The sequence below is a fragment of the Triticum aestivum genome, chromosome 2A, assembly GCF_018294505.1.
Source record: "Triticum aestivum cultivar Chinese Spring chromosome 2A, IWGSC CS RefSeq v2.1, whole genome shotgun sequence".
NCBI classification, from domain to species: Eukaryota; Viridiplantae; Streptophyta; class Magnoliopsida; order Poales; family Poaceae; genus Triticum; species Triticum aestivum.
The window spans coordinates 629,696,515-629,768,603 of record NC_057797.1 but is presented as its reverse complement, the minus strand read 5'-3'; the positions used below and the strand labels follow the sequence as shown (position 1 = coordinate 629,768,603).

At 44.4% G+C, this 72,089-nt stretch overlaps 1 protein-coding gene across 1 annotated transcript; it reads right to left on the bottom strand.

Annotated features, from left to right (window-relative positions):
* Window positions 1–59,960: 59,960 nt before the first annotated feature.
* On the bottom strand, window positions 59,961–62,117 carry LOC123189887 (protein CUP-SHAPED COTYLEDON 1). Its single transcript, XM_044602404.1, has 3 exons — window positions 61,779–62,117; window positions 60,734–60,999; window positions 59,961–60,646 (listed from the first exon to the last, which is right to left on the bottom strand). The coding sequence occupies exons 1-3, from the start codon at window positions 61,945–61,947 to the stop codon at window positions 60,236–60,238; spliced, it is 846 nt and encodes a 281-aa protein (XP_044458339.1). The 5' UTR covers window positions 61,948–62,117; the 3' UTR covers window positions 59,961–60,235.
* Window positions 62,118–72,089: the final 9,972 nt, after the last annotated feature.

The window sequence follows — 72,089 nt, the reverse complement described above, 5'->3', positions numbered from 1 at the left end:
AAATTCCCAAATAATTCTCATAAATTGTGTGGGTAATATCTTCCTCAAATATGGCAAAATATATCATTGGCCATGTTTCCCATCATGCTCAATAAATTCATTTCCTATTCTGTCCTAAATGGCACATTGTGAAGCAAGTGCTATTTATATTTAGCCATTTGAACCCAAACTTCTTGGACGTCTTTTAATGTCAAAATAATTGACTTGTGCCAAAATTCAACTCAATTTTCCTAGTAAATATTCCTGAGCAATTTTTCAAAGTTCCTGTCTGAGGGAAGTGATTGTGAAGGAAGTACAAGCTAGATATATCAAAATGAGTTTCACTTTTGCAAGGTACTTCATATGATCAAATAATGGCCCTCCACCAAATTTGAGCTCAAGTAACTTATCCATGTGAGCCCAGCTCCAAACCTTAGATTCCGGTCAGATTTTTAGTTTGTGAAGCAACTATATTTTATATTGCTTCAGTTGAGCTGAAACTTTACCAAGACATGCCTCCTACTATATCAACTCCCTCCACCAAGTTTTAGCTCAATTAGTTAATCCAATTGCCCTGTGCAATTTTCTCAAGTTTCTGTCCAGAATGAAGCTTTGTGAAACAAGTGCCCCTTTGGTATTTCCAAATGGCATGAAATCTTTACAGAAACTTCATACCATCCTATAACCCCTCTCTGTCAAATTTAAGCTCATGAAAATCAATTATGTGAGTGTATCATCCAAATCCCTAATTCTGGCCACTTTTGCACTTTCTACAGCAACCCTCATCTAAACCCCTCCCCTTAGTCTGGTTTTTGGTGATCAACATCACCTTAGTATGTGATCATCATCAGACAAAATATTTACCACGTCACCAAGCTGGTTTAACCACAGCAAGTTACAGGCACCTTCTTGTTGATTTACTTTGCAGCTAAGTGCAAATCTCTTCTTCGCCCCTGGACCGATTTATTTCCTCATTTTGATTAAGGGCACGACAGTCTATCTACTAGACATGGTCGGCCCGGCCAGAACGTGCTGTTTGCACTAGTGCCCGTGGTGATCCCACTGGCGTCACACATAGTGCAAGCTCTCGCTCAGTCCGGCCACTGTGCTCGTCTCCTCCCTCCTCTTCTCGACCTCAAACGTTGTCCAGGAGCTTGCCCATGCTCGACTGTGTTGCCCTGCATCGGTTCCCCGTCGTGGTTCGCCATAAATGAGCCGCTAGCTCCATGCTCGTGCCGCGTCCAACCTCTGCCCGCCATTAAAGCTCGGTTGGGAGCTCGCTCGTGAACTCTAGAGCTCTCCCCCGCGCCTATATAAGGATCCCCAGAACCCCTCCGCAGCTCATTCACTCCTCCCTCGCCTCTCTAGTCCACCGGAGTCCTCGTCCCCCTCCTCTTTTTGCCGGAGTTCACCTCGGCCGCCGCGGTTCCTCCTCAGTTCCGGCTAGCTCGAGCCTTCTCCTCTCCTCTGGTGTTGTCCACTGCCTCCCCCACACTCCTACGAGTCGCCCCGACCCCTTTACCCCTCGCCGGAGTGCCTCTGGCCGCAAGCCCCGAGTTTGGCCGTCGCCTCCGCCTCTCGGCCGCTTCCTTGTCCGGCCTCCCCGAGCATCTTCTCGCCTCTTCACCACCACCAACCGACTCCCCGTGCTCCGGCGGTCCACCCCACCACCTCGCCCTCGCCGTAATCGTCCCTCATCGCCGGCTACCCCCTTTGCCCGACGCCTCTGCCGCCTCTGTACTCCTCCCTGTCGCCGCTCACCGTCGTCGCTCCCAGCCGCCCCGTCGCTCCCTATTTGCAGGGATGGACGCCGGAGTCTGAGCCGCGCCCACCGGTGGTCTCCGCTCGGCCGGAGCTGGCCTGAGCCGGCCGCCACGTCGCCGGCAGCGCCTCTGTCACCCTCCCCTGTTCCCTATCGCGAGCGAGCACGGGAGGAGGGAGACGACACCTTGCCAGCTAGCCAGGCGGGCCCCCCCTTTCCAACGGACCCCACTTGTAAGTGAGCCACCACCTTATCCACTCGGATAAGTGGAAACGTTTTCTTGAAAGGCGTTTTCGTTACATGAAAGTGTGTTTCCTTCCTCTTTTACCCAAAATGCGTTTTCCCTTCAGGAAAGCGTATTCTCTTCTATTGCGGCTGAAAATACGTTTCCCTTCACAGAAAACGTGTTTGGCCCGAAGGCGCTTTCTGTTTTTCCACCAGGGGCCTGTTTGCTGAAGTTTATTCACAGATTGGTCCCTGATCTTCTACACCTCATAACTCCGCAACCGTAACTCTGATTGAGGTGAAACCAATGCTCACTTCTTCGTATCGTCGAGCTCTATCTTTTGGTAACATTTTCACTAGGTGGTTTCATAGTGAAAATGACCATTATGCCCTTGCCTCTATTCAGCCCCCTCCGAGAAAGAACCGTCCAATGTTTCGTTCCGCGGCTTCACCGCACTTCTTCCCGGAGTCGCCATCACCCCAGGCAAGCCACAATACCCACTTGCATGATAGTCATGTAGTAGCCATGGTTTTCAAATTGAATATTTATTAACTATTTGCTTGTTTAAAATATGGTTATCGTTGTTCGGTAATGATTCTTGGTTAATGCTTACTTTCTTGCTATGTTGTTATGCAACTGGTTAGCATGCCCTGCTAGATGCTAGTATTCCTTTCATATGCTTATGCTTGCTAGTAGTACATGTTGATGTTGGTGATGGTCTTCGGTGCATGACTGCCATCTATCCCGAGTACCGTTGTTATGCATGTTCCATTGCATCCAGTTGGTTAAATGCTTGCATGATGGCATTATTGATATGTTCTTGCATGATATCTATTGTTGATGCTAGTTGTCATGCTATGTTTTGGAGAAGTATGTACTTATGATGTTCATGCTAGTCAGTATGCCATGCTTAGTTGGATATGATTCATTATTGATATGGTGGATAGTTATGTGGTTCTCTCATGATTATGTTGATATCATGCTCATGCATTGTAATTGCATCATGTATTTTATCATGGCTCAGCATATTTGCATTCAAGTTTAACCAGATTAAATTGAACTTGAACAAATGTTGGCTGAGTCATGGTGCCACCATATCGAACTGACCAGTGCAACCACGCTTACCTTTATGGGAAGGTCCTAACTGGGTCCATTGTCGTGCCTCTCGTCGGTGCCTCCAACGAGGGAAGGTTATGGGTGTGCGGTACCTTGGCCCGGTAAGCAGACATAACCTTGTGTGCCTGTTGTTGTTGTTATGGATCCGGGTCCCCATTTGGGACCGTTTATGTTTGGCCATGGCGGTGGTCGTTGGTGTCTTTGGTAGACACGGGGCCACCCAGGACTAGCCCAATAGGGAGTGAGTCAGAGTGGCCAGGAGAGTGTCATGGCAGTAGATCGGTTTTGTCAGAACGCCGTTGGTCCACTCAAATGGGGGTGCGAGGCCATGGGTTCCGTGGTGTGGGTACAGTGTGCTAACCTCTACAGAGTGTATACTGAATCTATCGATAGCCGTGCCCACGGATAAGGGCCCAGTTCGTGTCGGTCACACTGTGAGTCAATAGTAATAATAATAATGTGCTTAATAACAACCCCAGTTCAATGAGATAAGTTTCTTGTGATCACCGGAAAGATCACCGTTTGAGACCAAGTGTTGGTCATGGTTGTGATCGCCGGAATGATCACCGTGGTATCAAGGATATCGAGTTGTTGGATATTCGTGATGTTGTGCAAGAATCGTGGGTAAAGATCAAGCTCCTTGTGGTCATTCGATGATTACTACGGTATTGTTTATACCAAGCTTGATTTGATCCTGAGATGATCGTGTAATGTACGAGGTTGGTAAGTGATGCATGTGATGGTTACGAGGTAACCCGAGCAGACTAAATGGTTCATGTAGTGTCATCATGTTGCATGCTAGTATCATCAGATTTATATGTTCATGCCATGATCATATTGTTCTAGTGATATTATGTTCATGTTGTTCATGCCATGTTATCCTGATGATCTCATGATAATTCCTGCTTAACCTGTAATTTCCATGTTGTTGTTTGTCTTGAATGCTTCTAGTTATTGTGAGCTTGCAAGTACATTCAATGTACTGACCTGGCGTGTCATGCCAATTTGCAGGTCGTGCCTGGATTGCTTGCTTGTTTGGTGTGGTTCCTGTGTGTGCGAGCTAGGATAAACGTTCCAGTCAGAGTCCCTGCAGATTGGAGTCCATCACCGCCGTTCGTTGTTCCGCTGCCAGTAGTTGTTCCGCTGCTTCAAGTTGTTATGCTGCTTGTATAGAGCAACTGTGGTTGGCGTAGTGTCGTCGTACCGATATTATTCATTGTAATATCGGAACCCTTGTATTCATATTCGTGTTGTAATAGAGAGCTAGTTTGTTCTATACTTAGCAGTGTCATATTCTAGAAGACTTCACCTCGATCTCTGGGCTGGAATATGGGGCGTTTCAGTTTTCTCTGAGCTGGGGTGCCACAACAACCTCAAGACCATAGTATCAATTCTATTGGAAAATTTTCAACGGTTATTATAGGAGGTTTTGAATTTCCTCTTCCTACCGTCAAGAAGAAATATGATATTCTTATCGTTGGGGATGTGCATATCCCCGTTGAGGTAACCTAGTGTTATTCGAAAATTCTCCGGTTTCATGCGATTCGGAATGAGTTTGTTAACAAGACTTGATCAACCTTATTAGTGAATTCCTTTTGATGAGCATGAGATGGATGAAGTTAGAAAGCACAACCTTCTGTACCCTCTTTTTACTTTCTGTTATTTATATTAAATAAAGTAAAAATTAGTATTTTCTGTCTGTTTTCTGAAGATTTCTTATATAGAGAGAACGGCCCTCACAAATTGCAAATACTAATTTGTTAAGAATCAATCGAATTGAAGTCATAGTGTCATCGTTGGCTGGAATCGATATATTCGCGAGATCCGGGTCACAAATTGTATCGACTAAAGAAATAGTAGGAATCCCCAAAATGGCACATTCGCGAAGAGCTATATACTCTTTTTGCTGATCAAGGACGATCACAATGTCTGGCAATCTCGTCATATATTTGATCCCGCCGAGATACCTTTGCAAGGTAGATAATTTTCTCATCAAGATTGCCTCCTTGCAATCAAAAATACCCCGAAAATAAAAGTTTTCCAAATGCCCTGAAAATGAAATATGATTTTTTTTCAAAATATTTAAGAATTATTGGCACTGAGAACACACCAAGGGGCCTCACCATGTGCCCACGAGGGTGGAGGGCGCGCCCACCCCCCCTGGGCGCCCCCTGCCTTGTGGACCCACGTGGGTCCGCTCCACTTATTCTTGCACCCACACACTTCGTCTTCCTCTAGAAAAAATCATCCATGAGCTCAAACCCATGTTTTAGCTCATCTTGCTGCCATTTTCGATCTCCTTGCTCAAAACTCCATTCACAAAACTGCTTTGGGGGATTGTTCTTCGGTATGTGACTCCTCCAATGGTCCAATTAGTTTTTGTTCTAGTGCTTTATTTATTGCAAATTTTTGCTGCTTAGGTGACCATGTTCTTGAGCTTGCATGTCAAATTTATGTGGTCAAAAGTAGTTTTAATGCATGATATGGCCTTTAGGCACTTGTAGGAGTAGTTGCTATCAATCTTGTTGAGTTTGGTTCACTTTTATTTTTGAGTCACTAAAAATTTCAGAAATTTTTCAGAGGAAGAAATATGTTTAGAAAAATGTACCGAGGTGGTTCTTTAAAGAAGCAAGGACCCAGGCCCGCAATACCTGAGCCGGACTATGAACTACCAAGAGAATCTCAAGTGCGGCCTTGTGAATGGCCGTCAGAAAATTTCATGGTCCAAGCAGGAATTAAGGAGGAATTTGAAGCATATGTGTGTAATGCTGAACTTGAAGGCTTCGTGTCAGATAAGTGCCCCCAGTACCACTACTTAACTGATTCCTTTGTGGGAAGGTTTAAATTTACATCATCACGCAATTGTCACACTGTCCTATTTGATCTTTATGATAAATCTTATACCAGGAACTTAGAAGATTTTAATACTGCTGGTAAACTCCCGCAGTGGGGTGGTGTTAGTGAACCTCGCAAATCTGAATTTAAAGAATTTCTTGCTAGTATCACTGTGGGGGAACCTAGAGAAATAACACAAGCTACCATAGGAAGCATTCATTTTCCTGCCATACATTATTTTGCTCTCTTTATAGAAAGATGCATAAACGGTAAGGATGAGGCATGTCATATGTGTGTTCTGGATCTTAGTATTCTCAAGAGTGTTGTATTAGGAGATAGACAATATAACTTGGGGGCCATTGTTGCACGTAGGTTGCATAATAACAATATTAATGGATATTTGTTCAGTGGAATTTACGCAACCCGTTTAGCTAATTTTCTTGAGGTACCCATACATGGAAATGATATGGAGTTGCCCCCTACTTATCTAGATTATAATGCTATGGTTCGTCATCAGTTTGTTGAGAGGAACGAACAGTTCCTCCAATACCAACTAATCTTTGACAGATGTCTCACTGTCCATGTTGCTCTCCCTGCTCCTGGTTTCTTTGACTTTCAGGAAAAAAGGAGATATATTATAACCAGGGAGGAGGCGACGAGTATGAGAAGAGGACGGAGACAGCTCGCCTCCAAGCTGCAGCTCATGAGGCAATTGCCGCTGCATCTCAGTACGACTCCAGCTACAACTTTGATCCATGGGCATAGACCAACTTAGGCCAAAATCCTAAGCTTGGGGGAGTACGTATTTCTCACCGACATTACATTCATGTTCACACACTCATGCCAGTTGTCGGTGCTCATACTTTTTCATTGTATCATCCATGCTAGTTTATTTTCTTTTCTGGCATTCTTCTTGTGTGTTTAAAAAACCTTAAAGAAAAACGAAAAAAATTAGTTGTAGCTTTTAGCTAGTTTACTTTCGATGTCTATAGTAATAGCAATTAAAAAGAAAACCCAAAAAGATTTCTTGTTCTTCTTTTGCTTGTTGGGAGCTTTCCCGTGTAAATAGTTTTGTTTATTTTCTTTTTCTTTGGGGGTCAAGAGGAGAAGACCATAATGAAAATGTTGAGTGGCTCTCATATGCATTAATGTTGATCTAATAAAGAGCCCATATTACCTTGTCTTCTCCCTTGAATTGAATTCTTGCAGATTCCAAGCTTAGTCCAATGCACGTGCACTATTATTATTATTATCCACACCATTCGGTCGTGCAAGTGAAAGGCAATAATGACGATATATGATGAACTAATTGAGATGAGAAAAGTTGGTATGAACTCGACCTCGCTTGTTTTTGTAAATATGATTAGTTCATCGTTCCTGATTTAGCCTATTATGAATGAAACATGTTTGCAATGACGATTAGAGATTATAGTTGCCCATGCCATGCTTAATTTGCTAGGAGTTTATAATGGTTTACCTTGCGTGCCAACATGCTATTAAAATGGTGGTGATGTGGTATGATAGGGTGGTATCCTCCTTTGAACGATTCGAGTGTCTTGACTTGGCACATGTTCACGCATGTAGTTGAAACAAAATCAACATAGCCTCCATGATATTTATGTTCATGGTGAATTATATCCTACTCATGCTTGCATTCAGTGTTGATTAATTTTAATGCATGTTCATGACTGTTGTCGCTCTCTAGTTGGTCGCTTCCCAGTCTCTTTCTAGCCTTCACTTGTACTAAGCGGGAATACTGCTTGTTCATCCAACTCCATAAACCCCAAAAGTTATTCCATATGAGTCCACAATACCTTCCTATATGCGGTATCTACCTGCCGTTCCAAGTAAATTTGTATGTGCCAAACTCTAAACCTTCAAATGAAATTCTGTTTTGTATGCTCGAATAGCTCATGTATCAACTAGGGTTGTCTGTATCTTCCACGCTAGGCAGGTTATTCTCAAGAGGAGTGGACTCCGCTCCTCACTCATGAGAAAATGGCTGGTCACCGGGATGCCCGGTCCCATGCTCAAATCAAATCAAAATAATTGCAAACAAAACTCCCCCAGGATTGTTGTTAGTTGGATGCACCCGTTGTATCGGGCAAGCCATGGATTGATGCTTGTTGGTGGTGGGGGAGTATAAACTTTACCATTCTACTTGGGAACCGCCTATAATGTGTGTAGCATGGAAGATATTGAGATCTGTCGGTTGTTATGTTGACAATGAAAGTATACTGCTTAAAATATTATTCACCTCTATTTCAAAACTGAGCTCTGGCACCTCTACAAATCCCTGCTTCCCTCTGCGAAGGGCCTATCTATTTACTTTTATGATGAGTCATCATCCTCTTATTAAAAAGCACCAGTTGGAGAGCACTGCTGTCATTTGCATGTATTATAATTAGTTTACATTGAGTATGACTGTGACTGGATCTCTTTTACCATGAATTACAATTTCCAGTCAGCCCTTGATCTTCAGGGGTGCTCTACATTTATGTTTTGCGGTCTCAGAAAGGGCTAGCGAGATACCATCTTGTTATATCATATTATGATTTTTTTGAGAAAGTGTTGTCATTTGAGATTTATTATTATTGCTCGCTAGTTGATTATGCCATTGATATGAGTAAACATGAGACCTAAATGTTATTGTGGATATGGTTAGTTCATAATCTTTGCTGAAAACTTGAATGATGGCTTTACATATTTGCAACAACAAGAGCAAACAGAGTTTCTAAAAGTTTTTCTTTATCAACTGAATTGCTTGAGGACAAGCAAAGGTTTAAGCTTGGGTGAGTTGATACGTCTCCATCGTATCTACTTTTACAAGCACTTTTGCCCTTGTTTTGGACTCTAACTTGCATGATTTGAATGGAACTAACCCGGACTGACGAAGTTTTCAGCAGAATTGCCATGGTGTTATTTTTATGCAGAAATAAAAGTTCTCGAAATGACCTGAAAATCAACGAAGAATATTTTTTGAATATATAAAAAACACTGGCGAAAGAATCAACGTCAGGGGGCCCACACCCTGTCCACGAGGGTGGGGGCGCGCCCCCTGCCTCATGGGCCCCCTGACGCTCCACCGACCTCAACTCCAACTTCATATATTCACGTTCGGGGAGAAAAAAATAGGAGAGAAGGATTCATCGCGTTTTACGAGATGGAGACGTCGCAAAGCCCTAATCTCTCTCGGGAGGGCTGATTTGGAGTCCGTTCGGGGTTCCAGAGAGGGGAATCCATCGCCATCGTCATCATCAACCTTCCTCCATCACCATTTTCATGATGCTCACCGCCGTGCGTGAGTAACCCCATCCTAGGCTTGCTGGACTGTGTTGGGTTGGATGAGATTTATCATGTAATCGAGTTAGTTTTGTTAGGGTTTGATCCCTAGTATCCACTATGTTCTGAGATTGATGTTGCTATGACTTTGCTATGCTTAATGCTTGTCACTAGGGCCCGAGTGCCATGATTTGAGATCTGAACCTATTATGTTTTCATGAATATATGTGAGTTCTTGATCCTATCTTGCAAGTCTATAGTCACCTATTATGTGTTATGATCCGTTAACCCCGAAGTGACAATAATCGGGATACTTACCGGTGATGATCGTAGTTTGAGGAGTTCATGTATTCACTATGTGTTAATGCTTTGGTCCGGTACTCTATTAAAAGGAGGCCTTAATATCCCTTAGTTTCCAATAGGACCCCGCTGCCACGGGAGGGTAGGACAAAAGATGTCATGCAAGTTCTTTTCCATAAGCATGTATGACTATATTCGGAATACATGCCTACATTACATTGTGAACTAGAGCTAGTTCTGCGTCACCCTATGTTATAACTATTGCATGAGTAATCGCATCCGACATAATTATCCATCACTGATCCATTGCCTATGAGCTTTTCACATATTGATCTTTTCTTATTTACTTTTCCGTTGCCACTGTTACAATCACTACAAAACTGCTACCGTTACTTTTGCCACTACTATCATATTACTTTGCTACTAAGTACTTTGCTGCAGATATTAATTTTTCCAGGTGTGGTTGAATTGACAACTCAGCTACTTATACTTGAGAATATTCTTTGGCTCCCCTTGTGTCGAATCAATAAATTTGGGTTGAATACTCTACCCTTGAAAACTGTTGCGATCCCCTATACTTGTGAGTTATCACTCGTCGGCAAGCTTGAAGTTCTGCTCTCGCTGGGTCATTGCACTTTGGGAGAAAGTGGCAAGCACTGCTGATGTATGCACCGTCGTGATTTCTAAGAACCACTCCATCTCCTCCATCCCCCATCTTTGCTGCCGCGCATCAACGTTGGCCTTAACCCATCTCTCTTCTGGTGGTCTCCACTACTGTGTCGTCCTTGTTCTTTCCGGTTTGCTCTTGCGCCCATGGATGGACTGCCATTCCACTATTAAGTTAAACACTCCCCTTGATATCGCCTCCGCTTCATCCACCCTTTGTCCATCGCGAGCATTATTTCTTGCTAACCAAAGGGCATATACACCCTCTACCATGACAGCTCGTTCATCATCTGAAGCTTCAGCAAACCATGACATGAGCCATCTCGACAACGCACCCTGAGGGCTACACGACTCCGATGGGATCGCCACCGGCACCCCCAATTCCGAATGCATTGTCTTCCAAAACTTAACCAAGTGGTAGCAGTCCCAAAATCTGTGGTAGATTGTCTCCTCTCTTCCACAAGCAACACAGAAGACTCCCGCTTTGATTTTCCTCCTCTACAGCTCCGTTCCCACAGCTATGTCGTTTCTTATGATTGGCCACATATGCGTTTTTACTTTCCCGGGTACCAGCGTATTCCACAAACTCAGCCATGACTTGTGGTCTGCCACTTCTGAGGATGATTCCGGCCTCCCCGATCGCTCCTGTTTCTGGCTCATACATAGGTGGTATGCCGACGTAACCGAGAAGACACCATTCTTGGTGTAATTCCACGCTTGATAGTCCTCCGTGTCTAAGCCTCCCACGGGAATTTGTAGGATTTCCTGAACCTCGTTCGGGGCAAACATGGTATGTACCACGTTCACATTCCACGAGGCTCCGTCTAGATCCATAAGATCGCTAACTCGCACAATCCCAGGGATGTAGCTTTGGCCGAGTGGCTTTAGGCTACCCTTCCTGGGAATCCAGATATCATGATGTATTTTTATATTAGAACCATCTCCAATTCTCCATCTAGGGCCATCCATCAGCACGTCCCTCCTGTGTAAAATGCTTCTGTATGTGTATGAACCCCCATGGGCAGGTTGCATTTAGGATTGATCCTTCTGAGTAATACTGGGCTTTCAAAACCCTAGCACACAGCGACGATGGCACCTGAAATAGTCGCCAAGCTTGCTTGGCAAGCAAAGCTTGGTTAAAGGCCTCCGGGTCCCGAAACCCTAGCCCTCCTTCATGCTTTCTCGTGCACATTTTATCCCAAGCGATCTAATGGACCCTCTTCTGACCATTTGCTTCACCCCACCAGAAGTTTGACGAAATAGATGACAAATTCCCGCACATTTTATCTGTGAGTTGGAAGCAGCTCATGGTAAAAGTTGGTGTTTATTGGAGACCGGATTTAACAAGCACCTCTCTCGCCATCTTTGATAATCCTTGTCCTTTCCACCCTAATACTTTTCCTCTTGCTCTCTCCTTGACATATCTGAATGTTCCATCCTTCGAGATCCCCACCACTTTAGGTAATCCTAGATACCTCTCACTCAGCACCTCCTCCGCAATACCCAGCACCTGCTTTAGCTCTTCTTTTGTAGCATCCTCCGTACCTTTCCCAAAGAATATTGAAGACTTATGGAGGTTCACTTTCTGACCGGACGCAGCTTCATACTCATGCAGAACAGCATGAAGTGACTCAAAATTTTTCCTAGAGCCTTCCACAAAGACCACGCTGTCATCTGCGAAAAGTAGATGAGTAACAGTTGGCCCGCTGCTACCGAAAGAAACCCCCTTGATGTCTGACTCCTCATGCGCCTTCTTTAATAATGTCGAGAAACCCTCCGCGCAAAAGAGAAAAAGATACGGGGAGAGAGGGTCCCCTTGTCTAAGTCCTCTTGAAGGGTTAAACCGCTGAGACAGCCCCCCATCCAGCTTGACAGAAAAAGTAGGAGATTTCACACAACGCATAACCATCTCCGTCCAGTGACAAGAGAATCCAAACTTCAGTAGCATTTGCTCTAGAAAATCCCACTCTACTCTGCCATATGCCTTCATCATGTCTAGCTTAACCGCACACATTGGCTTCTTACGTTTCCTCTTCCTGATCGCATGTACACACTCATAGGCTACGAGCACATTATCTGTTATTAGTCTGCCAGGCACAAATGCACTCTGCTCCTCTGAGATCATGAAAGGAAGCACCACTTTTAGGTGGTTGGCCAGTGCCTTCGCCGCAATCTTATAGAGCACATTACAAAGGCTAATGGGGCAGAATTGCCAGAGTAACTCCGGTGAGTTTACTTTCGGAATTATCACAATGATCGTGTCATTAAAGCTATTTGGAGCCGCCTTCCCCTCCAAAAACTCGCTGACTGCTCCGCACACATCCTCCTTAACCAACTCCCAGTGGCGTTGGTAAGACATGGCCGGTAGGCCGTCCGGCCCCGGCGCCTTTGTTGGCCCCATTTGAAAGAGAGTCATTCTCATCTCCTCGTCACAGAAAGGTATTGTCAATTTTGCATTCATCTCATCAGTAACCAGTCCTTGGGTATGTTGCAGAACATTATCTTTGTTATTCGATCCTTCAGAGGCGAAAAGATGCACAAAGAATTGTGCAGCCATCGTACGCATTCCTTCATCATCTGTACACTTCGTCCCGTCCTCCCTCCTCAAGGCTTTGACCGTATTCTTCCGTTTGAGGTGCGAGGATCGGTTTTGGAAGTATTTTGTGTTCTGATCCCCTTCCGTTAACTAGTCCACTCTCGACCTTTGCTTGTGGTACACTTCTTCCCTCTCATATAGCTCATGAAGTTGATCTTCTATGCCCTTTATTTCCTGTCTATAGCCCGTCTGAACAACTCGCTCCTTAGCATCCACTAACTGCCCCTTGAGGTGGGCTATCTGTTTCTTGATCAATCCAAAAACCTTTCGGCTCCACTCTTGCATGGCCTTGGTCGCATCCTTGAGCCTATTGCAAGCCGACACCAGCTTCCCTTCCTGCTGATTGGCTGCAAGGGCTGCACCCCATGCAGCGGCCACCATCCCTTCGTAGCCATCATGTCGGGCCTATGCAGCCTCATAAATGAAAGGGCGTTGTCCCTTTGCACGCGCCTCGACCAGTGTCGTCGAAGCCCTAATGATCAGAGCTTGATGAGCGGACTCTTCCGTCATCACATGTTGGACTTCTACCGCTGGAAACAGCTGGGCGAAATCCGCATTACACGTCGCCCGATCCAACCGTACTTGAATGTTCTCATCCGTATCTCGCTTGTTATCCCACGTAAATGGGTATCCCGAGAAAGCAAGATCCACGAGTCTGCAGTTGGACAAGCAGTCCTCAAAGAGTGCCATCTGGTTCAGATTCCTCGGGTTTCCACCCTGTTGTTCACTTTGTCGTAGCGCTTCATTAAAATCTCCCACGTAGAGCCATGGTAGATCGTCCTATGCCCTGAGATATCGGATAACCTCCCAGGTTTTTGTTCTCTTCTCGATACGTGGCTCCCCGTAGATTCCAGTGAATCGAAAGGGAACCCCATCCTCCACAATCTTTGCATCGATGTAATACTGACACCAAGTCCGCACCGTGACCTCAACTTGATCTCTCCACCAAAGTGCCAAGCCTCCACTCTTTCCCCTGCAGTCCACTACAACACCATGATTAAATCCCAATCTCCACTTTAGTTAGGGATGGCAGTTTTGCCCATGGGTATGGGTATCCGCAGGTACCCTACCCGAATACAATGGGCATGGGCAAGACTTGAAGAGGTTTTGTACCCATGGGTAATGGCTATCCACACCTGCAAAATATATGGGTAGGGCATGGGTATGAAATTGCGTCCATGGGTAACCCAATGGATACCCCAAGAAACAAATAAATGAAAATAAGTCCTATAACATGTGGTGTCAACATCCAACTTCCATGGCCCAACCCTAAATCTTGTATTCCCTAAACTGGCCATATCTTATAATCTCACACGCACTTTCTCGCCACTCCCCCTACATCATATGTGTCTCCTCGAAACGATGAAATCTCGAATTATCGTCGTCGAACTCCTGCCCATCTCTCGAAGAAACACCATCGCTGGGTTGTATGACCTAATGAGGTCGCGAAGTTCGCCAACTGCCGAGTCCAACCCCAATTCTCGACAGTTCTCAACCCCAATCAATGGATGAACCCTGAATATGGGTTGCGCAACCTCCAATAAAGATCGATTTCCCGGGGCCGGCGCTAGCGCGGAAGCTAGGTATATCTCCCCGGGGCCGGGGTCAGCGATGTAAGTAAAACCAAGCAGTGCTAACATCTCACGGTGTGTGGAACTACATTTCTGGAGGGGATGAGAAAAGTATTTTTAATCATGAAATAACAGCACGGGATCCGATCAGCAAGAAGACAAATCAGACAAATTGATAGGATCGATCGGGCGGGCGCCGGACGGTTACCTGCCACGCGCGCGTAGTAGGCCTGCGAGCTGAGGGGGGCACGCCGGGCGGGCACTGTGCGTCTCGTACAGCTTACGGTCTCGGCGTCTCCGCGCCCTGCGCCCTGTGAACCTTGGCAGGTTTGGTTTGGCTTGACGAGGTGCTACGCGTTTGACCCGATCGGCCCGGACTAGGGGCCCCGCGCGCGCGGCCCAGGCGCGGGTCACCGTCGCGCGTGGGTCGCGGTACTTGTGTCGGTGCTCTGGGACGACCGAGCCATCGGCCGGGGGCGTGCTCCACTGTTGCCGAGGCCCCCACGGGCGCTCATCGCGCTGGGCTCGATCCGTAGGAGCAGCAACAGGTACGTACGAACCAGCCGGCCACCGCTATTGGTTGGTTGGTTTTCCTGCGCGCCGCGGTCAAGCGACGAGCAGCGGTGGCGGTAGCCGGGGCCGACTCTCGCGCGTCCACCCCCACGCGACACCTGCCATGGAGGGACACGGACGCGACAATTCCATGCAGGCGCCCGATACGTGCAATTTGCAAACGGGCGCGTGCGGCAGTCCGAGCTGGGCCGGCCCATTCTACGTTTTTTTTCTGGAAAGGATCAAAAAAATTAGCGCGACCCAGATTTGAACTCAAGACCACTCCATATAGAAAGCAAATCGAAGTAACCACTACGACACAACCATGGGTCATGCAATCTCTCTTCTTTCCGCCTTTTTATTCCTTTCTGTTCGCGAAGCTTTCTTTTTTTCTTTTCTTAAATGCGCGAGTATTTTAAAAAAAATTCAAATTCGCCGGACCTTTTTTTTCTAATTCTACTTTTTTCGCATTTGGTGAACTCTTTTTCGAATTCGGTGAACTTTTTTTGAATTCGATAAAGTTTTGTTCAAAATCGATGAACTTCTTTCCAAACCCGGTGAACTTTTTTCCAAACCTGGTGAACTTTTTTTCAAATCCAGCGAACTTTTTTTAAACCCAGTGGACTTTTTTCAAAAATGATGAACTTTTGTTTCAAATTTGATGAACTTTTTTTCGAAATCGATGAAAACTTTTTTCAAAATCACTATCTTTTTTCCAATTGATTAAAAAAATTTAAGTGGTACATTAGATGAATAAAATAGCGCTGCAACGTTGTTATTATGCTTTCGCCTCTAGTACTAAGCAACAATAGAAAGTAGCTCGTCTGGCTAGTGGCACCTGTATGTTAACACAATGTGATAAGTTCGACTCATGTAGAAAGCATTATTATTTTCCATTTTTGGTGAGGTTTTTGCGTTCATTCGTCACCATGGTTCATGGGCCGGCCCAGCGCGGGGCGCTGCGGGCGCCAGGAGCGCAAACGGGCGCCTGCAGCGCCGTATAGGAGCTCCCCACGAACGCAGAAGGAAGCGAAGCTGCAAAAGTGCGATATTAAGGGGTTGTTCGGCAATCCATTGCTCCCTGAAATTCAAGGATGTGCATGGCACATGTTTCCCCGCTCCGTATTTTTTACCTTCAGCTTCGCCAGCTCTGAGAGCGAGAGCGTGGAGCCGGAGGGATGCCGAACAGGCCTTAAGAGCCAATGGGCAGCAGAGCCTGCTGTTGACACACGAACACGTCACGTGTACCCTCGACGCCGGGGGTGATGCACCGCAGCTCACGTCGAAGGAGACCCGACCGACAGCGCGATACGCAAGACAGTCGGCGGGCGCTTTTGCAGACCCGAAACCCCGCGCACCCAGGAGGGACCCCGTCAGGGATTGCGGCGGCTATGGGCTGCCCTAGGTCGATTCGCTCACCCCTAGAGCCTCGTGGATCTGCAGCCCTCAAACATGAAGAACTAGTGAAGAACGAGAAGAAAGATACAAGGGAGAGATAAAAAGTAGATGAAAAAGTAGTATATTGATTTGTTCGATTGTGTGTTGTTTCAATCGGCCGTCACCCCCAACATATATAAGAGGCGGCTGGACTTCCCGTACAAGCAAAGGATTCATCTAGGCTTTCCTTACAAGAAAATTACATCAATTCACGTCCTAGAATCCTAGTTCTGGTCCCACTCGGATTCAGCCCGAATCTGATCCAATCTTCTGTCTTGCTCCTTGCATGGGCTGTGGAATCTGCATATGACTTCCGATGGAGACGGTTCAAATATCAATTATGTGTGCTTCGACGAGGCCAACAATCTGTATGTTGATCTCTTTTCCAAATAAGGCCATCTTGAATACTCCACGGGGTCATCTCTAATTTCGAGTCAGACTCGTTCATGTAGCTGACTGGACCGTCCGACTCTCGCAGCGTCTCTGCAGGTCGTATACTACGTCGGATGATGATGACTCCAAAAGCAAAGTTGACCGTTTTGACGTTACGAACAACTCCTATGTTGAACGCTTCTTCATCCGAAGCCATCTAGATAAGTATTTGAGCCCATCTTCAGCATCTGGTCGGATTGGCCTCGACAGTTTCTACTGTTCACGGCAGCAAGCTTTCCCGGCAAGGTTACTGTTCACGGCGACAAGCTTTCCGTGTCAGGTTACTGTTCACGGCGGCAAGCTCTCCCCCGGCAAGGTTACTGTTCACGGCGGCAAGCTTTCCCCGGCAAGGTTACTGTTCACGGCGGCAAGCTTTCCCCGGCAAGGTTACTGTTCACGGCGGCAAGCTTTCCCCGGCAGGTTACTGTTCACAGCGGCAAGCTTTCCCCCGGCAAGGTTTCTGAGGCAGTAAACGACCTCGGATGAAAATGTGTCCAAAAGCAAAGTTGACCGTATTGACGAGACGAAAAACTTACGTGTTGAACGTTTTCCGATTCGAGTCCATCTTCTGGGCCAAAACACTCACGCATTACATCAGACACTTGCCAAGACATGTCTGGTCTTCCGCGTCATATTTCGCCTCTTGACAGGGCTGCATCCAGATAGCTCTAACTTTTGCATACGAACTCGGATTAAGATGATTTTTATATCAAAATCGACCGATTCGACGAGACGAAGACAATTCATGTAGAGCATTCCTTCATCCGAGATTGTCTTGGAGGCGTACTTGACCAAAAAGCACTCAGAATACCTAAACATGACAATCTGAGTGTAGTTTTGGTCTTTGATATGATGCCGAATGATTATGGTCCAAACATCAAAGTTGTTCCACTCGGCAATGTGAAATTTCTCATTTAGAATATTTTGTCATTTGAGGCCATCTCCATTGCATTCTGCACTGTGCCAAAATCAGGTGTCAACACAGGCCCCCCTGTTTTTCGGCAAAGCTTGCATGCCGAAAAATAATATGCATGGTGTTCGTTCTAAGGACGATGCCAACACTCCGTCGGCCATTTATTTTTCTCAGGACAATAATTATTTATCGGTCATGTTTGTGCTAAGGGCGATAATCGTATATCGGCCGTTGCCTACTTAGGCTTCCTGCCACACACCCGGGTGGTACTTCTTCAAATATTTGCCATTGAGAGCTCGAGGTAACAATGCCCCCTGTATTGATTCCACCAAATATGAATTTCCGGGAACAACTCTTGTAATTCTAAAAGGACCTTCCCAACTTGGAGACCACTTCCCGAATTTTCTATCTCTTGAACCAATCGGTAGAATCGCTTTCCAGACGAGATCACCAACTTGAAAATTCTTCAACTTGACTTTCTTATTGTAAGCCCTTGCCACCCTCAACTTATCTCTCTCTATGGCATTCAAAGAAGCCAAACGTTTATCAACAACCTCATCAATGTTGTCCATCATCAAGTTATAGAAGTCTATTGCCGATAAATCATTTTGTTTGGCTATTCTCAAAGCATTCAAATTTACTTCCACTGGTAAAACAGCCTCTTGACCATATACTAGCTCATATGGAGTCACTTTCGTAGCACCATGCTTTGAGATTCTATGTGCCCATAATGCCTCAGACAACAAGTCATGCCATCTCCTTGGATTATCCTCAATCTTCTTCTTGATGAGCTTGATTAAAATTTCATTGCTAGACTCAGCTTGTCCATTAGCTTGGGCATAATATGGGGAGGAATTGAGCAACTTTATGTTATAAGATTCGGCAAACTCTCTGACTTGGTGTGACATAAAAAATGAACCTTGATCTGTAGTTAACGTTTTAGGAATACCGAATCTATGAATAATGTGCTCGGTTATGAATTTAATTACCTCCGTATGCGTCATGTTCTTGAGAGGTACTGCTTCAGACCACTTAGTGAAATAATCAGTTGCCACCAATACGAACCGATGCCCCTTTGAAGAAGACGGATGGATTTGCCCAATAAAGTCTAAACCCCATCCTCTGAAAGGCCACGGCTTGATAATAGGATTCAACATAGCAATGGGAGCCAATTGAATATCACCAAATTTTTGACAAGCTTCGCACCCTTTATAATATCTGAAGCAATCATTAATCATGGTCAGCCAATAAAACCCAGCACGTCGTAATAACCATTTCATCTTGGGAGCCGACTGGTGAGTACCACAAATGCCTTCATGTACCTCTCCCATAGCAACTCTTGTGTGGTCCTCATCCAAGCACTTTAAAAGAACATCATCAACTGTTCGGCGATAAAGATCATCATCCCTCATAGTATATTTAAAAGCCATACGCCAAACAGCCCTGTCCACCCTTTCACTCGGATTACGCAAGTAAGCAACAATGGGCTTCCTCCAGTCGGAATTGTCACCTGCACTAGATTTTTTGTTAATGACCGAATCAGTGGGTTCTGGTTCGGCCTCTTCTATACTGGTAAGACATCGGACTTTGAGAAATATGAAACATGCCATGATCAATATGGTATCCAGATGCTTGCTGTGCCAACTCATTTGCTTTCCAGTTGTCATGTCTAGATATATGTGCAATGCTAAAACAATCCAAAGTAGAGATTATATCTAGACATTTATCAAGATAAACATTAAGTGATTCGTCCAAACACTAAAAGACTTTGGATATTTGTTGCACCACTAGTAACGAATCACCATAAGCCTCACTATATGTAACACCTATATCAAGTAACATCTCTAGGCCGAATAACAATGCTTCATATTCGGCTTGATTGTTTGTGCAAAAATATTCTAAGCGGCACGAGGCTTCAAAAAATAGTACCATAAAGAAATATATAAACAACACCAACACTTTGGCCATTGCTATGAATTGAACCATCAATACATAATCTCTATAGTACTAGAGAGACAAGGCTAATATTAATATTATGCATGACATTAATCCGATGTTCAGTAACAAAATCAACTATGATTTGGCCTCTTATAGATCTCAAAGATGCATAAGCCAAATCATATCCAAACAAAGTATAAGCCCACCAACCAATTCTGCAGCTATGAATTGGTCTATGTAGCATATATTCAATGACATCGGTCATGATGTCTCAACTCCATTCAATCATAATATAGACATACATATAAATTTTCATGAGCACGTACCTTGTCTCGCTCTCCAATCAAATTAAGGATGATGTTAGAATACTACACCGGCCATGCATTGACATACTCTTAGGACGATAGATAAATATCGGTCATTACCATGTAAACTTCATTCAAAGCACATATAGTCGAAATGAACAAATGAAATGACAAATCAAGTATTTCGTCCCTTTGGATCAGCAACAAACTTGCAACTAATCAAATCTATAGTGACTTGGTAATACCCTCTCATGACATAAGAAATTATATTGCATCCATGGATTAAAATAAGCCCATTGAGGGTTACCAATAATACCTGATGACGAATTCCATGGCATAGGCGTTAATGGCATAGTTGAAGAATATGGATAATGTGTAGACCAAAGATGTTGAAACCTTCGGCTTGGTCCTTCATAGTTTTTACTCTTTTCCTTCTTCACTTTTGCCGCACTTCTTGTAATGGAGGCTTGCACATAATTCTTATTTTGAGCACTTCCTTTGGGAACCCATGCCATGTTCCTTTCTTCAAGTTCTTGTGCACTAAGTTTGTGTAATTCCCTCTTTTGCCAATATGATAAGCCGAGTGGGCATCTCGGCTGTGATTCTGTTTTGACCAATGGCAATTCCTTCTTGGCCTTATGCACTCTCAACTTATTTTCTTCAGATTTGGCAATTTGACTCTCAATAATTGGTTGCTTCGTCTCATTGCCTTTTGTAGCCAATGTCAACACTTTAATTGGCACTTTATTATTTGAGATCAAATCTGAAGTAGCACACTTACGACCATCTCTTTTCATGTGGTAGACTTGCTTGACCACCTCTTTTTTCATCCATGGTGTCCGGACCGATTCCTTATAATTGAAACGGTCTTTAACATGTGACTGTTCAAATGTTGATCTTCTCGGAGCTGCATAATATTGGTGAGATGGTCTAAAATAAGAGGGAGAATGTACCCTTGTATCATACCTGTCCCATGATGAACATGGATCTACATGAGCATAGGGAGGCATCCACGGCATTGGCATTGGCGGCCCAAAATAAGGATATGAATGTGTTGCATTCGAACTCTCACTTTACCAATACCGATCCTCATATTTGCGCCTTGGGGGTGATCTTGGTTTCTTTGCATGATTGGGCCGATAAGCATTCTTCTCTTCACTCTTCTTTTGATATTTCTCCAATAGTTCAGCGAAGGTGATTTTTGATCTTTTACACTTGCGCTTATTTCGGCCTTTGTTTTCTTTTGGTTTGCTTTCATCGATCGTTGGATTTGCTTGCTGCCCCCCAGTCCTTGGCGTCTCCATTGTAGCTTCGATGGAATTCTCACCCTCAAGATTATGTTCATTATGCTCTTCAACAACTTCTTTACTTGAAAGTTTGATCCCATCACCTGCAGTTTTTACCTTCTCTTTAAATGGATCGGCTTGAAGCAGCCGATGCAAAAACTTTTTGCCATCGGGACCAATCGGAATAGACTGGTCATCTCTTGGTGTTTCAACAAACTTCAATCGTCCTTTTTCAATGGCCGATTTAACTATTTGACGAAACATGTTGCAATCCTCAAAATTATGCTTGGACGAATCATGCAACTTACAATACATTCGTCCTTGGATTGATGGCTTAACATGGTGATCAAGAATTGTAATGTAATTATTTTTCAGCAACAAGTCAAATATTTGATCACACATGCTTGAATTGAAGGTATACTTCTTGTTTTCTAGCCGATCTTGCTGTGAGAACGGCTTTGGAATTAAGCAAACGAATAGTTCAGATTTTGCATCACACCATTTGGCTATGCATTGTGTTTTGCACTCTATCTCCGATGTCTTTGGGTAAGATATTATACTAGCATCGGTTTTCTCAACAGAATTTAATCTTGGCTTTAAATTTCTAAAACGAAAATAGTTAGAACACACATGTCTCAATTGAGACCAAGTGCAAGCCAAGTATGAAATAAGCAAAGCTACCCAAATAGATATGAACTTTAGATAAAGCAACGGGGAAAGCTTTGGCTGTAATAATAAGTCACTACCGGTCTTTATAAATGGCGTAATGGGTTGACCGATATGCTCAATAACAACTTTATTGCTAGCAAGTAAATTACCCTTCTTCATTGGTCTTTCAAAATTACTTATGAGGATTTTTCTAATAGATGCATCAACAATAAAGTCCTGACCAAATCTGAAAATAGGTAAATTACTTGCTAAACATACCTCTTCAAATATGTTGGGAGAGCACGATGGTGGTGTGACTTGAACAATATCTTGCTCCGCCTTTGGATGGCTCCCCAACGCCTCTTCATCATCTTTTTCTTGATTCCGTGCATCATTACATTGAAAAATTTGTCGGCCGAACTTTGTTCGGCTACTTGTTCTTGTCCTTGAATTCATCAATTTCTCTGGCACGAAACTCATAGGGCAGGAAGTAGGTTCCATTAACTTTGGAAAAATCAAGTATGGTCGCTTTGCTATGCTTGCCATGCCCTTTCTCAATAATGCTTGCCTCTTTGCATTTGATGGATTCAGAATATATACTTCTTGATTCGGCTCTTTTAACCGGAGCACTTTCATGTTCTGAATCATCTTTCTTTACATTGCTTCTACCAATTGGCAATGCTTCTTTCACTTGAGCCAATTCTGTTTCTTTTTGTTTCTGGCGGCGAGCGGCAAAATTGGCTTTAATCTTTTTCTCAATTTCAGCCCACTTCGGATACGATTGCCCCCCAATGCTTTTAGATTCTTTCGGCAATGGCACATGGGTGTTGCCGAAACTTTGCAATTGTGTAGGGGCTGTATAATATGATGTAGTACTAGGTGAAGGCATATGCATTGTTGTAAAACCATATTTTTGCTCGCCAATCTTATCAATTGGCAAAGATTCATCTTCTTGCAAAACTCTAGCTTTTATTGCGGCATAATCAGGAAATAGCCCCTTTTCATGTTGTTCAAGGCAAAGAGCACTAATCCTCTTATTTTGGGCTAAACTCTTCAATGCAGCCACTACTACCTCATCTTCTACAATATTGGGCACAACCTCTCCTGTAAAATTTACATTTATTCGGCTATGACCAGGAAGGTGTGAAGCCGAATTATGAACATCTACAGTTGTGTATGGTGCTGAAAGATTACTGAGATGGGGTGTAGCATATGACGGTTGAGAGTAATTGGCCGAATAGCTAGTAGTAGCATGGCCGATTCTCCCATCCATCGGCATGGTTGAACTAGTATATTGCAAATTAGTTGCCGATGAATAAAAAGGTGAAACACTTTGTCGCATGATATTGGAAGTTCCTACAAGAGGTGTTTCAACTTGATTGCCCAAACTCATCATGTTATTCATCGGCACATAAATTTTTGGGGTTGCCGATGCATGGGAGTTGGGATACATATGTTGCATGTTGCTAAAATTATATGAAGTAGAATCATGGAGATTTTGTTGCATCGGCCCTTGCACATAATTAGATATATGATTGATAAAGCTAGGGCTAGCCGATACATTATTCTCATTAGGTGATCTAGCAACAACATATGCATTATTTGCATCTACATATGTGAATTGGGTATTCATATTACCTTTGTAGATTGCAAACCCTAGATGACGATCTTTTCGTAGCAAGAACGGGCTGGAGACCGTTCAAAGCTTCTTCCCCAGCGGAGTCGCCAAAAAGTGTGTTGACACACGAACACGTCACGTGTACCCTCGACGCCGGGGGTGATGCACCGCAGCTCACGTCGAAGGAGACCCGACCGACAGCGCGATACGCAAGACAGTCGGCGGGCGCTTTTGCAGACCCGAAACCCCGCGCACCCGGGAGGGACCCCGTCAGGGATTGCGGCGGCTATGGGCTGCCCTAGGTCGATTCGCTCGCCCCTAGAGCCTCGCGGATCTGCAGCCCTCAAACACGAAGAACTTGCGAAGAACGAGAAGAAAGATACAAGGGAAAGATAAAAAGTAGATGAAAAAGTAGTATATTGATTTGTTCGATTGTGTGTTGTTTCAATCGGCCGTCACCCCCAACATATATAAGAGGTGGCTGGACTTCCCGTACAAGCAAAGGATTTATCTAGGCTTTCCTTATAAGAAAATTACATCAATTCACGTCCTAGAATCCTAGTTCTGGTCCCACTCGGATTCAGCCCGAATCTGGTCCAATCTTCTGTCTTGCTCCTTGCATGGGTTGTGGAATCTGCATATGACTTCCGATGGAGACGGTTCAAATATCAATTATGTGTGCTTCGACGAGGCCAACAATCCGTATGTTGATCACTTTTCCAAATAAGGCCATCTTGAATACTCCACGGGGTCATCTCTAATTTCGAGTCAGACTCGTTCATGTAGCTGACTGGACCGTCCGGCTCTCGCAGCGTCTCTGCAGGTCGTATACTACGTCGGATGATGATGACTCCAAAAGCAAAGTTAACCGTTTCGACGTTACGAACAACTCCTATGTTGAACGCTTCTTCATCCGAAGCCATCTAGATAAGTATTTGAGCCCATCTTCAGCATCTGGTCGGATTGGCCTCGACAGTTTCTACTGTTCACGGCAGCAAGCTTTCCCGGCAAGGTTACTATTCACGGCGGCAAGCTTTCCCCGTCAGGTTACTGTTCACGGCGGCAAGCTCTCCCCCGGCAAGGTTACTGTTCACGGCGGCAAGCTTTCCCCGGCAGGGTTACTGTTCATGGCGGCAAGCTTTCCCCGGCAAGGTTACTGTTCACGGCGGCAAGCTTTCCCCGGCAGGTTACTGTTCACAGCGGCAAGCTTTCCCCCGGCAAGGTTTCTGAGGCAGTAAACGACCTCGGATAAAAATGTGTCCAAAAGCAAAGTTGACCATTTTGACGAGACGAAAAACTTTCGTGTTGAACGTTTTTCGATTCGAGGCCATCTTCTGGGCCAAAACACTCACGCATTACATCAGACACTTGCCAAGACATGTCTGGTCTTCCGCGTCATATTTCGCCTCTTGACAGGGCTGCATCCAGATAGCTCTAACTTTTGCATACGAACTTGGATTGAGATGATTTTTATATCAAAATCAACCGATTCGACGAGACGAAGACAATTCATGTAGAGCATTCCTTCATCCGAGATTGTCCTGGAGGCGTACTTAACCAAAAAGCACTCAGAACACCTAAACATGACAATCTGAGTGTAGTTTTGGTCTTTGATATGATGCCGAATGATTATGGTCCAAACATCAAAGTTGTTCCACTCGGCAATGTGAAATTTCTCATTTAGAATATTTTGTCATTTGAGGCCATCTCCATTGCATTCTGCACTGTGCCAAAATCAGGTTTCAACACCTGCTCTCACTCGGTCAGGCTGGCCGCAGACGTAAACTGGAGGGGAGCACATATATCTGGCTTGACGCAAGACAAAAGCTAGCGTTGCCTCAAACGAGATATATTTGAAAAAAATGTTAATCATATATTTGAAAAATGTTAAACATCACAAAGTCTAAAAATTGGACATGTGAAAAATGTACAACATGTGTGAAAAAAATAGACATGTGCTAAAAAATTAGAAAAAAAAGAGACGAAACAACAGAAAACCCCAAAACCCAAAAAACAACATATAAAAAACACAGAAAAGTGAATCACAAAATAAAATCATCGAAATCCAATATAGAAAACAAAAGGAAAAGGTGGAAAATCAAAGAAAACCGCTAAAGAAATATAGCAAATAAAAAAACGCAAGAAAAAATGATAAAAACCAACACGGAAAAATTAAAAAAAAAACATGCCTAAAAGCCGCTCCTGCAGTAACCCTTATTGGGCCGGCCAAGTAACGCCTCGACATGAAAATCCATGTAGTGAGTTGGAAGATCGACAGGGCTATGTGTCTCCCGTACCGAGACGTATGACGTCTCACCTGAAGAATACGCCCGCTCACTCACTGGCTGCGTTCTCTTCGCTCACTCGCTTGGTTTTTCTTCGGTTTTGATCAGTTTTTCCTTTTTCGCTTTTTGTTGTTTTTCTGGATTTCCTCATTTTTTACTAGTTTCTATCGTTTTTCAGTTTTTTCTTTGTTTGGGCACTGGATTTTCTTCCTTTTGTGGTTTCCGCTGCTTTTTCACCGGTTTTCTTAGATTTTCTATGGTTTTTATTCTTTTTTATTATTGCCTTTGTTTTTGTACACATGTCTACTTTTTTCGATACACCATATACATTTTAAGTGTATAGATTGAAACATTTTTTGATACATGTTGAACATTTTTTAATAGATGGTGTACTTTTTTATTAAATACTTTTTTCTATTTTTCAAATATACTTTGAATATTTATTTAATGTCCATAACATGTTTATAACACTGCATGGACATATTTTTATATTTTTATCAACAGTTTGTAAATGTCACTGACTTTTTTTTGAAACAAGTGAATACTCCCTCCGTCCAAAAAAGGTTGTCCCTCAAATGGACGTATCTAGCACCTATTCATTTTAGAGACAAGATTGGGACAAGTTTTTTCGGACAAGGGGAGTATTTCTTTATAATGCCACGTACTCACTTTTGTTATATTACACAGATTTTCTTTTATATTGGGTGGCCTTGTCATAGTCTAGAGAGGCCACGTATACAGTTTCACCAAGTTCTAATGTTTATTCCTCCAAATCAACTTGCGTCTGAAAACGAAACGACCATGCTTCGACTTATTGTTCGTGTGCGTCATCAAGATCAAGCAACGTCCTACTCTTCGGTCTAGTCATATTCCTCTTCCAACAAGGAACGATGAATCATCTAATGAAGAGGATGAATCAATTGAGCTTACCTAAAATGCAATGGTTTTAATTACCACATACTCATTTCTCCACACCAAAATAAAGGAAGAAGCAAAAAAAAATTACCTTCTACACAATTCGTCAACTCCCTAGAGTGCAAGGAGGAGGAAACTGACCGGCAGCGCGTTAGAGCCGATGTGGATGCCGTGCCAGGAAGAATTGGTCACATAGATGTCGGGAAGGGCCTCGTAGCCACCGACAAGAGAACTTCATGACGAAAAAAGGAGACGTCACGCTGCTAATGATGGCCAGCGCAGCACAACAGCTGGCTCCTTGGCGACGGTCGCAAGGCCAGCAACGAATGTCGGCAGCAACTAATCCACGTCTGTGGCCTGCTACAGGACGGCAAGCACCATTACAATCGACAGAGACCAGCGACCGGCTAGAATCGCGCCCGAAGCTAGTGCAGCGACGGATCCCAAATCAGCGCATCGATAGGGCGTCCGCCACCGTCTAAAGCGGCAGGGGCGATCCACGAAGTCGCGGCGGGACCACTGCCGGGCGGAGGAACTACACGATCGAGGTGGCGGCCGAAATCGATCAGTACGGGCGGAGGCAAAGGTGGGGCGGACATGCGCGTGAACTTTCAGCTCGCGTTGGGCGGGCATGTAAGCACAGGCTATGCTTCTCCTTTTTCTAGAAAGCACAGATGTGCTTTGTGTTTCCCTTTTCGGGTGCACAATTTTGCTTCTCACAGAAGCACATGCGATGTTTCTCGTGAAAAACACGGCTTCTGACAAAAGATCCACCAAAATGTAGGAAAAACACAAATGAAATTTGAAAAGCCAAAACAAAAAACCAAAATGCATGTAAAAAAAATCTTGGGGTTAGGTGCACCATTTGGTGCCCTCTCAAACCAAGAAAGACATACCTTTATGAATGCCCCCGAAGGGATTCCCCTTAATTAGTTGCTCTCGATTTACGTGTACAAAAGGGGGAAACTCTATATGACCCACATTGCATCCTGTTGTCGAGCAATCGCACATTGATTCACAAGTGAGCAATGACCTGGGCCCGCCCGTTCAACGCTTCATCGATCCCGGTTTTAAGAGATTCCAAGCTGGTGTTTTCCAGTTTTGGGAATCTTCTACAAGGTTCTTGTATCATCTGTTTACTTTTTATTTTTCATGGTTTTCTTTCTCCTTGTTTCTGTTTTTTTATCCTTGTTTCTGTTTTTTCTTTCCTATTTGTTTTCATTTCTTAATTTTTGTTTTTTACAGAACAATGTTTCTGTGTTTCAAAATTGCTCACAATTTTCCAAAAAAAATTGTGTTTTAAAATTTATTCAGGAGTTTCAAAAAATGTTCATGTTTCTACAAATTCTTTAGGTTTTCAAATTTATTCGGGAGTTTCAAAATGTTCAAGTTTTCAAAAAGCATTCACGTTTCTAAAAATTGTTGCCGTTTTCCAAAAAATATCGCTCATTCCAAAAATGTTGTCGTATTGAAATTTGTTCGGGAGTTTTTCAAAAATGTTTATGTATTCAAAAATTGTTCGTTTTCAAATTTTTGAAGGGCTTTACAATATTATATATTCAAAAAATATTCGTAATGTTTCAAAAAAAAAATATTTTTCGAAAATGTTTTTAGTGAAAAGTGTTCGCGTTTCATAAAACATTCAATTTGCAAAAATCAGATTTGTTATAAACATGAATAATTTTGAAATCCTGAAGATTTGTTTCCCAAAAAGTGAAGAATTTTTGAAGTTTTTGAAGTTTTTTTGTAAAATACGAGCAAGTTCTGAAAACACAGTCAATTTTTGAAAAAATTTAAAAAATGAAAACACAAACATTTTTTTTGTCAACAAATTTCTGGTTTGAGAACATTTTTTAGAATTTCGAACCAAAGAATTGCTTAGCTCAGCTCACTCGCCAGTGGGCCGGCCCAGTTGGGGCTGCCTGTTCCTTTGTCCGGCAGACTGCCGCAATAAACCGCAGATAGGAGCTCCCAACAAAAAAGGTGCTGTAGCGACAGGATATCACAGTGGTCTCACGCATTAGATACTTCGGTAATTAGAAAGAGCCCATCCAGGCCTAGCAACCGAGCCTAGAAACAACTGAACAATTTGTTGGTTCCTCACTTCTATTCAGCGAGAGCAATTAGTTTACGAGCGCTTTTTTAAGAGCCTCACAACGATCACTTGTGGGTGGGCCGAGAGCGCGTTATTTGGCGCGCTCTCAGCCGCCATCACGTGTCGCGCTCTGAGTGCTCCTTCCGTTTTTTATGTGATTTCGGCTTTCTGAATGGTTTTTTTTTCATTTTTATTTTCCACCAGTCTTCCTTAGCTTTTGAATAAAAAAATGCAAAACAAAAATATTTAGCTCGAAAAAAAGCTTATTTTTTTGCTTTCTGGAAAGGCACGGTTTTGCTTTTGCGAGAGGCAAGGCCATGCCTCTCGGAAACGAAAAAAATGCATTCAAATTTTTTTCTTCCGCGAGAGGCACAACAATCCCTCTCAAAAATGAAAAAAAATATTTTTTGGTTTTTTTCGTTCCGCGAGAGGCACAATTTTGCTTCCATAGAGACAAACGGAAAGAAAAACTTGTTTTCTGTTTTTTTCTTTCGCGAGAGATACGATTTTTGCTTCCGTGAGAGGCACGATTGTACTTTCGCGCGAGGCACGCCCGTGCCTCTCGGAAACGAAAAAAAGTGCTTCTGTTTTTTTCTTCCGCGAGAGGCATGGTTTTGCTTCCGCGAAAGGCATGGTTGTGCTTTCGCGAGAGGCATGGCCATGTGTGACGCCCCCGATTTAATCGTACACTAATCATACACGCAAACGTGTACGATCAAGATCAGGGACTCACGGGAAGATATCACAACACAACTCTACAAATAAAATAAGTCATACAAGCATCATATTACAAGCCAGAGGCCTCGAGGGCTCGAATACAAGAGCTCGATCATAGTCGAGTCAGCGGAAGCAACAATATCTGAGTACAGACATAAGTTAAATAAGTTTGCCTTAAGAAGGCTAGCACAAACTGGGATACAGATCGAAAGAGGTACAGGCCTCCTGCCTGGGATCCTCCTAAACTACTCCTGGTCGTCGTCAGCGGGCAGCACGTAGTAGTAGGCACCTCCGGTGTAGTAGGAGTCGTCGTCGAAGATGGCGTCTGGCTCCTGGGCTCCAACATCTGGTTGCGACAACCAGGTAGAAGGGATAGGGAGAAAAGAGGGAGAAAGCAACCGCGAGTACTCATCCAAAGTACTCGCAAGCAAGGAGCTACACTACATATGTATGCATTGGTATCAAATGAAATAAGGGTATCATATGTGGACTGAACTGCAGAATGCCAGAATAAGAGGGGGATAACTAATCCTGTCGAAGACTACGCTTCTGGCCACCTCCATCTTGCGGCATGAAGAAGAGAGTAGACTAGAAGTCCTCCAAGTAGCACAAGTAGCATCGTATAGCATAATCCTAACCGATGATCCTCCCCTCGTCGCCCTGTGAGAGAGCGATCACCAGTTGTATCTGGCACTTGGAAGGGTGTGTTTTATTAAGTATCCGGTTCTAGTTGTCATAAGGTCAAGGTACAACTCCAAGTCGTCCTGTTACCAAAGATCACGGCTATTCGAATAGATTAACTTCCCTGCAGGGGTGCACCACATAACCCAACACGCTCGATCCCATTTGGCCGGACACACTTTCTGGGTCATGCCCGGCCTCGGAAGATCAACACGTCGCAGCCCTACCTAGGCACAACAGAGAGGTCAGCACGCCGGTCTAAATCCTATGGCGCAGGGGTCTGGGCCCATCGCCCTTTGCACACCTGCACGTTGCGAACGCGGCCGGAAGCAGAACTAGCCCCCTTAATACAAGAGCAGGCTTACGGTCCAATCCGGCGCGCGCCACTCAGTCGCTGACGTCACGAAGGCTTCGGCTGATACCACGACGTCGAGTGCCCATAACTGTCCCCGCGTAGATGGTTAGTGCGTATAGGCCAGTAGCCAGACTCAGATCAAATACCAAGATCTCGTTAAGCGTGTTAAGTATCCGCGAACACCGACCAGGGCCAGGCCCACCTCTCTCCTAGGTGGTCTCAACCTGCCCTGTCGCTCCGCCACAAAGTAACAGTCGGGGGCCGTCGGGAACCCAGGCCCACCTCTACCGGGATGGAGCCACCTGCCCCTTCAGCCCCCAACTCCGAACAGTACCACAGGTAATGTAACATGTGTAAAGTATATAGTATATGCCCGTGATCACCTCCCGAAGTGATCACGGCCCAGTAGTATAGCATGGCAGACGGACAAGAGTGTAGGGCCACTGATGGAACACTAGCATCCTATACTAAGCAGTAGGATAGCAGGTAAAGGTAACAACAGTAGTAGCAAGGACAGGCTATGCATCAGGATAGGACTAACTGAAAGCAGTAACATGCTACACTACTCTAATGCAAGCAGTATAGAGAAGAATAGGTGATATCTGGTGATCAAAGTGGGGGGGCTTGCCTGGTTGCTTTGGCAAGAAGAAGGGGTCGTCGTCGATGTAGTCGATCACAGGGGTATCGACAACGGCCTCGGAGCTTACCGGAAAGAAGTAACGGAGGGGGAACACAATAAATAACAGAGCAATCAAATGCAACAAAAAGCAAGACGCGGCAATACGTTGTGCTAGGAGTGACCAAACGCAGGGACAGGTGATACCGGCGAACGGGGAAAACATCCGAGAAAGTATTCCCGATGTTCCGCGTTTCCGGACAGACGGACCGGTGGGGGAAAGTTGCGTGTTTGCTATACTAGGGATGTGTGACGGACGAACGGGTTGTGCATTCAGATTTGTCTCGTTGTTCTGAGCAACTTAATGTACAAAATATTTCCATCCGAGATACGGTTTATTTTATATGATTTTTCAAAGTTTATAGTATTTTTTTATGATTTTCTGGAATATTTTTATTTAATCTAATCCGAATTTGACCAAGTCAATTTGACTAGTCAAAAGGGAGGATGTGGCCCACATGTCATTGACACATAATTTAATTGATGGATAAACTAAAATGGAGGGGTTAAATTAACAAGGGGGCCACATGTCATAGGCTAGCAATTATCCAAAGTACTAATTAGTCTAACTACTCATTAGCTACTAACCTAAATAGGGCCGGTCACATCCAGAGACGCAGCCGGCCACACACACGCTGCACACACACACACAAGCACACAGGGCCGGCCAGAGGCACACAGCCGGCCACACACGGCGCACACACATAATGCTAGGGAGTAACTCTATTCCTTTTAACACAAGATAGCATTTTGTGATTTTTGTAGGATTTAATCCACGCATCAAAAGTATTTGGTCCAGTGGGATAAAATGAAGTTTGTCATGTATACTTTCTACTTATATTATTTTCACTCATGTTTACAACTGTTTAACCACAGTTTAGGGGCTGCCCAGGGGGTTACTCGATGTAATATTCGCAAAGCTAGCTAGCAGCTACAGTAGCTATCATCAGTTAGCAGTAGACGAGTAGCAAGCGGCAGCAGCATTGGGCAACCAGAAGCAGTAGTCGCCGGTAGTATCAGACACGCACGACGGCGCGTGCGCAAGCGCAAGGCACGGCCAGCACGGGGAGCAGCGAGCAGCGCCGGGCGTCGGCGTCGCCCGCGCGGACGGCGTAGTGGCAGCAGGGCAAAGCAACTACAGCAGGCAGAGCATGGGCCGCGGGTGTCGCCACAACTACAGCAGCAGTAGAGCAGGTCACAGCGGGAGGCACCGGCCGGCGGAGCGGCGCACGAGCGGTGCTAGCAGGGGGCGGCCGCGGTTGCAGTCGTGTAGCAGTGGCGCGGCGATAGCAGAAGCAGCAGCGCCAAGGCAGCAGCAGTAGCTCAGATATGTACGTGTACGCCCGAGATCGGGCACGACGATGAAGGTGACCTACGGCATCCAAATCAAAGGGAAAAAAAGGGGGTCCGAGGGAGGAGCTCACCGAGGAGGCGCACGAAGGCCCGGTGAGTGACTAGAAGCAGCAGTTTGCTCGTATTGGCGCGACGAAGCTCCGGTGATGCAAAGAAAGAAACGCTCGATGCCGGCGATGCGATGGCTCTCATCTTGTTCCAGTGGGCGAGGAAGACCGAAGAAGACGTCAACGGAGCTTCTGGACACGGCGGTGCGACGCGGGGTGGCCGGTGGCTACGTAGGCGGCGAACCCATGGCGACGGCGGCGACGGTCTCCTCCAGATCGAGAAGATGGGCAAGAGGGGGGAGAAGTGGGAGAGGCAGGGGCAAGTGGGGAGGGGAGCCCGAGGGGGCGCGGTGTCGGCGTCCTTATCCACTCGCCGGCGCCGTCGAGCTGGTCCGGCGGGGCGCCCCCTGTAGCGACCCCAGTAGGGGGAACAGGAGGTCGACCGAGGGAAGGGGTAGTGGGCCGGCTGTGTGGGAGTGGGCCAAGTCCCAGGGGAGCCAGGGGGTTTCCTTTTTTTGTAAGTTTTGTTTACTATCCTTTTCCCTTTTCTTTATTTTATTTTCTATTTTCGCTAATTGTTTGGGCACCAAATGAGTTTGGTAAAACATGAGAGCTCGACCACAAATCACAGCACAATATATCCTACCACCAAAAACTAGTTTGGAGTAAATATCATTTCATATTTATTTTGTATTAATAAAAAGGTTAATAAATAAATGTTTTCAGCCACTATTTGAGGTTATTTATGTTACTTATCAAATTTCAATAATGTTGTTTACAACTTTATCATAGCCTCCGATTTATCTACTATTTATTGAACATTTTAGTTTTAATATTTGAAAACTTTTATTGTTTGCTTGATTTTTTTAATTTTGAATTTGAATCCGTTTCGAACTAACGCGAGATTAGCAACAATAACCAAGGTGATGTGGCATCGTTAACGTGGGATTACTATAGCTTAATTATCCGGGCGTCACAATTCTCCCCCACTACAAGAAATCTCGTCCCGAGATTTAAGAGGTGGAGCAAGGGCGAAGGATCTGGTTACGAAATTCTACCGAATCTTCTTGGTCTTGGATGCTCTTCCCAAAATAGTTGATCCTTTTCGTTGATGTCTTTATTTCTTTTCTTCAGGTCATCATGAAGTCAGGACCCTTCTTCAGGAACTCCATCGTACTTACGAAATAATAGGAGTAGCTTGACAACGATAGGATACTATAAGGGTTAATCATCTAGGGGTTATTCCATGAATGAGCACATGATTATCTCTCGAGTTGAACCAATAAAATACATCGAGAGTAAGTACGAAGGTACTATAAGAGGCTCCAAGTGAATAGATAGTTGCTCGAAGTCTGAACCAGAGTGAGAAAGGGGTTCAGAGCAGCGAGAGTAAGTATTGCATCCGGTACCAGAATAGAGCACTAGGAAGGTGGCCCGTGAATTAAATACGAAGCCAAGTGTGAGGAATAACTTTGGGAACAAATGTGGGGTGTAAAGGAGTCAGGTTTCGATCCTGTGGAACTGTGGGTTATGGGCCCACCATGTGGGCTAAAGTAGGAAGGGCGGTGACATCTTGCACAGTCATGATAGCAAGGCATGTCAGCGGGTAGCCTGTCAGTTATATGTTAGCAACAACGTCGGTACCAAGGGCGAGGGACGAAGAGAACCTTTTTCCTGCTCGTTGAAACGAGGCGGACCAATAGGCAAAGTTCTCATCCATCGCTGGCTACCAGAATGTCATCAACAATAGTAACAAGGTCTTGCTGACAGAATTGTACACCGAGGTGTTTACATAAGCAGGAGAATATTACTGCTTAGGTCATATAGATCACAAGAAACGTTAAACCAACCAATGGAAAGGAAAATATGATTATCAGATTAAACAGAACAATGGAAAGGAAAATGTGTATAAACACATATTTCAAGGGTATATTCCTTCCAAGGACAAGCGGAGCATGATATCCATGACAGGATATAATGTAGAAAACCCTTTAGGTAGGGGAGAGAAATTTCATGACATTACCCATACAATGGTGTTAGGATAATTGATAAAGAAAAATTAAGCATTGCGCTTCAAATGTTATTATGGAAGACCGGAGTACCACAAACATGCTTCGAGATAGCATTGACATGGTCAACAGGTGAAGATCAGACTTTGGAAACAAAAAGGATCCATCAGGAACAACTTATAGAATAAGTCTTACAATTTCCTCATGGAAGAATGGACAATATTGCTAAAAGGAAGAACTATAACAATAGGGCCTCCGGCCAGGTGGGCTAGGTATGACACCACCTTATCGGGTCATACAAAGACCAACGTTATAACTCTTGGAAATATGTTCCAACCATCATATCTGACCGAGATTCAGATTTGATTGGTGTCAGGATACCTCAGACTCAGGATGCCTGAGAAGAAAAGGTGCAATACAATTTGACGAGATGACATTGTGAGATTCTCAGAAATGATCTATGGAAGTGAGCTCTGAAACAAGAGTTCATCAGTAAACCAAGGAGAGGATGAGGAGGTGGCTGATAGGCTCAGCAATAAATCATCGAGATTTCCAAAGGATGGATTTCCACAATTATGTGAACAAGGAAATATCATTTGTCAGATCAAATGATATAATGATGTATGCTCGAGGGAAACATAGACAACTGAACAATGATAGAAGGGTGCACCCAGGAATCTGGACTAGGTAGCACGGTTAAAATTTAGCACGATAATGATATAGCCAACCGGGCTAGGAATGACTTGAAGGATTATTAAACTCGTAAGCAATGAAAATTACTTATAGTTATTGAATCGGAGTACAGACTTGATTCACTATCGGTGTCCTTGAGTGTCTAACAACTCAGAATCCGGGGAAAATTTTGGAATCAGTGTGAAATAATACTTGAAGAAGAACTCATAAGAAGTTATGCAGTTCCGTGATAATCTCGAGATACCAGATGGGGTAATACTCGGTGACGGATCAAAGTTGAGGTTGGACTGGGGTATTGCTCTACAGAAGACAAGCGCTTAAACTTGCACGCGAAATGGTATTTAAAGGAGAACATGGTCGGAACCACGATTGCAAAAGGCCAGATCCCAGATATAAGATGAACTTATACCAAAGGAATAATTAATTTTAAGAGAAGCTTTAATGATAAGATCTACATCGTGTCCATGGGCATGAACACAAAGTTCAAGGTCAACTCCCACTTCTCCAATGCATAACCTTTCATTCACTTCTCACTTTCGAAGAAGTTGTAGTGTTGAAATTTTATCTGGCAAAATACCAGAAGTGTATGACTCGTGAAAACTTTCGAGTTCACACATATTAAGGAAGGCATAGGTTCAACCCATCAGGGTATCGTGGAAATATATACCACAAGCTTCAATAGTAAATACCACCAGCTCGAAAGCTGAGCATGGTTGAGAAAGCAGAGGATACAATTTACCAAAGGCATTATGTATCTGAGAGAAGGCCCACAAGGTTATTGAGTATGAAGGACGTTGTTGGATAAAACCCAACAAAGGATCTGCCGGTCCATAATGGAGCTGATGTGAGTATCGGTACACGATCAGAGGACAAAACAAAGCAAGGGCTTTGAATTATAGAAACACTGACTAATCTAGAGCTCAAATGCAAAGGGATTATGATTTTCAAATCAAAGGATCAGAAGCAAACACTCTGATTAAGGAGGGATAATTTGAGTAAGCTTAGGGGTAAAATCGACATCAATTTGATTGGTTGAGATCCAGCTCATGTTTAAGGCGATGTCTGAGCCGAAAGGATGAATCCTAGGATCTGATTGAGGATTGCGAGCATTTGCAACATATTGAATCAATGTACTCAAAATGATAGTAACAAAGGCTGCCCATAAGATTACTATACTTATGGGATTAACCATAATGCAAGCAAGCAAGAATTTCAAGAGCAATAAGCTGCTAAGGATTTTCAGAATATTGAATATTATTTCGAAGAACTTAGTGAAACACATAAACAACTGGGGATGGCGGATACTCGGTAAGTGCGAGGAATTATCCGTTGGGGTGATCATGTGGGTAATGAACTGCAAGGCAGTAGGCACAAGGTATTCTCGGAACAATAGAGAGAATTTTCGGGGTATCTTGTAATAACAAGATCAATGGGATTGAAAGGACAAGTGTATGTAGTTATCCATAATAATATAACAGTGGTAGGGAATTTGCAAGGGCGGTGGGCACAAGGGTCTCGGGAAAACCTCGGAGAGTATCTTCCGAATCGTCTGGTGCAGCAAGCGATCATCTAGAGTGAGGGCTCTCCGGGAGAAAGTCTTTCGAGAACCTAAAGTTAGTCCTTTTTGCAAAATCATTTAACCCGAATAGGGGAGAGATTAGAGTCCCAGAGTAAAGATCGAGGAGTAAAAGATCCTAATACCACCCAATGGCGACGTGGGTCCATGGGCCGCACAGCCATGTTAGTAAAACAGTTTTCATCGACTAGACTCAACTTCGGCCCAGGAGTTTGGAAAGGGGATTCCTACAGGCAGTCGGCTCTGATACCAACTTGTGACGCCCCCGATTCAATCATACACTAATCATACACGCAAACGTGTACAATCAAGATCAGGGACTCACGGGAAGATATCACAACACAACTCTACAAATAAAATAAGTCATACAAGCATCATATTACAAGCCAGGGCCTCGAGGGCTCGAATACAAGAGCTCGATCATAGACGAGTCAGCGGAAGCAACAATATCTGAGTACAGACATAAGTTAAACAAGTTTGCCTTAAGAAGGCTAGCACAAACTGGGATACAGATCGAAAGAGGCGCATGCCTCCTGCCTGGGATCCTCCTAAACTACTCCTGGTCGTCGTCAGCGGGCTGCACGTAGTAGTAGGCACCTCCGGTGTAGTAGGAGTCATCGTCAACGGTGGCGTCTGGATCCTGGGCTCCAACATCTGGTTGTGACCACCAGGTAGAAGGGATAGGGGAAAAGAAGGAGAAAGCAACCGTGAGTACTCATCCAAAGTACTCGCAAGCAAGGAACTACACTACATATGCATGGATATATGTGTAAAGGGGCCATATCGATGGACTGAACTGCAGAATGCCAGAATAAGAGGGGGATAGCTAATCCTGTCGAAGACTACGCTTCTGGCAGCCTCCGTCTTGCAGCATGAAGAAGAGAGTAGACTGAAGTCCTCCAAGTAGCACCGCATAGCATAAACCTAACCGATGATCCTCCCCTCATCGCCCTGTGAGAGAGCGATCACCGGTTGTATCTGGCACTTGGAAGGGTGTGTTTTATTAAGTATCTGGTTCTAGTTGTCATAAGGTCAAGGTACAACTCCAAGTCGTCCTGTTACCGAAGATCACGGCTATTCGAATAGTTTAACTTCCCTGCAGGTGTGCACCACATAACCCAACACGCTCGATCCCATTTGGCCGGACACACTTTTCTGGGTCATGCCCGGCCTCGGAAGATCAACACGTCGCAGCCCTACCTAGGCACAACAGAGAGGTCAGCACGCCGGTCTAAATCCTATGGCGCAGGGGTCTGGGCCCATCGCCCTTTGCACACCTGCACGTTGCGAACGCGGCCGGAAGCAGAACTAGCCCCCTTAATACAAGAGCAGGCTTACGGTCCAATCCGGCGCGCGCCACTCAGTCGCTGACGTCACGAAGGCTTCGGCTGATACCACGACGTCGAGTGCCCATAACTGTCCCCGCGTAGATGGTTAGTGCGTATAGGCCAGTAGCCAGACTCAGATCAAATACCAAGATCTCGTTAAGCGTGTTAAGTATCCGCGAACGCCGACCAGGGCCAGGCCCACCTCTCTCCTAGGTGGTCTCAACCTGCCCTGTCGCTCCGCCACAAAGTAACAGTCGGGGGCCGTCGGGAACCCAGGCCCACCTCTACCGGGATGGAGCCACCTGCCCCTTCAGCCCCCAACTCCGAACAGTACCACAGTAATGTAACAGTGTAAAGTATATAGTATATGCCCGTGATCACCTCCCGAAGTGATCACGGCCCAGTAGTATAGCATGGCAGACGGACAAGAGTGTAGGGCCACTGATGGAACACTAGCATCCTATACTAAGCAGTAGGATAGCAGGTAATGGTAACAACAGTAGTAGCAAGGACAGGCTATGCATCAGGATAGGAATAACGGAAAGCAGTAACATGCTACACTACTCTAATGCAAGCAGTATAGAGAAGAGTAGGCTATATCTGGTGATCAAAGGGGGGGGGCTTGCCTGGAAGCTCTGTTGCACAAGAAGGGTCGTCGGTGACGTAGTCGTACTCAGTCACACCAACGCCGGTCTCGGGGTCTACCGGGGAAGAAGAGGGGGAGGAAACAATAAATACAGAGCAAACAAATGCATCACAAAGCATAACTATGACAATACGCGGTCCTAGGGATGACCTAACGTGGTGCTACACGTTACAGACGGAGCGGGAAAATATCTGTGGATATTTCCCGGGCTTTGGGCATTTACCGATCGGACGATCCGAAGGGGGAGGTTCCATGTTTGTTGTGTTGGAGGCATGTGACGGATGAACGTGAAGCGTATTCGGACTCGTCTTATTTTTCTGATCATTTTTCATATATAAATCTTTTTCATCCGAGCTACGGTTATTTTTGTATGAATTTCCAAAGTTTTATCAATATTCTAGAATTTTGTGTTTAATTTAAATCCGAATTGACCAAGTCAATGTGACTAGTCAAAAGGAGAGGTGGTGGCCCATATGACACTGATTTAATAATTTTCAAAATATTTATCTAATCTATTTAGATGGGACCCACTTGTCATTTGCTAAAAGGGCTAGTTAGCACCAAACTAATCCTAAGCTAAACATAGCCTAATTAACAAGGGCCGGCCATTAGTGGACAGAGTCCAGCCGGCCACACACATGCTACACACACGCGCGCTGTACACACAACACACATACATACACAACACACGCACACACAGTGCTAGGGGTTAATTTTGTTCTCTGTTTAGAAAAGTAGCATTTTGTGATTTTCTAGGAATTAATCCCTGCATCAAATTGATTTTGGTTCAATGGAACATTTTGAGCTTTGACAAGTGTACTTACGTAGAAATATTATTCTTGCTCCTGTTTAACAGTGTTTAGCGCAGGTTAGGGGCTGGTCCAGATGGCTCATCATCGTAGAATTAGGAAAAGCTAGCAAAGCTATGTAACTGAACGTTACCTGTAACAAAGCGGCAGCAGAGTGCAACGGCAGCGGTGCATGGCGCTAGGCAGCCGGCGGCCGAGGCCACGCGCGGGAGGAGCAGCAGCGGGCAGAGGGGTGGCGGCGATGGCGCGGTTGGGCTAGCGCGGCTGGGCGCGGCTGCGGCGGGCCGATGCGCGGCAGCAAACAGCAGATGACAGCGCGACGGGGCACCGGCCGGCGGAGGGCGCACGAGCGGTGCTAGCAGGGGGCGGCCGCGGTTGCAGTCGTGTAGCAGTGGCGCGGCGATAGCAGAAGCAGCAGCGCCAAGGCAGCAGCAGTAGCTCAGATATGTACGTGTACGCCCGAGATCGGGCACGACGATGAAGGTGACCTACGGCATCCAAATCAAAGGGAAAAAAAGGGGGTCCGAGGGAGGAGCTCACCGAGGAGGCGCACGAAGGCCCGGTGAGTGACTAGAAGCAGCAGTTTGCTCGTATTGGCGCGACGAAGCTCCGGTGATGCAAAGAAAGAAACGCTCGATGCCGGCGATGCGATGGCTCTCATCTTGTTCCAGTGGGCGAGGAAGACGAAGAAGACGTCAACGGAGCTTCTGGACACGGCGGTGCGACGCGGGGTGGCCGGTGGCTACGTAGGCGGCGAACCCATGGCGACGGCGGCGACGGTCTCCTCCAGATCGAGAAGATGGGCAAGAGGGGGGAGAAGTGGGAGAGCGAGGGGCAAGTGGGGAGGGGAGCCCGAGGGGGCGCGGTGTCGGCGTCCTTATCCACTCGCCGGCGCCGTCGGGCTGGTCCGGCGGGGCGCCCCCTGTAGCGACCCCAGTAGGGGGAACAGGAGGTCGACCGAGGGAGGGGGTAGTGGGCCGGCTGTGTGGGAGTGGGCCAAGTCCCAGGGGAGCCAGGGGGTTTCCTTTTTTTGTAAGTTTTGTTTACTATCCTTTTCCCTTTTCTTTATTTTATTTTCTATTTTCGCTAATTGTTTGGGCACCAAATGAGTTTGGTAAAACATGAGAGCTCGACCACAAATCACAGCACAATATATCCTACCACCAAAAACTAGTTTGGAGTAAATATCATTTCATATTTATTTTGTATTAATAAAAAGGTTAATAAATAAATGTTTTCAGCCACTATTTGAGGTTATTTATGTTACTTATCAAATTTCAATAATGTTGTTTACAACTTTATCATAGCCTCCGATTTATCTACTATTTATTGAACATTTTAGTTTTAATATTTGAAAACTTTTATTGTTTGCTTGATTTTTTTTTATTTTGAATTTGAATCAGTTTCGAACTAACGCGAGATTAGCAACAATAACCAAGGTGATGTGGCATCGTTAACGTGGGATTACTATAGCTTAATTATCCGGGTGTCACAATTCTCCTCCACTACAAGAAATCTCGTCCCGAGATTTAGGAGCGGGAGTAAGGGGGAAGGGATCTGGTTACGAAATGCTAACGGATCTACTCAGTCTTGGTTGCTCTTCTCGAAGAGGTTGATCCATAGTGTTGATGTCTTCATTTCTTTTCTTCAGGTCATCATGAAGTCAGGACCCTTCTTCAGGAACTCCATCGTACTTACGAAAGAATAGGAGTAGCTTGACAACGATGGGATACTATAAGGGTTAATCATCTAGGGGTTATTCCATGAATGAGCACATGATTATCTCTCGAGTTGAACCAATAAAATACATCGAGAGTAAAGTACGAAGGTACTATAAGAGGCTCCAAGCGGATAGATAGTTGCTCGAAGTCTGAACCAGAGTGAGAAAGGGGTTCAGAGCAGCGAGAGTAAGTATTGCGTCCGGTGCCAGAATAGAGCACTAGGAAGGTGGCCCGTGAATTAAATACGAAGCCAAGCGTGAGGAACAACTTTGGGAACAAATGTGGGGTGTAAAGGAGTCAGGTTTCGATCCTGTGGAACTGTGGGTTATGGGCCCACCATGTGGGCTAAAGTAGGAAGGGCGGTGACATCTTGCACAGTGATGATAGCAAGGCATGTCAGCGGGTAGCCTGTCAGTTATATGTTAGCAACAACGTCGGTACCAAGGGCGAGGGACGAAGAGAACCTTTTTCCTGCTCGTTGAAACGAGGCGGACCAATAGGCAAAGTTCTCATCCATCGGTGGCTACCAGAATGTCATCAACAATAGTAACAAGGTCTTGCTGACAGAATTGTACACCGAGGTGTTTACATAAGCAGGAGAATATTACTGCTTAGGTCATATAGATCACAAGAAACGTTAAACCAACCAATGAAAAGGAAAATATGATTATCAGATGAAACAGAACAATGGAAAGGAAAATGTGTATAAACACATATTTCAAGGGTATATTCCTTCCAAGGACAAGCGGAGCATGATATCCATGACAGGATATAATGTAGAAAACCCTTTAGGTAGGGGAGAGAAATTTCATGACATTACCCGTACAATGGTGTTAGGATAATTGATAAAGAAAAATTAAGCATTGCGCTTCAAATGTTATTATGGAAGACCGGAGTACCACAAACATGCTTCGAGATAGCATTGACATGGTCAACAGGTGAAGATCAGACTTTGGAAACAAAAAGGATCCATCAGGAACAACTTATAGAATAAGTCTTACAATTTCCTCATGGAAGAATGGACAATATTGCTAAAAGTAAGAACTATAACAATAGGGCCTCCGGCCAGGTGGGCTAGGTATGACACCACCTTATCGGGTCATACAAAGACCAACGTTATAACTCTTGGAAATATGTTCCAACCATCATATCTGACCGAGATTCAGATTTGATTGGTGTCAGGATACCTCAGACTCAGGATGCCTGAGAAGAAAAGGTGCAATACAATTTGACGAGATGACATTGTGAGATTCTCAGAAATGATCTATGGAAGTGAGCTCTGAAACAAGAGTTCATCAGTAAACCAAGGAGAGGATGAGGAGGTGGCTGATAGGCTCAGCAATAAATCATCGAGATTTCCAAAGGATGGATTTCCACAATTATGTGAACAAGGAGATATCATTTGTCGGATCAAATGATATAATGATGTATGCTCGAGGGAAACATAGACAACTGAACAATGATAGAAGGGTGCACCCAGGAATCTGGACTAGGTAGCACGGTTAAAATTTAGCACGATAATGATATAGCCAACCGGGCTAGGAATGACTTGAAGGATTATTAAACTCGTAAGCAATGAAAATTACTTATAGTTATTGAATCGGAGTACAGACTTGATTCACTATCGGTGTCCTTGAGTGTCTAACAACTCAGAATCCGGGGAAAATTTTGGAATCAGTGTGAAATAATACTTGAAGAAGAACTCATAAGAAGTTATGCAGTTCCGTGATAATCTCGAGATACCAGACGGGGTAATACTCGGCGACGAATCAAAGTAGAGGTTGGACTGGGGTATTGCTCTACAGAAGACAAGTGCTTAAACTTGCACGCGAAATGGTATTTAAAGGAGAACATGGTCGGAACCACGATTGCAAAAGGCCAGATCCCAGATATAAGATGAACTTATACCAAAGGAATAATTAATTTTAAGAGAAGCTTTAATGATAAGATCTACATCGTGTCCATGGGCATGAACACAAAGTTCAAGGTCAACTCCCACTTCTCCAATGCATAACCTTTCATTCACTTCTCACTTTCGAAGAAGTTGTAGTGTTGAAATTTTATCTGGCAAAATACCAGAAGTGTATGACTCGTGAAAACTTTCGAGTTCACACATATTAAGGAAGGCATAGGTTCAACCCATCAGGGTATCATGGAAATATATACCACAAGCTTCAATAGTAAATACCACCAGCTCGAAAGCTGAGCATGGTTGAGAAAGCAGAGGATACAATTTACCAAAGACATTATGTGTAACACCCCGAGGATCATGCTACAGTAATCCCCTGCTGATGGTGCCATGTCATCACTCTTACTGTTGCTAGTCCTCATTTGCTTTCAAACCAATTCAAATTCCAATCCAAGTTAATGTCGAAATACAAAACTTCTCAAACATGAAAACTAAAATGTTCATCTTGTGTCCAATAATCACTTGTTAATATAGGAGGTGAACTAACATTTTTCCAGAATGTCCAAATGCCCTAAACCACTTTAAAACAGTAGCTAAAGCAAATAAATTAAATGCTTGTTAAGTTATAAAAATAAAAAAAAATTACTTTATTTTGGTGCCAAGTTAATTGTAGCAATGGCCTAAGTTAAAATGGTATTTTAGGTGCAAGATTGGTTTTTTATAAAACTATTTTGCTTTCTGAAGTTAAAAAAAAAGGGAAAGCCAAGAAAAGAGAGAGAGAGAGAGAACAACCCCCCCTGGACCCAACCCGCCTGGACCGGCCCACCTAACCTACCCGAGCCAGCCCAGAGCCCCCTGCCTCCCTGGGCTTTAGCCCATTACACTGGCCGGCCCACCTTACCCCGGGTCGCCTTCCCTGTTCGACCGACCCCGTCTCGACAGGGGCTCGGTCGCCCCGGACCGCCTCGCCGTCGATGATGAGGGGGAGGATAAGGCCTCCACGCCCCCGACGCCTCGGTCATCTCCCCTGCGCCCCACTCACTCCCCTGCTCTCCTCTGTCGCCCACTCCCCTCTGGGTTCTCCCCAGATCCCCTTTCCTCCACCTCCACGACGCGGTCGCCGCCGTGCCTCGCCCGTCCCCGCGGCCACCGAACCCTGTTCGCCTCACCGCCGTGTCCCTCGTCTCCGTCAACGTCGTCTGCTTCGTCTCCATCCACGAACGGGAGTCGGGGAGCTCCACAATGTGCGGATCGAGCCACCCCCTTCCGCCTCGGCCGCCGTTGATCTCCTCCAACTCCGGCCACGCTCTGCTGCTCCTAATCTGTCACCGGCTTTCCTTAGCCACTCGGTGAGCTCCTCCCCCTCTCCCTTCTCTCACGTAGGCCGCCCCCTTCTCTAGCTCGCTCGCCGCAACCGCCGTAGCTCACCGTCGCCCTGCTCCATCACCGTCGTGGCCACCGCTGCCGTGGCCCCCGTCCGAGCCCTCCATCGTGCTCCTGGTGTTCCCAGGAGCCCGACCAGCCCTTCCTCTCGCCCTCTCGTGCCCCCTAGCCCATTTCCGACGTGACTCCGAACGCCTCCGCCGCCCGTGCTCGCCGCCGTTGGTTATTCCGGCCGTCCCCGGGCGAGCCACCACCACCACCCGACACGGCGTCGTGTGCGCGTTTGAACGGTGCCAACCGCACGCGAAACGGCCGCCCCTAGCGCGTTTCCGACGAGGCCCGAGCGGCTCCGCCGCGTTCTAGCATCGCCGGCGGTGAGACGCCGGACGCTGCCGACGTGGCTGGGCGGGCCCGACCCTGGCTCACTGCCAGTGGGCCATAGGGGCCCTGTTGACTGGGTTGACCCAGTCAACACGCTGACATGGCGGTACAGTGCCACTGACGAACCGGACCCACCGCTTAATTAATAAATAAAATGGTTTTTATAATTAAAAGTAATTAGTTTAGCTAATTAGCCACTAACATGTGGGGCCCATCAGCTAATTAACCTTAGTTTAGTTAAAATAAGCTCTGTTAAGTAACAGAGGCTGACAGGTGGGTCCCCCGTGTCAGTTTTGACCAGTCAACCGGACTGTTGACTGCTGACGTCACTCCTACGTCATGCTGACATCATTTTCCTTTTCTGTTAATATAAATAATTCCAGAATATGTTTAAAACTTAGAAAATTCATATAAAATAATCTATAACTCGGATGAAAATGTTTTCTATATGAAAGTTGCTCAGAAAAATCCAACAAATCCGAATACGCGGTCCGTTCATCTGTAACATGCCCCTAGCATGCTGAACTTGGGACATTCCCCCTCCGGTCATCTGTCTGACACAGGTCCGGAACCGGGAAAACATTCCCGGTTGAATTCCCCCTTCACCTATATCGTGTAGCCATACGTTAGGTCACTCCCGGCACAACATATTGCCACATTATGCTTTGTGATGATTCTTTGCTTTATATTTACTGTTTCTTCCCCCTCTTCTCTCCGATAGACCCCGAGACCGATGCCGCCCCTGTGATCGACTACGTCGACGATGACCCCTCCTTGCCAGAGCAACCAGGCAAGCCCCCCCCCTTTGATCATCCCGATATCGCCCATTCCATTCTCTCATGCTTGCATTAGATTTTGCTACTGTTATTGTTTGCTCCTATTCTGATGCATAGCCTGCTTTTGTATCTACTGTTGTACCTTACCTGCTTATCCTAAACTGCTTAGTATAGGTTGGTTAGTGATCCATCAGTGACCCCCACCTTGTCCTTGTTGCCCCTGCTTTAATACTTGAAGACCCGATCAACGGGATTGAAGACCAGGCCCCGGCACCGCACCTCACTTTCCCCTTAGTTGCTCGACACTGTTGGGTTACTATCGAGTGCCGAGGGTGAGACCTCTACAACACTTCTGATGTTAACCTGTAGTGTAGCTATTCGGTCGAGGTCATCGAGGGTGATTTCCTCCTTAACCACTTCCGATACGGCTCTGTCGTGCAACCCCTCAAGTGTGAACCTCGAGGGTGATTCCTCTACGTTCACCTTGATGACTACATTGAGTGGAACCCACCGGGGGTGATTCCTTGGGTTTTCCTCTTGATGTTTGGACACACGGATACTTGGACTTCACAACTGTTACTTGGAAAGTGATGTGGAGACGGGTTGACCTGGAAGGTGCCCGTGAGATAATTACGAGGCGTGGCCGGGCATTCTTAGCCCTTGCCGCAAGTCCTCGAGACGGGGCAACGGGGTCACCTCTTTCGTGAGTCTCTGCTTGTTACCGCGCGTTCCTAATCCACTACGATTTGGATATTTGATCCGAGGGGCCTCTGGCCTGATAGCACTAACCATCACGTGGGCATAGTATGGGCGTTCTGCGTCGTATACATCAGCCGAAGCTTAATAGACGTCAGCGACTGAGTGGCGCGCGCCGGGTTGGACTGCGCAAGCGCCTGCCTTGTTGAAGGAGGTAGCTAGGTCTGCTCACCGGCCGCGTACGCAATGTGCAGGAGTTTCCGGGGAGATGGCCCATGACCCCTGGGGGCATAGGTTTAGTCCGGCGTGCTGACCTCTCTGTTAAGTCTAGGTCAGGTTGTGGCGTATTGTTTGGCCGAGGCCGGGCATGACCCTGGAAAGTGTGTCCGGCCGGAGTTAAGCGAGCGTGGTGGGTAAGTTGGTGCACCCCTGCAGGGAAGAACTAATCTATGCATAGCCTGTCCTACGGTAACGGACACTTGGAGTTGTATCCCGATCGATACAACTAGAACTGGATACTTGTGATGAGAACTGGATGGAGATGAGGTTTTGATTGTGATGATAATTGGATAGTATGGCTCTGGGATTTCTTTCTCGCAGGGAGTCGAGAAAGGATCTCCGGCCGAGGTTGATAACACCACTGCTACTTACTTTATGCTACTCTACTCCCTCCTGTTGCTGCAAGATGGTGGGTTCGAGAAGATGCTAGTCTTCGATAGGACTAGGCCTTCTCTCTATTCTGGCATTTCTGCAGCCCAGTCCACATATATAGCCTTCCTTTGATAATGTTGCATATGTAGTGTAGATCCTTGCTTGCGAGTACTTTGGATGAGTACTCACGGTTGCTTTGCTCCCCCTTTTCCCCCTTCTTTCTTCTTTCTGGTTGTTGCAACCAGATGGTGGAGTCCAGGAGCCAGATGCCGCCTTTGACGACTGCTTCTACCCCGAGGGTGCCTACTACCACGTGACGGACGCCGACGACCAAGAGTAGTTAGGAGGCTCCCAGGCAGGAGGCCTTGCCTTTTCGATCGATGTTGCTTTTGTGCTAGCCTTCTTAAGGCAAACTTGTTTAACTCGTGTCTGTACTCAGATATTGTTACTTCCGCTGTCTCATTTGTATTCAAGCTGAGGTATTCGAGCCCTCGAGGCCCCTGGCTTGTAATATAAAGCTTGTATTATTTTAATTTGTGTCTAGAGTTGTGTTGTGATATCTTCCCGTGAGTCCTTGATCTTGATCGTACACATTTGCGTGTATGATTAGTGTACGATTGAATCGAGGGCGTCACATTATGTATCTGAGAGAAGGCCCACAAGGTTATTGAGTATGAAGGACGTTGTTGGATAAAACCCAACAAAGGATTTGCCGGTCCAAAATGGAGCTGATGTGAGTATCGGTACACGATCAGAGGACAAAACAAAGCAAGGGCTTTGAATTATAGAAACACTGACTAATCTAGAGCTCAAATGCAAAGGGATTATGATTTTCAAATCAAAGGATCAGAAGCAAACACTCTGATTAAGGAGGGATAATTTGAGTAAGCTTAGGGGTAAAATCGACATCAATTTGATTGGTTGAGATCCAGCTCATGTTTAAGGCGATGTCTAAGCCGAAAGGATGAATCCTAGGATCTGATTGAGGATTGCGAGCATTTGCAACATATTGAATCAATGTACTCAAAATGATAGTAACAAAGGTTGCCCATAAGATTACTATACTTATGGGATTAACCATAATGCAAGCAAGCAAGAATTTCAAGAGCAATAAGCTGCTAAGGATTTTCAGAATATTGAATATTATTTCGAAGAACTTAGTGAAACATATAAACAACTGGGGATGGGCGGATACTCGGTAAGTGCGAGGAATTATCCGTTGGGGTGATCATGTGGGTAATGAACTGGAAGGCAGTAGGCACAAGGTATTCTCGGAACAATAGAGAGAATTTTCGAGGTATCTTGTAATAAGAAGATCAATGGGATTGAAAGGACAAGTGTATGTAGTTATCCATAATAATATAATAGTGGTAGGGAATTTGCAAGGGCGGTGGGCACAAGGGTCTCGGGAAAACCTCGGAGAGTATCTTCCGAATCGTCTGGTGCAGCAAGCGATCATCTAGAGTGAGGGGCTCTCCGGGAGAAAGTCTTTCGAGAAAAGTTAGTCCTTTTTGCAAAATCATTTAACCCGAATAGGGAAGAGATTAGAGTCCTAGAGTAAAGATCGAGGAGTAAAAGATCCTAATACCACCCAATGGCGACGTGGGCCCATGGGCCGCACAGCCATGTTAGTAAAACAGTTTTCATCGACTAGACTCAACTTCGGCCCAGGAGTTTGGAAAGGGGATTCCTACAGGCAGTCGGCTCTAATACCAACTTGTGACGCCCCCGATTTAATCGTACACTAATCATACACGCAAACGTGTACGATCAAGATCAGGGACTCACGGGAAGATATCACAACACAACTCTACAAATAAAATAAGTCATACAAGCATCATATTACAAGCCAGGGGCCTCGAGGGCTCGAATACAAGAGCTCGATCATAGACGAGTCAGCGGAAGCAACAATATCTGAGTCAGCGGAAGCAACAATATCTGAGTACAGACATAAGTTAAATAATAACATAATTGGATCACATAACTATCCCTCAACATGCAACAAAGAGTCACTCCAAAGTCACTAATAGCGGAGAGCAAACGAAGAGATTATGGTAGGGTACGAAACCACCTCAAAGTTATTCTTTCCGATCAATCCGTCGGGCTATTCCTATAAGTGTCACAAACAGCCCTAGAGTTCGCACTAGAATAACACCTTAAGACACAAATCAACCAAAATCCTAATGTCACCTAGATACTCCAATGTCACCTCAAGTATCCATGGGTATGGTTATACGATATGCATCACACAATCTCAGATTCATCTATTCAACCAACACATAGAACATCAAAGAGTGCACCAAAGTTTCTACCGGAGAGTCAAGATGAAAACATGTGTCAACCCCTATGCATAGGTTCATGGGCGGAACCCGCAAGTTGATCACCAAAATATACATCAAGTGGATCAATAGAATACCCCATTGTCACCACAGGTATCCCAAGCAAGACATACATCAAGTGTTCTCAAATCCTTAAAGACTCAATCCGATAAGATAACTTCAAAAGGAAAACTCAATCCATTACAAGAGAGTAGAGGGGGAGAAACATCATAAGATCCAACTATAATAGCAAAGCTCGCGATACATCAAGATCGTACCACCTCAAGAACACGAGAGAGAGAGAGAGAGAGAGAGAGATCAAACACATAGCTACTGGTACATACCCTCAGCCCCGAGGGAGAACTACTCCCTCCTTGTCATGGAGAGTGCCGGGATGATGAAGATGGCCACCGGAGAGGGATTCCCCCTCCGGTAGGGTGCCGGAACGGGTCTAGATTGATTTTCGGTGGCTGCGGAGGCTTCTGGCAGCGGAACTCCCGATCTATTGTGCTCCTCGAAGTTTTTAGGGTATATGTGTATATATGGGAGGAAGAAGTACGTCGGTGGACCTCCGGGCTATCCACGAGGCAGGGGGCGCGCCCAGGGGGGTGGGCGCGCCCCCCACCCTCGTGGGCAGCCCAGGACTCTCCTGGTCCTACTCCGATACTCCGTGGGCTTCTTCTGGTCCAAAAATAAGTTCCGTGAAGTTTCAGGTCAATTGGACTCCGTTTGATTTTCCTTTTCTGTGATACTCTAAAACAAGGAAAAAACAGAAACTGGCACTGGGCTCTGGGTTGATATGTTAGTCCCAACAATAATATAAAAGTGTATAATAAAGCCCATAAACATCCAAAATAGATAATATAATAACATGGAACAATCAAAAATTATAGATACGTTGGAGACGTATCAGCATCCCCAAGCTTAATTCCTCCTCGTCCTCGAGTAGGTAAATGGTAAAAAACAGAATTTTTGATGTGGAATGCTACCTAACATATTCATCATGTATTTCTCTTTATTGTAGCAAGAATATTCAGATCCATAATATTCAAGACAAAAGTTTAATATTGACATAAAAATAATAATACTTCAATCATACTAACTAAGCAATCATGTCTTCTCAAAATAACATGGCCGAAGAAAGTTCATCCCTACAAAATCATATAGTTTGGTCATGCTCCATTTTCGTCACACAAGAATGCTCTCATCATGCACAACCCCGATGACAAGCCAAGCAATTGTTTCATACTTTAGTAATCTCAAACTTTTTTCAACTTTCACGCAATACATGAGCGTGAGCCATGGATATAGCACTATGGGTGGAATAGAATATAATGAGGGGGTTATGTGGAGAAGACAGAAAGGAGAAAGTCTTACATCGACGTGGCTAATCAATGGGCTAGGGAGATGCCCATCAATTGATGTCAATGCAAGGAGTAGGGATTGCCATGCAACGGATGCACTAGAGCTATAAATGTATGAAAGCTCAACAAAAGAAACTATGTGGGTGTGCATCCAACTTGCTTGCTCACGAAGACCTAGGGCATATACAAGCCAAGTTCTATAATGAAAAATTCCCACTAGTATATGAAAGTGACAAAACAAGAGACTCTCTATCATAAAGATCATGGTGCTACTTTGAAACACAAGTGTGGAAAAATGATAGTAGGATTGTCCCTTTTATTTTTTTTTTATTTTCTTATTTGGCATTTCCTTTTTTATTTGGCCTTTCTTTTTTATTTGGCCCCCCTTTTTTTGGCCTTTCTTTTTTTGGGGGGAAAATACTCTATGAATGATGTCATCACACTTCTATTTACTTACAACTCAAGAATTACAACTCGATACTTAGAACAAGATATGACTCTATATGAATGCCTCCGGCGGTGTACCAGGATTGCGATGAATCAAGTGTGACATGTATGAAAAATTATGAACGGTGGCTTTGTCACAAATACGATGTCAACTACATGATCATGCAAAGCAATATGACAATGATGATGTGTGTCATAATAAACGGAATGGTGGAAAGTTGCATGGCAATATATCTCGGAATGGCTATGGAAGTGCCATAATAGGTAGGTATGGTGGCTGTTTTAAGGAAGATATAAGGAGGTTTATGTGTGACAGAGCGTATCATATCACGGGGTTTGGATGCACCGGCGAAGTTTGCACCAACTCTCAATGTGAGAAAGGGCAATGCACGGTATCGAAGAGGCTAGCAATGATGGAATGGTAAGAGTGCGTATAATCCATGGACTCAACATTAGTCATAAAGAACTCACATACTTATTGCAAAAATCTACAAGTCATCAAAAACCAAGCATTACGTGCATGCTCCTAGGGGGATAGATTGGTAGGAAAAGACCATCGCTCGTCCCCGACCGCCACTCATAAGGAAGACAATCAAATAACACCTCATGTTTCAAATTTGTTACACGACGTTTACCATACGTGGATGCTACGGGACTTGCAAACTTCAACACAAGTATTCCTCAAATTCACAACTACCCAACTAGCACAACTTTGATATCACTATCTCCATATCTCAAAACAATCATCAAGTATCAAACTTTTCTTAGTATTCAATGCACTTATATGAAAGTTTTTATTATATCCCTCTTAGATGTCCATCATATTAGGACTAGTTTCATAGCCAAAGCAAACTACCATGCTGTTCTAAAGACTCTCAAAATAATATAAGTGAAGCATGAGTGTTCATCTATTTCTATAAAATAAAACCACCACCGTGCTCTAAAAGGATATAAGTGAAGCACTAGAGCAAATGACAAACTACTCCGAAAGATATAAGTGAAGATCAATGAGTAGTCGAATAATTATGCAACTATGTGAAGACTCTCTAACATTTAAGAATTTTATATCTTGGTATTTTATTCAAACAGCAAGCAAAACTAAATAAAATAAAATGACGCTCCAAGCAAAACACATATCATGTGGTAAATAAAAATATAGCTCCAAGTAAAGTTACCGATAGACGAAGACGAAAGAGGGGATGCCTTTCGGGGCATCCCCAAGCTTAGGCTCTTGGTTGTCCTTGAATATTACCTTGGGGTGCCTTGGGCATCCCCAAGCTTAGGCTCTTGCCACTCCTTATTCCATAGTCCATCGAATCTTCACCCAAAACTTGAAAACTTCACAACACAAAACTTAACAGAAAACTCGTAAGCTCCGTTAGTGTAAGAAAATAAATCACCACTTAGGTACTGTTGTGAACTCATTATAAATTCATATTGGTGTAATATGTACTGTATTTCAACTTATGTATGGTTCATACCCTCCGATACTACTCATAGATTCATCAAAATAAGTAAACAACACATATAAAACAGAATCTATCAATAACAGAACAGTCTGTAGTAATCTGAATCAAACATATACTTATGGAACTCATAGAATTCTCAAATAAATTGGTGGACCTGAGTAATTTATTTATTAATCATCTGAAAAAAGAATTAACTAAATAGCACTCTCTCATAAAAAATGGCAGCAAATCTCATGAGCGCTAAAGTTTCTGTTTTTTTACAGCATGATCATAAAGACTTCACCCAAGTCTTCCCAAAAGTTCTACTTGGCACAAACACTAAATTAAACATAAAACCACATCTAAACAGAGGCTAGATGAATTATTTATTACTAAACAAGAGTAAAAAGCAAGGAACAAAAATAAAATTGGGTTGCCTCCCAACAAGCGCTATCATTTAACGCCCCTAGCTAGACATGATGATTTCAATGATGCTCACATCAAAGATAAGAATTGAAAAATAAAGAGAGCATCATGAATAATATGACTAGCACATTTAAGTCTAACCCACTTCCTATGCATTGGGATTTTGTGAGCAAACAACTTATCGGAACAATAATCATCTAGCATAGGAAGGCAAAACAAGCATAACTTCAAAATTTTCAACACATAGAGAGGAAACTTGATATTATTGCAACTCCTACAAGCATATGTTTCTACCTCATAATAATTTTCAGTAGCATCATGAATGAATTCAACAATATAACCAGCACCTAAAGCATTCTTTTCATGATCTACAAGCATAGAAATTTTATTACTCTCCACATAAGCAAAATTCTTCTCATTCGGAATAGTGGGAGTATCATAAGAAACTCGAATACTATAAATTGTTTCCACATTAAAAGAGTAATGTTCAGAAAAGGGGTAACCATAATAATGACAGTTTTATAAATATAATCACTACTCTTTATAGTATAAGTATCAACACAATAATCATCATAAGTAGCAACTTTATTCTCATCATAATCGATTGAAACCTCTTCCAAGATAGTGTAATCATTACTAAATAAAGTCATGACCTCTCAAAATCCACTTTCATAATTATAATCATCATAAATAGGGGGCATGCTTTCATCATAATAAATTTGCTCATCAAAACTTGGGGGACAAAAAAAATCATCTTCATCAAACATAGCTTCCCCAAGCTTGTGGCTTTGCATATCATTAACATCATGGATATTCAAGGAATTCATACTAACAACATTGCAATCATGCTCATCATTCAAAGATTTAGTGCCAAACATTTTAATGCATTCTTCTTCTAACACTTTGGCGCAATTTCCTTTCCATCATACTCACGAAAGATATTAAAAAGATGAAGCGTATGAGGCAAACTCAATCCCATATTCTTTTTTAGTTTTCTTTTATAAACTAAACTAGTGCTAAAATAAGAAACAAAAAGATTCTATTGCAAGATCTTAAGATATACCTTCAAGTGCTCACCTCCCCGGCAACGGTGCCAGAAAAGAGCTTGATGTCTACTACACAACCTTCTTCTTGTAGACGTTGTTGGGCCTCCAAGTGCAGAGGTTTGTAGGACAGTAGCAAATTTCCCTCAAGTGGATGACCTAAGGTTTATCAATCCATAGGAGGCGTAGGATGAATATGGTCTCTCTCCAGTAGCCCTGCAACCAAATAACAAAGAGTCTCTTGTGTCCCCAACACACCCAATACAATGGTAAATTGTATAGGTGCACTAGTTCGGTGAAGAGATGGTGATACAAGTGGTATATGGCTGGTAGATAAAGGTTTTTGTAATATGAAAATATAAAAACAGTAAGGTAACTAATGATAAAAGTGAGCACAAACGGTATTGAAACGCTAGGAAACAAGGCCTAGGGTTCATACTTTCACTAGTGCAAGTTCTCTCAACAATAATAACATAATTGGATCACATAACTATCCCTTAACATGCAACAAAGAGTCACTCCAAAGTCACTAATAGCGGAGATCAAACGAAAAGATTATGGTAGGGTACGAAACCACCTCAAAGTTATTCTTTCCCATCAATCTGTTGGGATATTCATATAAGTGTCACAAACAGCCCTAGAGTTCGTACTAGAATAACACCTTAAGACACAAATCAACCAAAACCCTAATGTCACCTAGATACTCCAATGTCACCTCAAGTATCCGTGGGTATGATTATACGATATGCATCACACAATCTTAGATTCATCTATTCAACCAACACATAGAACATCAAAGAGTGCCCCAAAGTTCTATCGGAGAGTCAAGATGAAAACGTGTGCCAACCCCTATGCATAGGTTCATGGGCGGAACCCGCAAGTTGATCACCAAAACATACATCAAGTGGATCAATAGAATACCCCATTGTCATCACAGGTATCCCACGCAAGACATACATCAAGTGTTCTCAAATCCTTAAAGACTCAATCTGATAAGATAACTTCAAAGGGAAAACTTAATCCATTACAAGAGAGTAGAGGGGGAGAAACATCATAACATCCAACTATAATAGCAAAGCTCGCGATACATCAAGATCGTACCACCTCAAGAACACGAGAGAGAGATCAAACACATAGGTACTGGTACATACCCTCAGCCCCGAGGAAGAACTACTCCCTCCTCGTCATGGAGAGCGCCGAGATGATGAAGATGGCCACCGGAGAGGGATTCCCCCTCCGGCAGGGTGCCGAAACGGGTCTAGATTGGTTTTCCGTGGCTACGAAGGCTTCTGGCGGCGGAACTCTCGATCTATTGTGCTCCTCGAAGTTTTTAGGGTATATGGGTATATATGGGAGGAAGAAGTACGTCGGTGGATCTCCGGGCTGTCCACGAGGCAGGGGGGTGGGCGCGCCTCCCACCCTCGTGGGCAGCCCGGGACTCTCCTGGTCCAACTCCGATACTCCGTGGGCTTTTTCTGGTCCAAAAATAAGTTTTGTGAAGTTTCAGGTCAATTGGATTCCGTTTGATTTTCCTTTTTTGTGATACTCTAAAGACAAGGGAAAAACAGAAACTGGCACTGGGCTCTGAGTTAATAGGTTAGTCCCAAAAATAATATAAAAGTGTATAATAAAGCCCATAAACATCCAAAATAGATAATATAATAGCATAGAACAATCAAAAATTATAAATACGTTGGAGACGTATCAGCTCCCGGCTTGGGTTTTTTCGTGAATAAAAGTTCGTCAAAACCTATCAATATGTGATCTAGTTTTGAAGATCTTGACGCGAGGAATCCAACGATGAAAACGGTTCAAGATTTGAATGCACGGTTTAAGATATAAAATGTTTTAAATAAACGAATCTACGAAAAAGGAAAAACACCCAGATTACGACAAGTGGCGCACATGCAGCACGTCACTTGTTACAACGTAAAGAGGTGGGAGTGATCTTTGCGAAGAATACTCCTCAAATAGTGGTGTCTCTATACCATTCCATCGCATTGGGCCGGCTCATCAGACCATTTTTTCCGGGAAGCTCTCCCGGTTTTGTGAAGCTTTGAGCAGCTACCCAGGTCGGTTTGCCTAAAAAAATTAACTTCCCAGGTCAGTTTTGGGAAGCTTCTAACCGGTGTTTTTGTTTTTCCTCAATTAGTTTTAGTTTGGGTTATTTTTTCTTTATAATTCTTTTCTTTTATTTTTATTTGTTAATTCTTCTTTTATTTTGTTATCGCTGTTGGCTTTTTTTTTCCTTTTTATATGCACAGACTTTTTCGAACATCAAAACTTTCTACAAATTCACGAACCTTTTTAAACACATGAACTTTTTTTTCATTCCCGCGAGATTTTTTTTTCAAATGCATGAATATATTCAGATTCACAAACATTTCCAAATTTACTATCTTCTTTCAAAAGCTGCAATTTTTTTTTCAAATTCGTGAACTTTTCTTAAATTGGTGTACATTTTCCAAATCCATTAACTTTTTCGAACCCATGATTTTTTTCAAAATCAATGATATTTTTTCAAATCCGCAAAGTTTTTGGGAAGTCATGGTCTTCTTTTTCAAAATCGATGACCTTTTTCAAATACTCAAACTTTTTCCGAATTAGTGAACTTTTTGAATTCACAAAACTGTTTTTGATTTTTTGTGATTTTTTTCAAAAGTCAATGGTTTGCTAGTCAACTATCAACCAGTCAACAGTGAACCAGGAGCACACCGGTGAGCAATTGTGTCGCCGTGTGATGTGCCGACCGATATCTGCGGGCGCATGGGCGCTAGAACCCTTAACCGACACAGAAGGCGCAGATTAGGAGGTCTCTCGTGAGTTTCCTCTCCTATGGTGCACATCTGCTAACGTGTTCTCCAGATTGGCGAACAGTGCAACTGACTACTACCTCCGTCTTAATTTATTAGTCATGGTTGTATTTTGGGTTAAACTTTGACCATATATTTGACTAGCAAAATATTAATGCATATCATCAAAAAAATTGTTGGATTTGCATTTAAATGTAGTTTGCAATAATATTATTTTGGCTAAGTATACCTTATATTCTATTACTTCCTCTGTTCACTTTTATAAGATCTTGAAGATATTTCAGACAATGTACTCCCTCCGTTTTTATTTAGTTCGTATATTAGCTTTGGTCAAAGTCAAGCTTTACAAACTTTGATCAAGTTTATATACAAAAATATTAAGATATACAATAACAAATCAACAACATTAGATTTATTATTAAATGTACTTTCACATCGTATAGATTTATTATGATAAATGTCTATATTGTTTTCTATAAACTTGGTCAAACTTTACGAAGTTTGACTTCAGTCAACTCTAATATGCAGAGTAAATAAAAACGGAGGGAGTATAAAACAGTCCATTTTAAGTTGTCTGAAATGACTTACAAAAGTGAACGGAGGAAGTAGTTAAAATTATAGTCATGACCCAAAATATGAGAAAACTTGTAAATCAGCACAGAGGTATAGTTAAAATTATACGAGGTATTAGTACATTAGAGCGGGAGCGCTCGGATCATGATTCGCCGGTTCCTCCTACACTATCTAGGCAGCGAGCAGTGAGGCGGTGTCACGCTTGTCAAACAGGTCGCAGGTGAACTCGCGCACTAGGTGAGGCGTCTGGCCGGCCGGTGCTAGCGATGCTCGCACAGGCACGGAAAAGTTTGATTTAAAGTATGATTTTTGTCTCGAAGATGGTTTTTTTATCTCATTTTGTTTAAGATCTCGTTTAATTCAAAGTGATGTTCCTTCTTTTCGTAATAAGAAAAGATATTCTTTTTGTTTTCAAGGTTCGAACAAGCTTAACTTAGAGCATGGATTTAAGTTTTCCGAAAATAAGAATTGATAAATTGGGCTGATTGATTATTATGGATTCATTTCAATTGACAATTGATAAATCAATCTTCTTTTATTTTGGTATATTCTTGTAGATTTATTATTGACTTTCTTTTCGAGGATTTTTTTTGATTTTTCATCATCTGTCAAGGGCAGTACAAGAAACCCTTAAAGTAAAAGTTGCATTCAAGTCCGTAGACCATCTAGCGACGACTATAATCACTGTAGCAAGTTAAAGCGTGTCACCGTCATCGTCCCTCCTTCATCAGAGCAGGGCAAACCTTGTTGTAATAGACGGTCGGGAAGTCATTGTGCAAATAAGACTTGACATTTGATTTTTAAAACGCATTGCAATGTGCTTCTGCCAATTTCTATACTAGTATGTTGGTATATTGTATTTGTGGCGAGATTTTCTTTCTCAGCTGGGCCGTCCTAGGCCACTGCGTACAAACATAATGCATACGCCATGTACAGTTAATGTACAGTACACATTTTTTTACAATCTACAGTACATCTTTTTTAGCACACTTGATTATTCGCCTTTGTGACGAAACGTGTATAAATCGACATGCTTTACGTAGGACGGTTTGTTGGCCAAGGAGGGTATGTCATGTGCCATCCTCTTGTACATTGAGGAACAAGGACGACCGGGTAAAGCGTATGGAGGTTAGAGGGCGTACGTGCACCTCGAAACGCCCATACGCCACTGCGTACATGTGTCCTGCGCATACCCGATCTCGATCCCATCAGTGTTGGCGCAGATAATATGTCTCGCCAACTTGGCCTACGTTCCTCAGTCTAACAGGTATAGATGACAACCTGCGAAGAGAATTATGAAGCATGCTGGTTCTGCGCATACACATAGAAAACGCACAAGATTCCACTGCATGATTGCTCGGCAGTTCGGCCTGACGAGGACGTGCCGCGGCAGAGATCGCTGCCAGTTTTCCGAGAAAACGAGATCGATTATTACAGGGGTACGTATCGGTAGTAGCTAGCTAGCTAGCTAGCTCGCTACTTGCGGGCCAGCAGATTGATTCTCACTTGACATGCATGTTTGTCCCTGCAAAATCCAAGCTCCGTTTGGAACTTAACCGGGAGTTGCCACTGGCAAGCAACACACCCCTATTGGCCAATGGCCATTGCGCTCACATGGCGCGGATCAACCTTGGCTAACTTCCGAAATGCGCGAGCTTTGAAGTGGACGTGACGCAGAACAGAACATGCATACGTACCAGTAAGTTCTTCCATTCTTCTTTTTTCCTTTACTTCGAGAAGATAAGCCATATGTAGAGGCCCGCCTACGGCCTATCTATCCCTCAGGTGCATGAAAAGAAACCAAGTGCCAGTCGAAAATCTGAACGGTTGGATGAACAATGGACGGTTGGATGGTCTTCTTCTACCTCTAGCCGTTTCCTTTCCACGACCAAATCCAGCAGTGCACGATCTCCCCCCGCGCGGGCCTTCCTCCAACGCCGGCTGGACCACCTGCTCCCGCCACCCTCCTATGGCCTTACCGTCGTACTGCCGCCGCCCCTGCCATCTTTCTACCCCACCACACCTCATGTTCTTCTCTGGCACCGTAGAACATGCATATGTACCAGCAAACCAAGTTCTTCCATTCTTTCTTTTTTGCTTGTTTGGAAAAGACCAAGCAGTATATTTGCAATCTTGACTGCATATCATGCACGATCGTACTGCTAAGTACTTATGGAATGCTTCCACACGCATATTCATCTCAGGAAACTTGAAATAAAGGAGAAACAGATCAGATAATCCACACACCCACTAGGAACATGTTCTCCTGCAGAAGAGCACGTAGTATCTCCAGTTAGAAAAGGAGAAGAGAGAAAAAACACAAAGTACTATCTACGTATCTTCCATAGGAACAACGCAATGATGTTTCCTGTGTACTGAAATCTGAATTATTGTGCTGTACTAATTTACATATGAGTTTTATGATTGCAATACATGGCAATGGCATCATTCAAGGGACTGAAACGAAACCGTCTCATGCAGGTACATACACACTCGATCTTTTACCAATCTATATTATAAACGACCTCACACTATACGTACCTACAATACCAATGGAATTAATTAATTCAATCGCTAGATTTTCCTTCACAACGTATACACAACGATCACTAGGCGCGCACGCGCACGACCGGCCGGCATCAGCTCCACCCTTGGGGGAACCTCATGGCCCCAAGGGTAGCCATGTCCTCGAACCCCGAATTGAAGAAGAATCCGCACTCGTCTCCTGCTCCTCCTCTGGCCCCTATCCCCATCGTCGGCGAGACGCTCGCCGTCTCCTCCTGCGGGTACTGGTCAAGAAGAAGCGAGTTGTATTGCTGCCACATCGCCGCGTTCATCAGCGGGCTCGGGCCACAGAATATCTCCTCCTGCCGTGGCGGGGCGAAGCCAGCGGAGCCCGAGCCCATCATCTGGTCGCTGCTCGCGTCCATGACGGGCAGCTCCTGCGCCGCCTGTGACGAGCCGGCGAAGGTCGGCGAAGAGGAGCGGGCGTTGTCTTGCTCGCCGTCCACTTTCTGCTTCTGGAACACCCTGCAGAGCACCCAGTCCTCCTGCAGAATTGCATCCAGATCAATTAGAAACGCCGAGCGAAGAGGAGCTAACCGCAAGAGTACATGTGACATATAATTGGTACGTACCCTTGGTGGCAGGTGCGGCGAGTCGAGGCGGAACTCGTGCATGACCCAGCTGGTCTTGCTGCCGTTGGGGGCGCGGCCCTGGTAGAAGACGAGCGTCTTCCTCATGCCGACGACGGCGCGCGTGGCCGGGCTGCGCACCTCCCGGTCCTTGCCGGTGGCCTTCCAGTAGCCGGTCTTGGTGGCGCGGTTGGTGCGCGACCCCGTGGCGTACTTGCGGTCCCTGAAGCTGAAGAAGTACCACTCGCTGGCCGTGAGCTTCGCCACGTCTGCGCGCGCCCAAACCACAACCAATTAATTCACAGTGTCAGTGAAAAACTCATACGTATATACCGGGCCTCACAAATCGTAGCACAAAGCTACAACTTGCAAAATGATGGGCGCATACGTACTAAAAGCGTAAATTGATTACCGGAAAGCGAAACACTGCTCTTTTTCTATGATGAATGAGGAAACCGAAGAAACGGAAATCCGAAATGTGACTATTACGCATGTGACGTTGCGAGGAGATGGACAGGGCCGGAGGACGTCGTCATCGAGACGTTCACGAGGACAGCACTGCGCCTTCTGATCAGTTAATGCATTATTGGGACGTGATTATCGTGGATTATTCCATACTCATTGATTAATGAGCATATATGGGACATTGGCTAGCGGGTTAAGCTACTAAACGGGACAAAAATACTCGCAAGGCTGATTGATCAGGAAGTCCTTTTTGCTTGTTCATTATTATGACCGATCGAGATATAATTAATTGTTGCATATATTCAACAAACAAAGGCCATGCTGGTTTCAGCCATGCCCCGGAAGATCATGCTCGTAATCACTTGGCGGAAGGCTCGATACTCTTAGGCTAGCAACTAGTAAGAACTATTTTCCTGGCATAGCAGCGAGCATGCATCGATCTAATGAACACAGACGGAAAAACAGGAGGCGGGGAACCGGACATGGGAAGAGGAATCGATCGAAACCAGACTCCATGGCCAGAGAGAGAGAGAGAGAGGGGGAGAGGGAGATGAACTAGCGAGGAAGGAGGTGTTGGACTCACCAGGAAGCTCCCATGGCTCGCGCGCGTGGAGGTCGACCTCGACGAGCGTGCCCTGCGAGGCGCGCTCGTTGGTCACCTTCTTGCAGAGGTAGTGGCAGACGAGCTCCTGGTCGCTGGGGTAGAACCTGAACCCCGGCGGCAATGTGGACTCTATCTCCCTCAGCCCCATCCCTCCCGCTCTCTCCGTCCGTCCGTCTACGCAGCCCACCTGACCAGCTTAATAATTATTAGCTGGCCTGCAGCTAGCTAGCTTGGAACCCAAGTCTTAACCACGGCCGGGGAGCTAACTGGAAGAAGCAAGAGCTATGTACCATGAGAGTGGCTTGGATCGACCGGCTCTTTATATAGCGGGGATGGAGCCGATGGAAGAGAGACAACTCGATATATCCATATCATGTCAGGGAACAGTGGAGGTGGGGGAGGCCGGAAAGCGGTGCCCTAGCCAGCTCTTTCCGCTTAACTACACTTGACAGCAGCAAGCTCCGCAGGCCGCCGCGGGCTCCGTCGCTGTCCCGGTATCCCCCGGCCCCGTGTAGGCCGCGCTGCTTAGCTTAGCTTGGCTACCTAGCCTGCTTATGTGGAAGATTCCAACGCTGCGGATCGACATGCTGCCATGCATGCTTGTGCCACAAGAACCGCGCCGCTGACGATCCGCCCAGGAGCCCCGGCCTCGCAAGCTAACCCATTTCCACCCCCCGCAAGCCATGACACGGAGCGCTCCCACGTGGCACGCGATCAACAAATTAAGCCCGCCATGTTCATTCTCAACGTCTTCTCTTTTCTACAGTCCAAAAGATTATTAAACCAGAAGCAAGTGTGCACGCGGTGTTAATCCCGGAAATTCAGTCTAAAAATACTGCTAGTCCCCGCAGAATAAGAGCATAGTACTCCCTTCGTAAAGAAATATAAAAGCGTCTAGACGGCAGAGGCATAGGGGTATTGATCCTCCTCATCTCTGTGTTGGTGCAGGGTCGGTTTACGCCGCTGCTTCCCTGGGGAAGGAATCGAAAGGGAAAATTAAATGATCGGGTTCGCCTGGCGGGAAAGGAAACGAAAGGGTCCTTTTAAGGTTGTTAGATCACGTATGATTAGAGGACCGGCGACGGCGACGCGGCGGCGTTCGTGCGTATGTGTTCGCCGGCGAGGGCGTGGGCGGGTGTACAAGCTTTTGTCAAGGCATAAATAATGCAGTTGTGCAGTGTACTACGGCGGGCCCACCCCGCCCGGGGACTGCGGAATCATGCATCACGGGACGGAGATAGATGATGTGTTCCGGTTAATTATTCGCGGGGGGTTCATTAATTGTAGACCGCTGCAGTACTACGTGTAGCTCGCCATGGATGGCGCTATGACCGTGGACATGACACCGCTCTTAAAAATTAATTATGGCGGGAGCGAAAAGACTTGGGCCTCGCTGACGGTCGAGCTTTCTCCTGTCGAAATTAATTCGGTCCGGCCTCGCTGACGGGTGGGGCCGTACTTGATGGTTTGAATTCTTGTATAGTGGTATAGCTTTCATCCTCTCTTCATCCAATGGGCAGCATGACTTCATGACTTTGTTTCACAAGAAAAGAAGATGTGAGGATGTAAATAGAAACAGACCTGTTGGTAAGGTTTAGGCTTGCCAACAAACTACGAAAGGTACCCCGCAAAAAAAGGTACCCACAAAAAAAACTAGGAAAGGAAGAAAAGGCTAGGGTTTTTTTGCCTCCCGCGGTCCGTCTCGTCTCTAGTGGCCTTAGGGTCATGGTGGATCCCGGCCCTTACCGGAGGCAGGGCTCTGTTTTCAACAAGTGTTGCTCGGCTCCGACGAGGAAAGGGCGATGACGGCGGCGCGTCTTCACCACGCTTCAGTGCTTGTAGTCGTCGCTAGGTGGTCTACGTATTTGGATGCAATTTTTATTATTTCTAGTGTTTGTTATACTGTCATGATGATTGAAGACGAATAGATCGAAAGTTTTTTTTAAAAAGACCTATTGAACACGTATTGCGTTTCCCTTCCGTCGTCGCAAAAAGTAGAATCTTTGGGGTACAGAATAATAGAAACGACGCCACTTCGTGATCCATATATATCTCAAAAAGAAATCGAAAGTGTGCTTTCTGTTTCGTACGAAGGGGCAAATCGTGCTCCACAATATATATATCGTACACGTGTCGCCAAATTCGAAGCTCACGTACGATACGTAGTGACTGCAAGGGTGCACTGCACATGAGCATCGAACAGAGTAGATTGCAACGTCAACCACCCAAGGCAAATCAAAATTATGATGCTGTCAACTCTACTCTACTCCATATGCTCGTCATATTTTTCTAAGGGCTCATCATGCATGCGGGGGTACGTACATGCGATTCCATCTGCGTTCAGATAGGAGCATTGTTTGTTACGTTCAGGTGATGCATGACGCATGCAGGGTCAGGGTCACGTGCACAGCGGGCTTACGATTGATCATTCATCTGAACTCATTCATTCTAGCGCCCTTGCAGGCTTTCTCGCATACCACGTAGCCGCACGTATACAGGAGGAGGGAAAATATCAAGTGATACGGGCCATCACATGATACCATGCTACGGGACTATGTGGTGCCTTGGATCTACATGCAAGGGACAGGATCAGCTCACTTCTTATTTACACATGCCCCCTTGGTACATTTGCATCTGCCCCCCTTGAAAACAGCCCATCTTTGCAAAACCACAGCAGATCTATGCATCTATCCTCAACATCCACATTGTCCCAGCTGATCTTATCTGAATCAAAACAAGAAGCGTGAACTATTCAAACTTAAACCACATCATTTAGGCCTTGTTCTGTTACTTTACATGTGATCAATCAACACAAAAATGACATGTTGCCCAGCTGAAACAAATAAAGCGTGGTACATGCTAAAATTCAGTACATTTAAAGCAAGCTCTTATTTAAAGTAAGCTCTCATCAATTTTATTTCATAATGAATATATTGGCATGTGATGAGCATGAACCCATTTTTCATTCCTGTATTCACATCTGAAATATTCGATGATCAAAAAATTTAGCGGAAATCTTGACAAAAGATCGATCTACAAAAACAATAGTACTCCCTCCGTCCGGAAAAACTTGTCGTCAAAATGAATAAAAGGGGATGTATCTAGACGTATTTTAATTCTAGATACATCTCTTTCTATCCATTTTGATGACAAGTATTTTCGGACGGAGAGAGTACAAGCTAGCAAATGGTGTGGGATGGCAAATTGCCAAAAGTCATTCATAGCATCAAAAGATCGCTGGAACAGAAGCATTTCAACAAATAAAGGTGCATCATATGCTGCCATCTTGATCTAGGAATTAACATGACCTTAATATACATATATTTACAAGCGTACTATTTAGTTCACTAATTTACATAATTAAACCAAACAGCTTCACTAAAGATCACTTGGTGAGTCCATATTCCCCTTGTACGCCATCCTATGCTGGGCACAAATGCACACCTACATGATAACATCAACAATTACAACCTAAAAAAATCTCTCAAAAGATCGTGTGTTAACTTCTTCTCATTATCTTGTTCATAATCAAAGAAGAAAGTTGGATTGATCCTTTGCTTACTTCGCATAGCATCAATGATTGTTTGTGCATCTGCATCTTTAATTATCTCGTTGATATCACGACAATAATTCTGTAAAACACGCTTAGTGCACCCAATATTTTCTGGTCCACCCTTTTGTGCAGTCATGAAGCGATTTGTTTGGCAAGGGCCCATCAATGCTTTGCGACATGTGAAAAATGTGCTCCTCAATTCACTAGTGACTTCCCTGTTTGATCTAAGGAATTGTTTCTTACTTGGTGAGACAAGCTGATGCGTATGTTCACGGACGAATCGGGCGACCTCATACTTGCCATCATCTCTTATCTTCAAGCTAATCATAGCCTCACAGCCACACCTAGTTAGCTTAAGTTTCCTCCTGGGCTTATTCACATGATCATTCAGCAAATCAACTTATTACACTGTGATAAAGTAATTTTGATCCATCAAACTTTTCAAATTCCAGCTGTTGCAAAGTGAGGTCCCAGCCTAACCTTGAGTTCTACTAGGATTTTCTGCCAGTCAAGCATTATTGAGCCTCAATTGGCATGAATTTTAGTCGATTACTCTAAATGCTCACTTATGCTAGGCTGTACATGAGGTTTTCAACTACTGTATGTAAGAAACATTCTATCACACTTCATAAGAAAGATTGCGTGTATATACAATTTCAGGTAGACATATTAGGACAAGAAGTGGTGGTCAATATTATAACACTGCTACATCTCAGGATTAGATGCCAGAACCAATGACTGAACAAGAACATCACACTAGTAGAAAAAGGGTCAAATGTGAGACACATTAGTCCCGGTTTGTAACAGAACCGGCACTAATGTGTCCATTAGTGCCGGTTCCAACGGCTAGGCGGGAGGAGCTCTTTAGTACCGGCTCGTGGCAAACCTTTAGCACCGGTTCGTGCCACGAACCGGTACTAAAGAAAGTGGTGGCAGGATGTTGTCAGAGTGGGGCCCTTCCAGCACCTTTAGTACCGGTTCGTGGCACGAACCGGTACTAAAGGTCGTCCTATATAAACCCTTCGTCCACCCGCACTCTGTTCTTCCCCCTTTCCCCTCTCCCTCTCCTCTGTTCTTCCCTTCTTCCTCTCGAGTTCATCACAAAATTTGCCCCAAATTTGTCAAGATTTGTAGGCCCTCATCCATTCAAATGATCACAAAGGTTAGCAACTTTGTCCTTTCATCTCTCACTGCTAGATTAGCTCTTGCATTGGTTTATATAGTGATTAATTATGGGTTTTAGTAATTTGGGAGGAATTATATGTGGTAGTATTTGATTTATATGCAATTTGAGGTCAAAATAACACTTAGTTTGCATATGTAGGTGTGGTTTACTTAGTGCCTTCTAAATCTCCGTCGTAACCACCGTCGATCGCCCGCACCGTCCCATCGCCGGCACCACCTTGTGGTGAGCCTCTTGTTCATGAAATTTTATATAAAAAATTGATGTTTGTGTGATTTGGATATGTAGTTACTCGTATAATAATTATCTTACCCGTACGTTGTTTGTTATACATAGTGCCATGGTTTTGATATCCGTCCCCGTCGGCCCTCGTCCTTATTATGATTCGGATGTGGTATATTCTCTTTTAGAACTATTTGTTGCATTTCGTGTTTATGACAAATTATGCCCATCAAGTTGACATAGATATTTTTATCTAGGAGGTATGTGAACCGGAAATTCCAACCGACCCTATTGTCGAGAGGTTAAATTTAGTTGAAAGAGAAAACGAGTACTTGAAAGAAAAATTGAAAATAATTGAAGGGGAGAAGATGGAATTGGAGTTGCATGTTGCCGATGTCGTCGATGATCACAAGATCAAGATGGAGAAAATGCACTTGAAGATTAGAAAGATTAGAAAATATGCCATCGATAGTGAGGCTTGGTATCATTATGCTGTTGGATCAATTGTTACCTTAGTTGCGATCTTGATCGCATTTGTTGTTGCATTTAAATGCTTTACCTAGAGAGTTATTTGTTTGTTGCATTTAAGTGTTGTATGAACTTTATGTATGAACTTGTATTAATTTGGTCTATTCGGTGTTGTGTAATGAAGATGAGCCGGCAATGAATGTACGATGACCGATGCTCTCCCTAGTTCGTTGAGGGTGTGCATACTTTTCTGCTTGCGGCTGAGGCAAACAAGCGGGCGGATGGTTTTATGCCTTGTCCATGTGCTGGCTGTAAGAATGGTCGCAATTACTCTACGTCAAGAACCATTCACGTCCACCTGTTTGAGTCCGGTTTCATGCCCCACTATAAAGTTTGGACCAAGCATGGAGAAAGAGGGGTTATGATGGAAGACAATGAAGAAGAAGAGGACGACGATAGCTATCCTGGCCATGGGTTTCCTGAATACGATGATACAACAATGGGGGAAGAAGCTGAGCCGGTAATGCGGGAAGAAGCTGAGCCGGCAATGCGGGAAGAATCTGAAGAAGAGGCATCAGATGAGCCCGTTGATGATCTAGGTCGGGCCATTGCCGATGCAAAGAGAAACTGCGCAAGTGATTTGGAGAAGAAGAAGTTGCAGCGCATGTTAGAGGATCACAAAAAATTGTTGTACCCGAATTGCGTAGGTGATAAGAAAAAGCTGGGCACCACACTGGAATTGCTGCAATGGAAGGCAGAGAATGGTGTATCTGACAAGGGATTTGGAAAGTTGCTGGTAATGATAAAGGATATGCTTCCAAAGGACAACGAATTTCCCGAGAGTACGTACGAAGCAAAGAAGGCTGTCTGCCCTCTAGGGTTAGAGGTGCAGAAGATACATGTATGCCCTAATGATTGCATCCTCTACCGCGGTGAGTACGAGGATTTGAACGCTTGCCCGGTATGTGGTGCATTGCGCTATAAGATCAGCCGCGATGAGCATGGTGATGTCGAGGGCGAGCGCCCCAGGAAGAAGATTCCTGCCAAGGTGATGTGGTATTCTCCTATACTACCACGGTTGAAACGTTTGTTCCAAAACAAAGAGCATGCCAAGGTGATGCGATGGCACAGAGAAGACCGTAAGAAAGACGGAAAGTTGAGAGTACCCGCTGACGGGTCGCAGTGGAGAAAAATCGAAAGAAAGTACGGGAAGGAGTTTGCAGATGACGCAAGGAGCGTATGGTTTGGTCTAAGCGCAGATGGCATTAATCCTTTTGGGGAGCAGAGCAGCAACCATAGCACCTGGCCTGTGACTCTATGTTTGTATAACCTTCCTCCTTGGTTATGCATGAAGCGAAAGTTCATTATGATGCCAGTGCTCATCCAAGGCCCTAAGCAACCCGGCAACGACATTGATGTGTACCTAAGCCATTAGTTGAAGAACTCTTACAACTGTGGAATGGAACAGGTGTACGTGCGTGAGATGAGCACATGGGGGAAGAATTTGACCTAAAGGCGTTGTTGTTCGTGACCATCAATGATTGGCCTGCTCTCAGTAACCTTTCAGGACAGACAAATAAGGGATACCGCGGATGCACGCACTGTTTGGATGATACCGACAGTATATATTTGAATAGTTGTAAGAAGAATGTGTACCTGGGACATCGTCGTTTTCTTCCGAGCAGGCATCCCGTAAGAAAGAAAGGCAAGCATTTCAAAGGTGAGGCGGATCACCGGACGAAGCCTCGCCACCGTACTGGTGCTGATGTACATGATATGGTCAAGGATTTGAAGGTGATATTTGGAAAGGGTCCTGGCGGACAACCTGTTCCGAAGGACGCTGACGGACGCGCACCCATGTGGAAGAAGAAATCTATATTTTGGGACATGCCATATTGGAAAGACCTAGAGGTCTGCTCCGTAATCGACGTGATGCACGTGATGAAGAATCTTTGCGTGACCCTGCTTGGCTTCTTGGGCGTGTATGGGAAGACAAAAGATACACCTGAGGCACAGGAGGACCAGCAACGTATGCACGGAGAAGACGGCATACATCAAGGCCATGCAAGCTACGCTCTTACCAAAGAAGAGAAGGAAATCTTCTTTGAATGCCTGCTCAGTATTAAGGTACCGTCTGGCTTCTTGTCGAATATAAAGGGAATAATAAACATGGCAGAGAAAAAATTTCAGAACCTAAAGTCTCATGACTGCCACGTGATTATGACGCAACCGCTTCCGGTTGCATTAAGGGGGCTTCTACCGGAAAACGTTCGATTAGCCATTGTGAAGCTATGTGCATTTCTCAATGCAATCTCTCAGAAGGTAATCGATCCAGAAATCATACCAAGGTTACAGAATGATTTGGTGCAATGTCTTGTCAGTTTCGAGTTGGTGTTCCCACCATCCTTCTTCAACATCATGACGCACGTCCTAGTTCACCTATGCGAAGAGATTAACGTTTTGGGTCCTATATTTCTACACAATATGTTCCCCTTTGAGAGGTTCATGGGAGTCTTAAAGAAATATGTTCATAACCGTGCTAGGCCAGAAGGAAGCATCTCCAAGGGCCATCAAAATGAGGAGGTCATTGAGTTTTGTATTGACTTTATTCCTGACCTTAAGCCGGTTGGTGTTCCTGAATCGCGGCATAAGGGCAGACTGGATGGAAAAGGCACGCTAGGAGGGGAACAAATAATATGTATGGACGGACATTCTCTCACTGAAGCACACTACACAGTTCTACAGAATTCCACCTTGGTGGCTCCGTATATGGATGAACACAAGAATTTACTACGCTCCAAACACCCGGAGCGGTCTGATGACTGGATTACACGTGAACAAACCAGGAGTTTCGCCAGCTGGTTGCAGACACGTACCATGCATGACACCTCTATTGAAGATGACTTGTACTTGCTGTCCTAGTTACCATCTTCGAATATAATGACTTTCAAAGGGTACGAGATAAATGGTAATACATTTTACACGATCGCCCAAGATAAGAAGAGCACCAACCAAAACAGTGGTGTCCGCTTTGATGCAGAAACCAAGACGGGAAAGGAAACATATTATGGTTATATACAGGACATATGGGAACTTGACTATCGACGTGGTTTAAAGGTCCCTTTGTTTCGGTGCAAATGGGTCAATATGACACGAGGCGGGGTAACGGAAGACCCGCAGTACGGAATGACAACAGTGGATCTCAACAATCTTGCGTATGCAGACGAACCATTCGTCCTAGCCAATGATGTGGCACAGGTTTTCTATGTGAAGGACATGTCTACCAAGCCAAGAAAAAGAAAAGATAAAGAAGCGAATGCATCGTACGATGAGCCAAAGCGGCACATAGTTTTTTCTGGGAAGAGAAACATTGTGGGAGTGGATGACAAGACAGACAAGTCAGAAGATTATGAAAAGTTTGATGAAATTGCTCCATTCACAGTGAATATTGACCCGAGCATCCCGTTAAATGATGAAGATTTTCCATGGTTACGGCGCAAAGGGACACACGCGAAGAAAAAGTTTCACACCCAAAGATCTGGGATGTGATCGGCTTCACTATCATCACTTTCTTCTATGTTTCACACCCAGAGGGGAATCTCTGTAATAGTTAGGGTAGTTATGTGTTTTGGCATTTGAAACGTGAAGAAATTTTATGTGCAAACAAATTCTTTCATGCCTTTACTGATTTTTAAAGTTAAGTTATTCACAAAGTAGTGATTCACACTAATTTCAAATAATTCAAAATTTAAACTATTCAAAATTGAAAACTACGGGCACTAACAGAAAGTTTGTAATTTTTTGTACCTAAAGAGGCTGTGTCAGCCTTCGGTCAGGCTATGGCCCCACCATCACCATTTAGTGCCGGTTCGTACCACGAACCGGTACTAATGAGGTTGTGTCAGGTAAGGTTGGGGCCCCACGAGCACCTTTAGTACCGGTTCATGGAGGAACCAGACGTAAGCTGTTTTTTAGTCCCACCTCGCGAAGTGAGAGGGACTAGGAGCGGTTTATAAGCCCTAAGTGCAGAGACGATGAAAAAGAGGCTCAATGCTCACGTTGCTTAGCTTCAAGCCTTCAGAAATACGGTAGACTGCACGGAGCTATGCGCAGTGCAGTTTACACTATTCCGAAAGGCTTGAAGCAAACTAACGAGCATTGCACCTCTTTTTTATTTTTAATAACTTATTACAACTCCGGACTTCTTCTGTTATGGAAAAAACTAATTGCACGTCGACATTTCTTTTTTTTAAGTTATAACTCCAGACTTTGACCATCAAGTTTTGCAGAAAAGAAGAAAAACTATAGCTGAAAAGAAAAAAATTATATAAAAAACTACTCAAAAATAAATAGAAGAAAATAAATATAGCAGAAAAGAAAAAACTACTCAGAAATAAATAGAAGAAAAAATAAAGCAGAAAAGAAAAAAAAAATATTTGCTATTTTTCAATCGTTTACAAAATGACCGTGAAATTGAAAATCACTACAAAATGAACTCTGAAAATGTTGAATTTTGGCAAACTAGATGAAAAACTACTCACAAAAAATAGAAGAAAATAAATATAACAAAAAGAAAAAACTATACAAAAAACTACGCAAAAATAAATAGAAGAAAATAAAGCAGAAAAGAAAAAACTATAAAAAAAATTGGGGCGCTGCCCTGTGGGCCTGATAGGCCACAGGTGTGTAATTACAGGCCTTAAAGGCCCAGCAGACTCACAGGGCAGCGCCCAGAGTTTAGGCCCACAAGCCTGCTATATAGAGGAGTTCGAAGTGGTAGCCGCGGCTGGATTTATAAACCAGTGCGGCTGCCCTTCGCCCGGCGAGGTGGGACTAAACTTTGGGGTGGCAGCGCGAGGCCTTT

Coding starts and splice junctions, on each gene's coding strand:
- LOC123189887 (XM_044602404.1), bottom strand. CDS start 61,947: ATGGGGCTGAGGGAGATAGAGTCCACATTGCCGCCGGGGTTCAGGTTC. Junction 61,000..61,778: donor CGAGCCATGGGAGCTTCCTG/GTGAGTCCAACA, acceptor GGGCGCGCGCAG/ACGTGGCGAAGCTCACGGCC. Junction 60,647..60,733: donor CGCCGCACCTGCCACCAAGG/GTACGTACCAAT, acceptor GCAATTCTGCAG/GAGGACTGGGTGCTCTGCAG.